This window comes from Petaurus breviceps, unplaced genomic scaffold (genome assembly GCF_028583685.1).
Source record: "Petaurus breviceps papuanus isolate PSGF00001 unplaced genomic scaffold, PetGlider_PUasm1.0 126, whole genome shotgun sequence".
NCBI lineage: Eukaryota > Metazoa > Chordata > Mammalia > Diprotodontia > Petauridae > Petaurus > Petaurus breviceps.
This window is the reverse complement of record NW_027185655.1, coordinates 8930972-9002701: the sequence shown is the minus strand read 5'-3', so window position 1 is coordinate 9002701 and position 71730 is coordinate 8930972. Positions and strand designations below refer to the sequence as shown.

The following is a 71730-nucleotide window of genomic DNA, read 5'->3' as shown; positions in this document are numbered from 1 at the left end:
TACTTAACCCCAATTGCCTTAAAAAAATGAGAAAAAAAGAAACTATCATAATAAATGAAGAAATAAGATAATTATTAGAAAGTATTTTAACAAATTTTAGGTCAACAAAATTGAATATTTAAGTGAAATGGATGAATATCTAAAATATACATGGAAAACCCATATATATAGAACAAGAAATAGAGAAGATAAAAGATAAATATTTCTTAGAAAAGGAATGTAAAGAAACCATACATGAGCTCCCAAAGGGGAAAAAATAGTACCAGATGAATTTACAAGTGAATCCTATTACATATTAAAAGAAAATTTATTTGTAATTAATTCTTACAAACCAATAACCTTGATGAATTAGATACAAAACTTTAAGAAAATATTAGTAAGGTGGCTAGGTGGTGCAGTGAATAGAGCACTGGCCCTGGAGTCAGGAGGACCTGAGTTCAAATCCAGCCTCAGACACTTGGGCAAGTCACTTAACCTCAACTGCCCTCCAAAAAGCAATAAATAAATAAATGGATGAATGAATAAATAAATAAATAAATAAAATGTTAGCAACTAAGGCTACAAAACAACCTCAAAGGGATTATATACTATAACCAGGTAGGAGTTATACTAGGAAAGCAAGATCGATTCAATATTTTGTTATTGTCTTTTAGTCATGTCTGATTCTTTGTGACTCCATTTGGGGTTTTCTTGGCGAAGATACTGGAGTGGTCAGCTGTTTCCTTCTCCAGCTCATTTTACAGTTAAGGAAACTGAGGCAAACAGGGTTAAGTCATTTGCCCAGGGTCACACAGATGGTAAGTGTCTAAGGCCAGATAACTCAAGTGAGGACCTATTCATCTAAGACATGGGCACCTTGAACTGAGTTGGGTAAGGGGAAAACCTGCCTTTGCCTCTCCCCTTGTAGGACCTGGAACCTAGCAAATCATGTTCCAAGTTTTGTTTTTTGTGTTTGTTCTTTTCAGTTCTAGGCACCCATTGGACCTGGACAGAAGCCATGGTGACCACGTAGGCAGGATTGCAGGTTGGATGTTACTGCCACCCCAGCATGGAAGCCCTGAGAAGCCAGGGTGCCTGAAATTCAAGCCAAAAGGAGGCTTTGGACTGGGCACTTTGTGAGGTTGTGCTATATAGGAACTGAGCTAAACTGTAAATTTAATCTCCTTCTCCTTTCCAGATTGAGGTGGCATTAAAGGGGATTATGCCCCCCAAAGTGGATAGGTGGTATTAATTTATTTCCTCTTGCTATGCCTTTAAAGTAAATAAGTCTGTTAAGTGGTTAAATGGAACTGGGGCACAGGAGACCCCTAAATGGAAGGAATACCATCAGTGCAGGCTTGAGCCAGTGGTAGAGAGACTAGATATGGTCTAACTCCCATAAGAGTGCCAGAGAGCCCTAGGGGAAGAGGTGAAATGTAACCTCCTGGTTTTCAGGCAGTGTGGGTCAGGGTGACTAGTGTTACATGTGGGACTTCATCTGTGACCTTGGAGTCAGGTTTGGGATTTTGTACTGTTTATTTGTCCCTTTCAGTTGTGGGCAGAGGCAGTGGCATCCTTAGGCCTGGAACTGAGTCATGGCAACGCAGAAGAAAGAATTCTAGGCCAGGTGTTGTTACCAACCCATCAAGGAAGCCCTGAGAAGTCAGTGTGCCCGTAACTTGAGTCCCAGGAGGTTTTAAGACTTGGAACTTTGTGGGGCTGTGCTATATAGGAACTATGCTAAATTATGAGCTTGATCCCCTTCCCCTCCTCAGAGACTGAGGTGGTACAGAGGGGGGTTATGTACCCCACGTGTTGAGGGGCTGTTTGCATATTCTTGCTATTTCTTTATAAAAGCTGTTAAGGGGTTAAATGGAACTGGGGAATAGAGGACCCCTAGAAATTGGGGGATACCATTGGAAAGAGGTGGAGCCAGTGATAGAGAAACTACCCAAGGAAATGGGGCCAGGGCAGTTATTGTTACATAAATGAACAATGTCTCCCTTTCTTCTTTGTTAGAATTTTAGGATTCATTGATATGATATGCCCTCTCTATTAACTAAACTAATTACTGAAAATAAACATTTTGGAAGTTATAGTCTGAATTCCATAGTTCGCATGGAATAGTAAATAGTGACCTAGTCAGGGTACCAAAAAGATCATGTCAGTACTTTCCTCTTCCTCTCACTGGCGTTGTGACCCTACATCAGTCACTTAACTTTTTAGTAATCGAGGAAGTTCTCTAAGATTGTAAATTGTGGGGAAGTCACTGAGTTGCATTGGCCGAGGGAACCCATGGTTTCTCCACTGTACCAAATATGTCCAATTTTACTCTATTGTCCTGTCCTGTCTCAGAAGAAAATCTTTTTCTTGTTGCTTTTACTGCTTAAAGTAAATGACTTATTATTTGAAGTCAAGATAGTTGTCTTAAAGTGGATCAAAAAGACTAAGAAAAAATTAATTTAAAGAAAAATTCATTCCTTTAAAACATGAAGAATTTTGTTTTAATCCATACATAACTGAATGGTAATATTTATGCCAAGAATTAAGGCAAGAGTTGCCCAATAGGGGTCCCTATTGCTGCCTCAGGGCATGACCTTCTCTTGAGGCTTCCACTGCCCTAGCCTTCTCTCTCTAGTTCATAGAGAAAAAAGTCCGAAAACCCTTGGCACAAACCAGCCAGTCTCCGGTATTAACTCCGCCAGTAGACTAGGGCGAAGGTGCCCATTTCACTTGGCTTCCTTTCTCTACAAAGCTAAAAAACTTTAAAAGGCAAATAGGAAGAAGTTTGAGCCCCCAGGCTTGACTCTCAATTGCCAAGGAGGATGGTGATCTTTTAGTAACTAGAATTTAGCTCAGTCAAATATCCTAACTTCTCTCAAACTTTTTATGACAAAAACCCAAACTCTGGACACCCTTAAAATTATCTTATTGTTGTGAGCCATTGTTTAAAAGGTAAATAGTAGGGATTGTGTTGAAATATCAGAGAAATCCTTGGTAATTAACATAGCCACTGGCTGTTCTAGGCTAAAGGTTCATAAATTCATGTGGCCTACTACCCCCTTAAAAAAAAAATAACTCAGTGGAAATTTACTTTCTTTAATACGTTCAACTTTTTTTTTTTAGCTTTGCATCATTTAAAAAAAAATATAAATATATTTTTAAATGGCGTATCTTAAATTTAATAATTTATTGTAAATTTGTTTTTTTTTCCTCTGCACTGAAATTTTGATGATGAAATATTGCATCATGTAATTGTATAGCATCGTATTATAAACAAGTCATTACATGGACATATTCCTGCTGATGCATGCTGGACTTCCTGACAATGTTCTATATGTTTGCCTGCCAACACTTGCTTGTTAAGACCTGTCGACAGACTTGACCACTGATCAGTTATAACTTCCATTTTGTGTGTTTATTTGGAAAATAACATAATCACTACAACTTCAACTCTGTTATACAACAGATGAAACATATATGAACAGTTTTTCAGAATTTTCTTCTCTTCTTTCCTAATGCTTCTACCATCCCCTTACTTTTATTCAAAACCCTCCCAATTGTACCTGAGGCTATTACCACCCTCCTGGATATTACAGTGTCCCCAGGGGGTAGTATCAACCACTTTGGGAACCTCTGTTAAGCAATAGAGCAAAAGAGGAAATAGCTGAATGATTGAAATGGATTCAGCACAATTCCAGCAGATTTTTCTTGGAAAAGTCAAAATGCATTCACTTTCTGGAAGAATTCAGTCCCTCTGTTCTAGAAATTCAGACTTCCAGTCAATACTGTCATGATGAGTCTTTTCTTCTTATGCTCTTATGGATCCTCAGCCACTCTGCCCACAGGCAATCAGTTCAGCCTTGCCAAAAAAAGATGGTACATACACCAAAAATATCTACAAGCTGAACCACTTTCAAAGAGCAAATCAATTAACTAAATATGGAATGCTGGGCTTGGAATCAGGAAGGCTCATCTTCATGAGTTGAAATCTGGTCTTAGACACTGTTTGACCCTGGGTAAGTCACTTAACCTTGTTTGCCTCAGTTTCCTTATGTATAGAATGAGCTGGAGAAGGAAATGGCAAACACTCCAGTATTTATGCCAAGAAAACCCCAAAATGGGGGTCACAAGAAATCAGAAAGACTGAAACTGAAAGACTCAACAGTAACAAACACTATGCTAGGTACTATGGACATAAATACAATAACCAAACAATTTCTCCCTGTGAGCAGACAAGTGGGACATAAATAAGTGTAATATGTCTCTGTGACCATGTGGATTGTCTAAATGTGGATCACGGAGGCCATGAATTGATACCTTTGGTATCTGGCCCATCTCTTTCCAAGGAAGACCACAATTTCTACCTTGGAGAGGAACTTGCTCCCTCATCTATTTCCAAGAGGGGTACTGGCTTGGAAGCATATGCATTTGTCCTTCTCAGTTTAGGGGTTCAATAGATTCAGAATAAAAGCCACTTCCCTAGTCACTCTTAAGGGAAGCCCTTTATCTTACACCCACCAGCTCAATTTTTTAACAAGCCCTGGTTATACCAAAGGCCATCACAATAGTAAGTAACAAGTAAATATCTTTATTCAAGCAAACAGCAAACATAAATCAGAGAAATTATACAGATTTATGAAATTAATTAATATGCAAGAGTAAATAAGCTTTTTTTGCCGGAAGTGAAATGAAATTTCCACTCAAAGAAAGAGAGGGGTTGCCCAAGGGAAAATCTTTGGAAGTCTCTAGAGACACAGACTGGAAATCAAGGACCCATACATGTTTGCAATGTCCTCTGCATGTCTCTCCCCAAAGTTCTGAGCCCACCTCTGCCCCTTAGGCAAGTAAGCATCATTCCCTCAGCATTCTCTCAACCAAATTAGAGTCACATTTCCTGAGTACCATAAGCACCCCACATGTCCCAGGCTTGGTTAGAAGCCCAGTTATATAAAGTATATGTACAGAACAAACATTAGGAAAATAAATAGAAATGACTACAAAGTAGGAAAGTCCCAAGTTGTTTGAGGTAGAGGGTGCTAGTTTGTGGTTGAGGGAATCAGGAAAGGCTTCATGTAAAAGCTAGTGCTTGGGGCTTCATCTTCAATTCAATTCAAGTAAGATTTATTAAGTACCTACTAGGTTCCAGGAACTAAGCTAAGAACTAGGGATTTAAAAAAGGCGAAAGATAGTCAGGGAGAAAGGTAGGAGGGAGCTTGGTTAAGAAGGGCTTTGAGGGGCAGCTAGGTGTCAAGGTGGATAGACAACTGGGCTCTGGAGTCAGGAGGACCTGAGTTGAAATTTGACCTCAGGTACTTACTAGCTGACCCAAGGTAAATCACTTAACCCTTTGCCTCCAACAACAGCAACTGAAGGGCTTTGAACGCTAAACAGAGCATGTCTTATCTCCTCCTAGAGGCAACAGAGAACCACTGTAGTTTATTGAGTAGGTGACTTAACTTGATCAGAACTGCATTTTAGGAAAATCATTTTAGTGGCAGAATGGAGGGTGGATTGGAGTGGGGAAAGGTACGAGGCAGGCAGACCCACCAGCAGGCTATTGATGTCCAGCTATGAGATGATAGGGGCTCCAACTAGGGTGGTAGCAATGTCAGAAGAAAAAATAGGTGTCTTCAAGATATTGCAAAGGTAAAATTGACAGGCCTTGGCAACAGCTTGGGTGGGGAGAGAGAAAGAGAGAGGTCCAAGGATGTTTCCTAGATTGAAAACCTGAGGAATTGGCAGGATGGTGATGGCCTCTATGGTAATAGCAAAGGTAGGAGGTGGGGGAGGGTTTAGAGGGAAAGAGAATGGGTTCTGTTTTGGACATATTGAGTCTTTTGGACATCTAGATTGGATGGAAGGCAACTGGAGATGCCAGATTGGAGGTCAGCAGAGAGACTGGGACAGGATAGGTAGATAGTAATTAAATAGGGATAGAGATGTTAATTAAATCCATGGGAGCTGAAGAGACCACCAAGTGAGGAGGGAGGAGAGGAGAGAAGAGGGCCCAGGACAGAGACCTGAAGGGTACTTATGATTAGAGGGTGTGACCTGGAGGAGAATTCAGCAACAAAGGCAGAGAAGAATCAGTGAGATAGGAAAGAGGAAACCAGGCATCCTGAAAACCTAGAGAAGAGAGTGTACAGGAGGAAAGGGTTATTGGCAATGACAAAAAGGTCAGGGAGAATGAACATTGAGAAAAAGGTATTGGATGTGGTGACTAAGAAAAGGGAGAGAGGGATTCTGTGGGGTGAAGGAGTAAATTCTAGGCATGGAGGAAAGGCAGTGCAAAAAAATCAGACAGGAGATGGTTTGAGGACAGGATAGAAGCTAGAACTCTCTCCTCTCTGGATTTTCTGTGACAGTGGTTTTTTTTTTTTTTTTTGGTCTCTTCTATCTGTCTGTTCATTCCTTCTCAGTGTCCTATACTAATACTTTATCCAGCTCACTAACCTCAGGTATTCCCTAAGGCTCTGTCCTTCTCCTATTCCTCTATACTCCCTAGCTTACTGATCTTATTAACTCCTATGGACTCAGTGGTCATCTCTGAAGAGAATTCCCAGATTTATATATCCAGCCGTAACCTCTCTCCTGAGCTGTGGTCTAGTATTACTAGCTACTTTTTGGATGTCTAGAATTAAATGTCCTATAGGCTTCTCAAATTCAGCATTTTCAAAACAGAAAGCATTACCTTTCCCCCCAAAACCTTCCCCTTTCCCCAACTCTCCTAACACTGCTAAGGATACCATCATCCTTTCAGTCACCCAGGCTCTAGACCTTGGTGTCAGGCTGGACTCATCACTCACATTCATTCTGCATAGACAGAGTTTGGTCAAATCATGCTATTTCTACCTTCACATCATTTCTGTCATGCATCCCCTTCTCTCCACTCATATCACTACCATCCTGGTACAGGTCCCACAATGACTGTTACAGAAACCAGCTTCTAATTGATCTTTCTGCTTGGAGTCTTGTACTCCAATCCATTCTCTATTCATTTGCCAAAGTAACATGGTTTGACTATGTCACCCCCTTACTCAATAAACTCCACTGGCTCCCTATTACTCCAGGATCCTATATAAAGTTACCTATTTGATATTTCAATCTGTTCATAATAATCATGATAATAATACCTAGCATTTATATGGTACTTACAATGTGCCAGGCACTATTCTTTACAAATATGATCTCCCTTTATCTTCACAACAATCCAAGCTAGATTCGATTATTATCCTTATTTCACAGATGAGGAAACTGAGGCCAATAGTGGTTAAGTGACTTGTTAAAGGTCATACAGTTAGTATGTTTCTTAATCTAGATTTGAACTCAGGTCTTCCTGACTCCAGGTACCACCTCGCTGCCTCACAACCTGACTCTTTCCTACCTTTTCATTCTTCCTACACTTACTCCCCTCCTTTTTGTGTTGTTGTTCAGTCCTGTCTGATTCTTTGTGACCCCATTTGGGGTTTATTTGGCAAAGATACTGAAGGGGTTTGCCATTTCCTCCTCCAGTGCATTTTATAGATGAGGAAACTGAGGCAAACAAGGGTAAGTAACTTGCCCAGGGTCACACAGCTAGTAAGTATCTGAGGCCAGATCTGAACTCATGAAGATGAGTCTTCCTGATTCCAAGCCTGGGGGGTCTCTACCCACTGTGCCACCTAGCTGTCCTGCTCCCCTCTATATACCCTAAAATCCAGCTACTCTGGCCAGCTTAGTTTTTCACAAACCTCCCTCTCTGGGCTGTTTATTTATACTTCCTCCTCAATTCTGCCTTGAAGTTTCCCTAGCTTCTTCAAAACTCTTCTTTTTTTTTAGTGGTGGAGGTGGAGGTGGGGGTGAGGGAGGTTGGACAAACAGAAAATAGATTTTTGTTAATTAAAAAAAATGTTAAGAAAAAACATAGCATTTTGCAAGAGACCTTTCCTGTTTTCCTCACTGTTAAATCCTTTTCTTATAAGTTTAATCTTCCATTTACCCCCTATATATCTTGTATGCAGTTACATGCATGTTGTGTTTCCCATTAGAATGTGAGCCACTTAGAGGCAGCAAACATCAATCAATAAACACTTAATAAGTGCCTATTGTGTGCCAGATGTTGTGTGCTGAACCAAGTTTTTGTATTTCTTTGTTTCTCCAGTGCCTGCCATATAGTCAATGAGTATAGCATATGGTCAACTGACTTACTAGAAAGATAGTTTGGTCCTAGACTCTGAAGGGCTTTAAAAGCTAAATAGAATAGTTTATATTTGATTTTAGAGTTGATAGTGAGTGCCATGATCAGATTTGTGCATGAGGAAAAGTCATTTTGGACTGAAGTGAGGGACTTGAAGCAGGTAGACCAATAGGGAGGTTGTGGCAATAATCTAGTTTAGAGATTATGAGGCTTGGACTAAGGTGGTTACTGTGTAAGTAGAGAAAATGGGCCAGATGTGAGAGATGTTCTTAAGATAGAAATGGCAGGATTTGACAACTGATTGAATATCTGGGGTGAACGAGAGTGAGGGATCCAGGATAATGCTATGGTTATGAACCTGGGAGATTAGAGGGGCAGGGGAAGGGGGGTAACCTTCATCAGAAATAGGGAAGGTTGGAACAAGGGAGGATTTGGGAGAAAAGAGAAATACTTATTTTAAGAAGTGGAATTTGAGCTGTCTCAATGACATTTAATTTTAAATACTCAATGGGCAGTCTGTGATGTGGAATTGAAGCTCAGGGTGAGACTTGAGTTGTGTATATCGATTTGGGAATTAACAACATAGAGGTGATTGTTAGTATAATGGGAATTAGTGAGGGGGCACCAAAGTGGTGTAGTGAATAGAGCACAGGCCCTGGAGTGAGGAGGACCTGAGTTCAAATATGGCCTCAGACACTAGCCGTGTGACCTTGGGCAAGTCACTTAACCCCAATTGCCCTACCTTCCCCCACCTCCTCAAAAAAAAAAAAGAAAGAAATTAGTGAGGTCACCAAGAGGGAGGCTGAAGAAGAGTAAGGGGATCAGGACAGAATATATTCACAATTACCAGGAAAGACTCCAGTGGTCAGACATGCAGGAGGAGAACCATTTCTTACTTATTGTCTGGTGGTGGAGTGTGTTATAAGAATGTAGATTTTTAAGATCTTCCCTGCCCCTAGGCTTAAGTGCCCCTGGAGGCTTGTTTTTCAGGAGATACTTTGTGATTCAGCAATGGTTGTTACATTCTCGGAGCTGGTAGAAGGCTATATAAGCCCTGATGGGAGGCTTTGCTTTGGGGCTCACTTTGAGAAGTGCTGTGTGATTTGACCAGATGAGACTCTGGGCAGCCGTTGAGAGCCCCCCCTTTGAAAACCCAGATGTTGATGCTTCCCTCTCTGGTAACTGGGATTAGGTATGGATGTAATGGTTGGACAGTTTGGAAACCTGTCTGCTGAAATGTTCTTGTAACTTATGCTTGTATCCTCTGTATACTTTGAAGTTCAGGGTGCTGACCTTTTCTCCCTGAACTAGGTAAATGATATATGTTTGATTGATTAAAGCAAGATTGTTAACCCATTTTGAGTTACTTTCCTTTAGCAAAGCAGATCTAAGAACCTGTGTTGGCAGCCACCCTGGGGATGCTGGGGTGCTTGCCGCTACAGAGGGATGGACATGTGGGTGGTGGAGAGAATTGTGAGCATGATTACATAAAGGTCCAAGCTGGTTCCAGAGATCTGGGGGAGGAATACTTGAACAGAGGACAGCCTAGGGAGATGGTGAAGAGAGAAACCTTCAAATGGTGGACATGCAAAGAAAGCCACTCCAATCACATTCATGGATTTGCTTGAAATTCTAGGGACCAATGAGAATGGATCTCTAGCTGAGGTTATCTTTTCTAGTTTGAGCTGAAATCTTTTTTTGCTCCCAGCTAAAGAGTGCATTCACTCCTGTGTATTCTTTGGAATATTATAATCTGTATAACTTCCCATTTCTGTTTGCAGTCTTGCTTGGATAAATGGGTTTTCTTGATATTCACTATTTGTGATGGTCTTTTGTGTAACAAGTGTTTGATGGAAAGTTAGGCCAGTGAGCATAAGCTAAAGGCTACCATCCCTTTTAAGGGTAATCAGGGAGGTGACTTGTGTTCTGAATCCTTTAGACTGCCAATATTTGAAGGAGGCAAAGTGAGAGTACCCCCAATTTATCATATATACGCAGATATGTTTATTTATAAGTACAAAAGCAGCTGTTTTCTATTTTCTCCCTCATTAGACTGATCGATCCTTGAGGGCAGGGCAGTCCTTTGCTTGACTTTGTATCCCAAGTGCTTAGCACAATTCCCAGCACTTAGTAGGGGCTTAATAAATGCTTGTTGATTGACTTCCTGGAAATCAGGAGTTGGGGAGCAGGAGGGTAAAGGGCCAGAGTTTGAGAAAAACCCCAAAAGAGGTTTTTTTTTTTCCCCATTCCCCCGGCTGCCCCAGGTCTGGCCCAGGTTGTTGAGCCCCGGATCTAAGCGACCCTTTAGGGGAGCAGTCTGTTCCCTGCCTGGGCCTCCCTTGTTACAGGCATAGACTTTTAGGTGTTTCTTACAATCTGTGGGCTTCTTGTGGCCAGAGCCTTTGCACCACCAGAGCGGGTGATCCGTAGAAGCATATTCCAGCAATCACCCCGGGCAAGCCATTTCACCTCCATCGGCCTCAGCCGCCTCATCCATAAAGGGGGTACAAGGCCTCCCCCAGGGCTGTTGGGGTAAATCGAAATAAGATTTGCAAAGTGCTACGGGCAACTTTCAGGCAACATACAAATGCTAGCCAGCGTTACTACATCCCACCACTCCAGAGAGGCGGAAAACGCGGCGTCCTTTTGCAAAATCACAGGATTCCCTGAGGGCAGCCGGGCTGACCACCAGCTCCCGGCAGAGCTCCAAGCTGGCTTGCATCTGGCTCCGAAGCGGGTGGCCAATGACATCTTTCTCGGCCCACGAGCGCATGCGCCCTTCCCTCTACCCTCCGGGAAGGAGGGATGGGGGGGAGGAAGGGTTTGCGTCATGATGTCATCACTCCTCACGCTAAAAATCCTTCCGCCTCCAGGACAAAAGAAAAAGAATCCCGAGGCTTCCCCTCCCTGCTCTCGCCAGTTCCCGCGTCCGTGCCCCTGCTCCTAGGCGCACCGAGCAGTCTGGGTGGTGGGGAGTGGGGCCGCAGCGGGAGGGCGGGGCGGCGGCGGCGGTGTGCTGAGGCCGCGGCGCGGATCCCTGCGCGGGGGCGGGGGCAGGGCGGCGCTCAGGGAGCCGCGTTCTTCCTCCCCCTCCCTCTGTCCCCGGCGGGCGGACGGACGCCGGCGCTCGGCTCTCGCCTCGGCTCGTCGTCCCTGTCCCCTCCCCCTCTCCTCCCCCGGCGCCCTATGGCGAGAGGGAGCCCCCTGCCCAGCCCGGCAGGAGGAGCGGCTCGGGCGGCCTCGGGCCGGGGGGCGCCATGGGCCTGAGGCGGTGACGGGCACGGACCGTTGGCCCCCGCGCGCCGGGCAGGATGAGGCGGTAGCGGAGCCCCGGATGCCCCCCGTCGCCAGCGTGAAGCCTATTGCTCTGCCGGGGAGGAGGAGGAGGAGGTGGAGGAGGAGGAGAAGGAGGAGAGGAAGGTGAGCCCCCCTCATCCCTCCCCCCCGTGGTTTAACGGGCCCCCCCGGCCACGCCCCCTAGACGGAGCGGCGCGGACCTGGGGAGGGGGAGGGGCCTGCCCCCCCCCCCCCCCGCTCGGGCCCTCGGTGGTGGCCCCCTGCCCCAAGTCCGGGACCCCCAAAGTCTTAGAGCTGCTGGGGACCCCAAGGTCCGCTAGCCTCGGGGCACCCCCGGCAGCGGGCGGGGCGAGGTGCTGGCCTCCGCGGGGCAGGGGCTGCGCCCGCCTTTGTCCGCCCAGATAGAAGCACCGGGTCCGGGCCGCCTCCTGGGGCCGTGTCCGTCTGTGCCGCGGCCTTTGTCTGCAGCCCGGGCTGGGCCGCGAGCAGCGCCCGATCCCGGCCCGCGGACCCAAGAGGGCCCCTCCCCCGCCGGGCCTGCGGTGGGCCCCCCAGGTGCCCAGCCTGTCCCTGGCTTTGCGCCCCGGGCGGCCTCCAGCCTGTTCGCCCCTGCCCCGTGCGTGCGTGCCGGCCGGCCCCGGGGCCCCTCTCTTGTGTGCCCGGCCTTGGCGCGGCGCCCCGCACCCTGCTGCTGTCTTAGCTCGGCCAGACCCGCGGCAACCCCGCTACGGCTTCTCTGCCCGCCGCGTGCAGGACGCCGGGGAGCCCCTTCTTTGGGCGGGGGGCAGAGGGGGCCAGGCCTTGCGGGGACAACTTTGTTTTGGCAAGTAAGGCCGTGAGCGGGCGCCCCCCGCCCGGGCAGGCTGGCACCTTCTCTGCCGCTTGTAGTCTCAGGGGGTCCCGGCCCGCCGTCTGCACTTTAAAACGGATGTTGACGGGGATATGATGGCTTTGGGGAGATCCTAGGCGCATTCATCGGACTGCCAGAGGAGGCCATGGCAGAAAGGAGAACACCGAAAGTGGAGTGACTTGCCTAGGGGTCACTTTTCTGACTTGTGGGACAGTTCTCTGTTCACCGCCTTTCTTGTGGCTGCTGAAGATTTCATAAGCACTAAAGCTGCGGAAAACTGAGAAGGAAAGACGCAAAATGGGTCAACAAGTATTAAGTGTCTTCTGTGTTACATGCCAGGTCACAAGGAAGGGGCAAGAGACAGTGGGCACACAAAAACCCAAACTAGTTTCTGTTATGAAAGCAGATCTGGGTTCCCATAGGAGAAATCTTAAAATGATATCTAGGACTAATAGTCAATGGATGAACATTTACTTGAGGGACAGCATGGTGTAGTGAAAGGATAATGAGCTGACTTTGAAGCCAGGAGGGCCTGGATTTAAGTCTGGCCTTTTAAACTTACTGACTGTGATCCTTTAGTGGTCACTTAACCTTCTAGTGCCCTAGACAGCTCTTTGAGGCTATAAGCCAAGGAAAGTACAGATCTGCTTTAGTAGAGGGAATTTTTTCACCTGGGAGTTCCCCTTTGTGAAACCAGAGTTGCAATCCTTACCTGTCTTCCTGTTAACTGCTAAGACTGCCTGAGGAGACAAATACAAAACTGATGACCCCTGGCTCTCCTGAAGCTTTTGTTGTGCTGGGGGAAATGTTTACAGATACATAAATAAAGAAGGATATTATACATGCACAAAATGGTCAGTGATGTTTCAGAGGGTTATTGATTACTTAAGAAAGGCTTCTTTAGAGATACAAAGACAAAGGACTCTGGGGAAGGGATAACCTTGGAAAAGGCATGTGGACTGGGGAGATGAAGTGTGACCTGGAAAACCCCAGGTGTAGCATCTCTGCTTAGAGCAGAGGATTTCTAGGGTAAAAACAAATTCAAGTGGCCAAAAGTCAATGGAGGGGTTGTGTAGGAAGGGGAGGGGCAGCTGTGTCTTCCTGTCCTCTGTGTATATGGGTATCTAGATGACTTTTTTTTTTTTAAATCTCGTGGAAAATTCATGCTCCTTCCCATCCCTTTTTAAAGCCCTGCTATTAAAAAAAAGGGATAGTTAAGGAAACATCACTGTGGATTAAAGGGTACAAGGTGGTAATAAAATTTTAAAAGTAGATGTACCTAGTGTGAATTCATGCTTTTCTAAAAAAAAAAAATGTAGGGACAGGAAGACAAGGAAAAGGGTGGACTGCCCCTCACTTAATGGAAATACGATTAACAGTCATCCTAGGGGGTTTTAGGTGTTTAAGGTTTGGCTATGTTGATACTTTGGAAACAAGTTCTTGAGAGTAGACTATTTGTTGACTAGGAAAGGGAATCATTTACTGTTTATCTCCTTTGTTGTTCAGGCCTCTTCACATTCTCCAATGTTGAATTTTAGATGTGTGGGTTTATTTTGTTTTTCTTTTACACATAGACAAAAATTAAAAATAGTCACCATTATCTTCTTCAATACAACATGTAAACTGATCAGTAAATTATGTGCTAAGTTGAGGAGGGAAAGGGTCCTGTCACCTGGGGGGAGGGGGTCAGAAAAGGCTTACAGGAGGAGGTAAACTGAACTTGGAAGGAAACAGGTTTCTAAGAGTAGAAGACAAGTACATTCCAGATGGAAGGGGGGGTTTGGGGGAGGGGGCAAATGGTATAGCACAGCCAGTTCAGGGGCAGGGGGTGTGGCAGAGACTGGTAGTAGTAGTGCCATGGCTGGGTCACACCAGGAGTGCAAGGAGAATATGCAAAGGTAGCTTGGAGTTCTCTCTTGCTCCCTTTATGGTCTCTATTTGATTACTTGTTATGAGGTTTTATAATAGCAAAGATCTTTGAACTCAGTTTGCAAGGTCTTTCACAATTGACTTTGGGTTTTGGAATTCTGTAGCCAGCAGGTACAGAGCTAGAAGTGAATCCTTTAAGCAGGTTAACTTTCAAGGGAGGTAGGGTAGTGGGGAAGGATGCCTGTTAAGATAAAAAGAACATGAGAGGCTCTCTAATTGTCCTAATTGGTGACATAATGGACGCTTTATTAACATTAGAAACTGTTTTCTGTTTCCCCCAAGATTTGTAACTTTCTCCTTGGCTATTTAATAGCCCAAGAGTTGAGGTTTTTCAAATCTGTTGAATTTTGTTAACTAGCATCTTTATATTTAAAGGGCAGTTTGTAGAAGATGTTTTTGTTTTAACTAAGTTTTGCAAGTCATTTAATAAGTAGTCTAAAAGTCTGTAACCTTTTGCTTAGACTGGTTCTTCATGTCATAAAACACCCATGGCATTGTTTCAAATAGGTACAGATTCTTTTTTAAAAAGTACTTTTTTATTTCTTTTCCCCCCTTTTAACACTATATACATTGTCCTTGCAGTTGTTTGTCTGTTTTTTTCTTTTTTGGAGGGGGGAGAGCAGGGCCATTAGGGTTAAGTGAACTTGCCCACAGTCACATGGCTAGTGAGTGTTAAGTGTCTGAGGTCTCATTTGAACTCAGGTCCTCCTGACTCGAAGGCCAGTACTCTATTCACTGGGCCACCTAGCCATCCCCTTGCAGTTATTTTTGCTTCATATACCTTAAGGAAACCCTATTTCCACAGACTCTCTTTCCTTCACTCCTCTTCCCCCTTATTTGTTGTTCTTTTTCCAAGTTTTGGAGTTTTGCTTATGGATTTTAATTATCTTGTGTCCCTCCCCCTCTTTTTTTCTTAAGTAGTTGATTAAAACATTTCTTTATCCCCTCTTCTTCAACTTCTTTTCTTTTTTTTTTTCATTTTCTGAGTCTTTCTAAAGAAGAGATTTCTGCACCTTATTCTCTCAATCAGTTATTTTCCCATTCTGTCTATTCTAAAATTTTATTCTTTGACTCATGACTTTTATTATTTATTCTTTCTTTTAGTCTCTTTGTCTTCCTTATGGAATTAAAGCTTCGAAAGTGCCTATTTTTGAGTTTCTCTTTCTAAACGGTTTCCATGTAAATGCCTTGTAGCTCTTATCCCTTCCCCCCTTTTTTTTTCTGTTGTGCCTCATCCTTGAAGTATCAATTCCTGCAGGAGGTAGAGAGGATGGAAATATTGCTCCATGGTAGACATTTTCCCTTTGTCCCTGTTCATCTAGTACACTTATCCCACTTACCCTTCAATGATCAATTTCTTTCCCATCTGCCATGGAATCTATTCTTTGCTAGGTCCATGTCCTCCCACCTTCCAGGTGTCACTTGGAGCTATGATTTTCGTTTTCCTGAGGCTGCTTGTTGTCCATAGAGGTATGATGTCTATAGAAGCACAACATATGATTAGAGGAAGTGGTCTTTCACTGCACCAAACCTTTGCAGATTATAGACACAATGGAGTAAGATCTTCTCCCATCACAGAACATATATTTCTCCCTCCCATGAGAATGGTATTCCCTGGAACCCCTGAATCAGGGTCTTTCCCTTTTCTTTTCCTCCAGTTTTTATCCTTCTCTTTGCCACTACGCTCGTTTTCCTGTATCCCTTCCTTGCTGACAGACTACAGGAGCTATTTTCCCTGCATTGTTTATCATTGACTTGAATGGGGAACATCACACATAAGATTAAGATTGGGGGTGGGGGGTGTCTTTCGAACCACTTCCTCATATTGCTTCTATTTAAGTTCCTTTTTTTCATTTTTGTCCCCTTATATGCTTTTAGAAAGAAAACTCTTAATGATCCTTCTTTTAGAAAATGCCATAGGGGTCTTGTCTTTCTAGGTTTGTTTTCTCTTTTTAATATTCTTTAGAGATGGGATAATTTGTTTTGTTATTTGTGCTTTCCTTAGTGTTTGTATTTATTTACCGTCTTGTATTTTTGTTATCTGGGATACTTGCAGTGCAAATAATCTTTAAATTTTAAATAAATTTTTTAAAAAGTAGGAATGTTTCAAATGCCTCTTTTTTGTGGGACATCCATATTTTTTCATTGCCAGGTAGGCCAAGATTTGTAGGAAATATCATTTTGGGTTGCTTCTTGAGCTCTTTTGCATTTTAATATGTTATTCCATTCCCTTCTGTGTTTTCTGGTAGGTGCAGAATAGCCTTGAATTTCCTTTATATTTAAAGGTCTTTCTCTGGTTCTCTTGAAGAATTTATTGCTTGTCATTGAAATTATTAAATTTACCCACTGTGTGTCTTGGAGTTTATAGAATAGGTTTTTCATTTGCTTTTGGAGATGATTTATGTATTCTGTTAGTTGGTGCTTTGTTTTCTTTATTCAGAAATTCTAGGCAGTTTTCTTGTATTATTTGTTGCATTATGATGTTTAAGTTTTTTGACTTAATTAGTGTTCTTGAGGGAGTTTTGATTCTTAAATTGTCTCAAAGTGTTCTGTCTTTGACATTGTTTTCTCTGTAGAGATCTTATGTGTTTAACTTCATTGCATTTTGCTTTTCTTTCGGATTGTCCTTCACTTTCTTATGATAGTATTCCTATTAAATTTTTCTTTCTTTGTATCTGTTTGCCATCAAGGACTGTTTTTCTACTACTCACTTATGTTCTGCAGGCCATAAATTCTGCGATTTGTTCACTTTTAACTTCTTTCAGTAATTTCTCCCTTGGAACTATCTGGTGCCGTCCTTTGTGGTTATATACTCTCTTTCATTAGGTGTCGTTTCATTTTTCTTTCTTTTTTTTTTTTTTTTTTTTTTGCCTTTTGGAGGGCAATTGGGGTTAAGTAACTTGCCCAAGCTTATACGCTAATTTTTTTGTGCGGGTGTTAAGTGTAGGGCTGGGGCTTTACTGTTTCATTTTTCTTTATCTCACAGTGTTTATTTAGAGACATTTACAATTGTTAGATGTCTTGGTAGCCATCTTCTGTTTTAATGTCTTCCCTGTTGATTTATCTGCTTGTGCCCTAGGTTTTTAGCTTGAGTTTTCTTTCTCTTGAGATCTTCAGTGTTTTTAGCCTTTTTTCCTTATATTCTAATATTGCTCACCTTCTGACTCCTCCTCCTTTAATAGCAGGCCTCCCAGTTGCTGAATCTTGGAATTGATTCAGCTTGCTTCGAATTGGAGAATTCACTTTTCACTCTTCTTAATCCTTGCCCCAGGTATCCCCTAGGGAGACAGAACTGGCCCAAACTGGATAATAATGGCCTTTCATTTAGGCCTAATACAACCCTATATGCTGACTGCCTAGCATCCTGCCCCTTGTTCCCTCTTTAGTTCTTTGATTGCTGCTGCTGCCTCTGGTGGGGGATGTCCAATTTCCCTGTACCTCCTTCTCTGCAAGGAGAATCATAGCTGAAGTCTGCTGCTTGTTGCCATAAAATTGTTGGGGTGAGGGTAGAGCTGGCTGTTCAGCAGAGACTGTAGCAGCCACAGAAGGACTTTGCCAGATAGACCCTAGGGCCTAAGTTTGTAGGTCAGGTTGTGTGCCCTGCCAGCCTTGGGAGCTAGTGAGGGGGGTGCTGATACTAATTCTTCAAGCTGTTTCCTTGTTAGGCTTCTTGGTTTTTTGGTCTTGGAGCTACTCCTTTTAGGGAGTTTTTTTAGAGTTAGTGGAGAGTGGAAAAATTCTCTAGCCCTCTATCTTGTTGCTCATGTGACCTATCTCTGTGAGTGCATTCTTACACGGAACCAGAATATCATCCATCTCTCTTTCTCTCTCTCTCCATTTTGGCCTTATTTTGTTAGATTCCTTGCCTTGAATTTGCAGACCAGTTGGCCCAGGAACCAGTATGAAATGAACTGGAGCCTCCTAGTGGCTGGAAGATTGGAGGTAATCTTTCAAAGGGATCTCAAATTAAATGAATAAGTGATCTTTATAAGCTCTGGACTAGGAGGCAGGAGACCTGTGTCTTGTCTATGCCACTAGCTAGTTGTATCTTTTTGGACAAGCCGTGCTAGGCTGCACTTCTTTCTCTATAAAAGGAAGTGTCCCTGAGGTCTAAAAGGGTTTTAAATTTATCCTTGTAGGCATGGTTCTGTGAAGAACTATAGAAGGTAATTTCATGAGACCATCATAACATGTGTAAGGTAAATAAATGCCTGTGGGCCGATCCTATACATATATCCAAAAAATAGGAGGGAGGTTCTGAAGCTCTTTGTGAGTAGAAATTGTTCCTTTCTTTGTGTTTTTATTCCTATTACCTAGCTTTCTTGGCCCAATAGGCAATTAATAAATGCTTGCTGATAGATTGAGGCTCAAAATAGATACTATAACATTTTAAAATAGGAAGAACAGTGAGATTCTGCAGGACTAAAACTCCTTTCTTTCCTGCTTCTGCTTCAGCTTCACTCATCAGTTCTTTCCACCACATTATCTGTAAATAGAACCATTTGAAGCCGCTTTTATGCTACAAAATACAAATTGTCTAGTTTCTCAATTAATACAGTTTTCCTTCCCACCTTTGCTACAGATGAACTATTTGAAGCTGTTTTCCATATGATTTGCCAAGCATACTTTTGGTCATATCAGTTGGTCACATCAACATGTCTCTTATTGAATGAGGCTTTTTACACTTAGCAATCCTGTAAGCAAACTTATGTGATAAAAGCAATCCTTTTGTTGTCACAACCGCCTTGGAAGGTGGGTGCTATGATCTTAAAGGAAATTGAGGCAAGCAAAGGTGATGGAATTTGCCCAGAGTCACATAGCTAGTAATAGTCTGAGGCAGTTTTTAAACTAACCTCTTTTTTGATTCCAGTCCTTTAAGCTACCTCTCAGCCTGGGGAAGCAAGTTTCCTCATCTGGGAATTTTCAGTGCCAGTGAAACTAGCAGATTTACTCCTTTTCCTCCTCCCTATTCCTAGTTGTTGAAAAGTTAAAATAATGATGTATATGTCTTCAGCTATTTCAGTTTTTAAAAAGTTTCAGGTTTTGGAGGAAACCAGCTCATTATACTTAACAGCAGTGACTACATTAATAAACATAACAGGTCTCACTTCCCCTCAAACTTAGTTTAAGAGAACTCTTAATTTAATGGGAGTTTCCAGGAGTAAACTTCTTAGTTAGTCATCTAAAGAATTTTTCCACAAATAGTGAAGTTCTTAACAGTAACTTACAGTTGCCTTAAATTTGCTTAACTTTTGGATCTTTCTTAGCTGTAAAATGAGGAGGTTATACTTGATAGGTTTATCTGCCTTTTAGCTTTAATGTCCTATGAATTTTGGTTTTTATGGTCACTGATAAAGGCCCTGAGTTAATATAGTCACTCTCATACCACTTTAGGACAGTTGAAATTTCTTGATACTTGATTTTTGAATGAGAGAAAAGTAAGAACTTGTTCTTAAGAGATCCAGAACGTGTTTCAGCTATAGAAGTGGATGGAAAGACCTGGTGGTCCTGAGGGCAGAGTGGAAAGGTAGACTGGAATTTATCTTATTCAGAATCATTTCCCTTAATAAGGCCACATCTGTTTCTGATGGAAGAATTGGGTGAGAACCTTGTTTTCTGGATCTTCAGTGACTGTGACAGTTGAAGAGGTGATTTCTGAGACTTTTCTTGCAAGGCTTGTTTCCCTGGATGGTGGCTGTAGAAGCATGTTGGAAACAGCAGCCATGAGTAGTTTGGGATGCTGTGTTAAGGGAAACCATGCAGTTCAGCAGCTACAACTGGCAGAGTATGGATTTCTGTAGCCAGAGTCTAACCTTTCTATTGAGAGGAGCAAAGCTTGTCTCCACATTAGTCATCTGGAACCAACATTGATCACTGTATTTGATCTGACTTTAACAAAGTTTTGTGTTGTCTTTATCCACAATAATATACTGTTCTGATCTGACTTCTTTGCTCAGCATCAGTTCATGAAAGTCTTCCCATGTTTCTGTGAATTCTTTCTATTTGGCTAGAAGGGTATTCATTAGCATTTGTGTACTGCAAGTTTGTTCAGCCATTACCTAACTGATGGAAAACTGTTGGAACCTATGGAAACAACTGTTGGGTCAAAGAGTAGAGTCAGTTTAATGACTTTTATCATATCATTTACAAATCATTTTCCAGAACGATTTGGATCAGTTCACAGTTGTCCCAGAAATGCATTAGTGTACCTGTTTTCTCATAAATTCTTCAACATAGACTATTCCTGTCTTTCATTTTTGAAAATTAGATGGGTGTGAAGTGATAGCCCAGTTTTTTTCTTGAGCATTGCATTTCTCAAATATTTTAAAACATATTCTTATTGATACTTTTGATGTCTCCAACATTTCTCCCAATATTTGTCTCCTGGCATTTCTCTTGTCTAATACATTTTTCTATATTTTTTGATTGTTTGCATTTTTTCTTTTGAAAACTTCATATCTTGAATGAATGAGGAAGTTGTGGTATCTAGACTACTACTGTGTGGAACTTTTACTGTTGTAATGATATTGTAATGAACATCTAGGATTCCAGAAGACTAATGATGAAACATGCTACTCATCTCATCATAGAGAGGGAAGGACTTGGAATGCAAAGTGAGACATATTTTTTGGGCATGTCCAATGTGGAAATTTGTTTTGGTTGACTATATACATGTTTGTAGTGGGTTTTGTTTTTCTCATGTACTCAGTTAGGAGAGGGTGGGGGGGGGAGAAGGCAGATCTTGGCTGATTAAAACAATTTTTTTGTTAAAGAACACTTCATATGGTTTGACCACTTGGCTATTAGGGAATGGCTTTCAGGCATATGTATTTGTGTTGTGTCCCTATAGATATGTATGTCTGACTTTTATCAGAGTTCCTTGATGCAAAGATTTTTCCCCCAATTGCTAGCTTCTTTTGTAATTCTTGCTGCATTAATTTTGTCTGTTCCCCCCCCCTATTAATTTTACATTATTGAAATTGTCTATCGTCATTTCTGTAATTTTATTGTTTCTTACCTGGTTAAATATTTTGTTCCTTTTGCATTTATTTTAATGGAATTTCCCTATTTCCTTCTGATTTTACTTAGTATTGTAAAGAAATACTGTGACTTCCTTCCCTACCCATCCCCTTTATCTTCTGAATAGTCTTTCTTCCCAAACAGTTGCTGTGATGCAGATTTTGTATTTTGGCAGTTTACCAATTTCAGCTCTGGCTGTAATGCCAATGAATGAAGTCACTGTGGAAAATATAATAATGTTATAGCACCCATAAAGTAAAATCTTTAGCTAATTAGATAGTTTCATTACTGTAGATTTTTAGAAAATGTTAGTTTTACCTGTTGCTTGTAGAGTACAAATTAATATGTAACCAGATTTTAAAAATGTATTTTATTGAAATATCTTAAAAAGAGTTTTATTGAGATTTTTTAACATATAGATTGTCTCTGTATCTTTTCCCTTTCTGCTTCCCAGAGAGCCATCCTTTATAACAAAGAATTTTTAAAAGAAATTTAGCAAAATTCATCAGGATGTTGAGGGAGAAAAAAATCTGATTTTATATGCAGTGTTTGACACCTGTGGGCCCTGATCTCTGTGAAGGAGTGGGGAGAGGTGTCTTTTCTGGACATATTTATAATTCACAACATTTGATTTTGATTGTTATTGTTTTGTGGTTATTTCCATTTACATAGTTGTGGTCATTTTATCTATTGTTTTCTTGACTCCGCTTGCTTCATTTGCATCAGTTCCTATAAATTTTTCCATGGTTCTCTATATCGATTTTGTTAGTTGTTTCTTATAGTACAGTATTATTTCATTACATTTATGAACCACAAATTTTTTTTAGCCATTCCCCAGTTGATGTGTTCTATTTTGTTTCTAATTCTTTGCTTCTTCAAAAGTTTTGCAGTGAATATTTTGGTGGACATGGAACTTTTTCTTTCTGTCTCTGACTTCTTTGGGTGTCTGGGTCAAAGAGCATGAACAAGTTCTGAATAGCTTTTCAGGATTGTCAGACTGAATTGTAACTCCATAAGTAGTGTATTAGTGTGTCTGTCTCTCTTTAGCTTCTAACATTTACTATTCTCTTCTCTTGTCATCTTTGCCAGTTTGCTAGGTGTGAGGTAAAACCCGAGTGTTTATTTCTGCATTTATCATTATTTAATTAGTGGTTTGGAGCAATTTTTGAAATACAATTATTAATAGTTTACACTTAATCTTTTGAGGCCTGTTCATATTCTGTGGCCATTTATCAATTTGGGAATGACTCTTTTCTATATGTGTAAATTCCTTGTATGTAAAGATTGTGGTTGTTTCTGCTTTGCAGTAGTCCACACAAAAGATAATCATGCCTTGGAGATACCAGTCTTAAGAGAGAAAGGGATGGATCTTGTAAAGAAGTTAAAAAATTTGAAGGGGGCTTGTTAATTTTTCACAACCTCTTGAACCTGTGCATCCACAAAATACTAGCTCATATATATTCTTTAGTACAACTCTAAATCTTTTTATTGAAAATTGATGACAAACTAATCATAGTGATGATTTGTTACCATGTGCTCCCAAAACCTTGACCACAAGTCTGTATTACACAGGATGTTGCAGAAGTCTTTGTGCAGTTTTCAGCTTTAGCAATTGCATAAGACTTTTATAGACTTAGAGACCAGTCCTTGGAATACTACCAGAAATGGAAAGCCTTGGTTTAATTATTAATATTTGGATTTAATCAAGTTAAACACATTTCTTTTTTATATAACTCAGTTTAAGGCATGAAATTGGTTTCTTTTTTTTTTGGCGGGGGGGGGAGGTCTAGATCTATTAATTTATTTGGTATGGGGAATTCCTGGTTAGGAAACTCTTCATACCAACGCAGAGTAGCAACATTTCTATCATTTATGATTTTAGAGAGTTTGCTGGAATGTTGAAAGATTAAGTAAAATTGTCGGGCTCACACAGCCAGAATATGTCCCGAAGTCAGATTTATACTCAGGTTTTTCTGATTCTCAGTCCAACTCTACCCACTATGGCACACTGTCTCGCTTAGTTTCCATGTGAAATGAAAATCTTTAACTTCTTGAGCTATAATAGCCAGATTTTACATTTAAATCCCCATTTAGCTGATGAATCTATAAAGATTTCTATAGGGCACCAAGAAACAAAATTTCAATTTGGTACAATTGAAAGTATTCTTTTGTGTTACATGTATCCTTTTTGTTATTTTTTTGACCTTAGTCATCTGACTATGGTTTGCCATTTCCATCTCCAGCTTCTTTGACAAATGAGGAAACTGAGGCAAAGTTAAGTAAGACTTGCCCAGAGTCACAAAACTAGTAAACATTCTGAGGCTGATTTTGAATGCAGGTCCTCCTGACTCCGTGGCTGGTGTGCTGTGTGTGTCACTTTTAGTTGCCCATGTATCCTTTTACAGATTTGTAGATCGGGATATGTTTTATCTAAGTGAGTCAAGAGGAGGCAATGAAGTTACACAGTAGTTGTGATGAACCTAACTCCCCCCTCCCACTACTCAAAAGTTAGTTAAACCAACTGCAAACAGTTGTAACAGTTATACATAGTTACGTTGGCCATGTCTGAAAATGGGTTTCTAGTTCTTGTGTACATCCTCTCTCTGTAAGGAAGTGTGGGTGCGATGCTTCGTTATTGGTACTCAGTTATGGCTGTTTATTGCATTGATCAGAGTTCTTAAGTCTTTCAAGTTTATTTAGGTCTTCTCAGGTTTATCTGCAACTGTCCTTTCTGTCATTTCTTATGGCTCAGTGGTATTATATATCATATTAATATAGTGTAATTTATTTAGCTATTCCCTTCATTGATGGACAGTACTTTAGTTTCTAATTCTTGGTTACTACCAAAAGATCACCTCTAAATATTTTTATACGTAGGGATCTTTCTCCCCCTCTTTGATCTTTAGTCGTCAGAGGGTATGCATGGTTTTAAATTGCTTTCTAGAATAACTGGAGCAATTCACAATCCCAGCAATTGTCAGTTTCCTTTTTTGGTCATGTGGTCCAATCAGATGGGCGTGAGGCATACATACCCCTAGAGTTACTTTTATTTGCTTTTCTCTAAATATTAGAGATTTAGCTAATTTTTTTCTTTTGATTGTCACTATTTTCATCACTCATTTAAAAAAATGGGGGGGGGGGCAACAAACCTCATCCCAAATAGGTAGAATAAAGCAAATCCATACAGTGGCTTTGTCCAAAAATAGACATCTTCTTCTGTACCTTGAGCCCATCACCTCCCTATCAGGAGGTGTGGGTATCATTCTTTGTCATCCATCTTCTGGAATTGAGTCTGCTCATGGTGGTGTTCAATGCTTCCCATACCTCTTTATGAAGAAGGGCCAAGAGGGTGGTGTGAAAGGAGTGTGCTCAGCACCAGGTCTCTTGGCTCCCTGTAGTTTGTTTTCTGCCCCTCTTTTTCCTTTGCCCAACTCCCTATTGTTCTATTGATCTATTCTTTTGCTTTTAAACCCCTCTTTGAGACCTATGGTCAGGAGTTAGAGTTTCTTTTGCTTAGGGCTCCTCCTTCTCTTACTCTACCTGTCTTCTTACTCCCTCTTTTCCTCTTTCCCTTTTGTTACCCTATTGGGTAGAGTGTAGGTAGTTCCCAATTAATGTGAATAAGGAATTTGGTGAAGTGTTCACATTATTCAGAATCACTATTCAAAATTATAATATTATATGCTAAAACAAGATAATTGGTTTCAGCCCAGTGGAAATAGGAAAAAAAAAGGTGTTTAATTTGTTTATTAACATAATAGCAAAAGATAAGAAAAATATTCGTTTCACTTTTTTTTACAAGTAAGAGTAGTTATAGTAAGCAACATTTTAAAGCTTACTAAATGTCATTCCCAATGAAGTTTTTGTTGCTATCATATTTTAGCAGCACAGACCAAATTGTCCTCTTTTTCTTTAACTTTTCATATATACACACTGGTGGGTGCAGAGAGCTTTATCTGCATAGTCCTATTCTCACAGAACCAGTTGTGGTTGGATGACCTGGGGCGTTATCTGAAATCAGTAATGCTTAACTGTGTTATTGTTGGTCCTTGAAATATTTTGAAACAGCTGGCTAAAATAACTTGAAAACTAGTCTTTGAAAACAGCATTAGTCACCCATGCCTCCTTATTTGACTGCCAAAAAACTGGAAATGATCTATGGTTGTAACCTCTCAGAGACAGAAGACTGATAAACAAGCATTAGTTTTAATTTAAAATCCTCTTTATTAAAAGTGTTAGGTGATCCTTAGACACTTTAACTTAGGTTGAGTTTTATTTTCTTTTTTAGAAGCAAGTTCTGTTTTTTTTTTTTTTTTTGGAGGGGGGGGGAAGGAAGGGCAATTGGGGTTAAATGACTTGCTCAAGGTCACATGGCTAGTTAAGTGTTTGAGGCTAGATTTGAGCCCAGGTCCTCCTGACTCCAGGGCCAGTGCTCTATTCACTGCGCCACCTAATTGCCCCTAGAAATATAAGTTCTGGAATGTATCCTTTTTCAAAATTAGCCTGTTTCATCCAAATAAAAAATTTTTTGGTCAGTGTATACACCCTCAATTATTTGCCACAAAATATCACTATATTTAGCTACTGCATCCCCAATTGCACTGGCCACCTCTTTAGTAATTTTAACCATTATCCAGTAGAACTCAGTTTTAAAAGTGACCAGACCAGCAACCAGTGCTGGAAGTAAAAGGTTTTTTTGCTATCCACATCATTTCCCTTTTTCTCTCACTGCCTGAAATAAACTTGAAGCTTTGGTTTGGCTGCTCTACTAAAAGGAATGCATTTAAAAAAAAAAAAAGATTTACATAATCGTTTTTTCTGGGTTTTTAAAAAATAGTATTTTATTTTTTCCAACTACATGTAAAGACAATTTTTAACATTCATTTTGCATTCATTAACTTGCATTTTTGCTAGGTCTTCCATCCATGCAGCTAAAAGTTATTCCATTTCTCTCACTGTTATATGTTTATTCCTTCTTGTTGTTTGCAAACCACAAAATAACTGATGCAGCTTTGCCTTTTTTCTTATATTTCACCTGTGTTTTTCATAATATTCTGTAATGTAGATGTGGGCATTCTGACATCTTGTCCCATTTCCATGTTGCTATGACTGTTCATACCATTCAGATACATCATATTTTTGTTCTAATGCAATACCAAGCCTTTTCTTTTTTTGTATGCTAGCAGGTGAATCTGAAGTAGTTTTTTTGTCCATTTTGTTAGAGACACTTTAAAAAAATTATACCACTCTTGGTAAAATGCCGTGTAGTGGCACATCATACCCCAGATGCAACATGGGCAGATGCAGATTGACTATGAGCTTACACATCCTATAATTGAATTTTGACTCCCATCACATGCCACCTCATACAGAGAGAGGGGCGGGTAGGTGGTGCAGTGAATAGAGCACCGGCCCTGGAGTCAGGAGGACCTGAGTTCAAATACAGCCTCAGACACTTAACACAAAAAACTAGCCATGTGACCTTGGGCAAGTCACTTAACCCCAATTGCCCCCCAAAAAACCAAACAAATTTTATGAAAGAATTTCTGCCATACCTTTGTTTCTGTTTTTCTCTCTCTCCCTCCCCCCTTCACTTATATAACTCCAAGTTGCTCCCCACAATTGAAGTACTAACTCAAAGTTCCGCCAACAGTTTACTGGTGCCTCTCTTCCTATTGCTCGTTACCATCTTTTGTCATCTTTGCAAATTTGCTGTGTGCCAAGCACATAGTAGTATCTTTACAGATTCTTTAGAATTTTCAAAATAAACTATCATGTCACATCAACAATAAGGATTTTTTAAAATCTCCTTTTTCTTTTTTTTTCAAATGCTTTATTAACTTCTGATTTAAATCATTCATTTCTGCTAGATTTTGAGTTACAAATTTTCTCCCCGTTTTTCCCCTGCCCACCGCCCCAAAATAGCAGTTCCACAGGATATCCCCTCCTCCAATCTGCTCTCTCCCATATCTTCTCCCATACTGCTTTTGACTTTTTCCAGTGGATCTCTATGCCCCGGTGCCTGTATATCTTATTTCCCAATTACATGTAAAATAGTATTAATAATAGTATATATATATATATATATATATATATTTAAACATTTGATTTTAAAACTTTGAATTCCAGATTCATTCCCTTCCTCACTTGTCACCCACCCTTACTGGGAAGATAAGCAGTTCAGTATAGGTTGTACATGTGTGGCTAATGCAAAACAATAACATAGTAGATATATTGTAAAAGACTGACTATATTTCCCTCCCTCCCATCCCACCTCCCACTTGTTCTATTCTCTACTTTGATCCTGTCCCTTTTCAAAAGTGGGTGCTTCCAACTTTCTGCCCTCTCATCCCCTTCCCCCCCTACTCTCCTGGAGGGTGAGATACCCTATTTAGTGTGTATTTCATTCCCTCCCCCAGCCAAATTCAATGGGAATAAGGTTGACCCATTCCCTTTTGCCTTCCTATTCTTCCCCTCCATTGTAACCATTTTCCTTGCCTCTTCTATATGAGATAGTTTATCCCATTCTGTCTCTCCCCATCTCCTCTCATTATATTCCTCTCTCACCTCTTAATTTCACCTTTTAAGTATCATCCCTTCCTGTTAAATTGGTCCTATGGCCTCTATGTGTAAACATATATACACACATTCACATATGTATTCATATGCCCATATACCCTCGTATATAGACATATATATATATATTTCTATTCCCTTCAACTACTGAGAAAAGTTTCATAAGTTATAATTATTGTTTTTCCATGTAGGAATGTTAATAGTTCAAATTTGATAAGTTCCTTATGATTTCTTTTCCCTGTTTACCTTCTCATGCTTCTCTTGCTTCTTGTATTTGAATGTCAAATTTTCTATTCAACTCTTTTTTTTTTCAGCAAGAATGCTTGAAAGTCTTCTATTCCATGGAATGACCATATTTTTCCCCTGAAACATGATGCTCAGTTTTGCTGGGTAGGTGACTCTTGGTTTTAATCCCAGCTCCTTTGCCCTCTAGAATATCATATTCCAAGCCCTTTGATCCCTCAGTGTAGAAGCTGCCACATCCTGGGGTCATCCTGATTGTGTTTCCACAATATTCAAATTGTTTCTTCCTGGCTGCTTGTAATATTCATTCCTTAATCTGGGAATTCCAGAACCTGGCTATAATATTCCTAGGAGTTTTCTTTTTGGGATCTTTTTCAGGAGGTGATCAGTGGATTCTTTCAACCTCTATTTTGTCCTCTGGTTCTAAAACATCCAGGCAGTTTTCTTTGAGAACTTCCTGGAGGATGAATTCAAGGTTCTTACTTTGATCATGGCTTTCAGGTAGTCCAATAATTTTTAAATTATCTCTCCTGGATCTATTTTCCAGGTCAGTGGTTTTTCCCATGAGATATTTCACATTGCCTTCTATTCTTTCATTTGTTTGGATCTGTTTAACACCATCTTGATTTCTCATAAAGTCATTAGCTTTCATTTGCTCCAGTCTAATTCTGAAGCAATGATTCTCCTCATTAAGCTTTTGAAATTCTTTTTCCATCTGGCAGATTTGGCTTTTTAAGGCATTCTTCTCCTCATTGCCTTTTTGAGTCTCTTTTGCCAATCAGGTAAACATTTTGATTTTCTTTACTGGAGATACTTGGAACAAAGATAAGATTTGAGTTAGTCTATTTTTTAAGGTGTGATTTTCCTCAGTCAGGCTGTTGACTCTCATTTGGTAAATTTCTTGCATTGTTCTCATTTCTCTTCCCAATTTTTCCTCCCCTTCTCTTATCTGCTTCTTAAGGTCCTCTATGGCCTGTAACCAGCTTGTATTTTCCTTTGAAGCTTTTGGTGCAGGAGTTCTGACTTCACTGTCTTCCTCCTGTTCCATGCTTTGCTCCTTGTTGTCCCCAAAATAGGAGTCTAATGTTGGAATCTTCTGTTTGCTTTGTTTTCTTTGTCTGGTCATGTCGCCCCTCAGTCACTTGACCCCTGGGCTTTTTGCCACAGTAGGACTCTGCCATCAGACAGGGGAGCTTTTGTCCCAAAAGCTGGGGTTTTCTCAGCTGCTGGAGGTATTAGATGGGTGCCCTCTCTGAGGTCTCCACACGCTCTGGCAAGCTGGACACACACCCCAGGACCTCCACCCTGGACTGCAGTCCAGATCCAAGCAGGTTAAAGCAAGAGCGATTACCCCTCAGACTGGTGCTTGGTCCCCCTACACTCTGCAGGCCAGGAGCTGAAGTTACCACATGGCGCTGCCCGGGGCAAAAGCCAGCCACTCCCACTTACTGGGTCCCAAAGTCCAGACTGCACTAACCTCTCACTTTGTCCTTTGCATCTGTGTGTTGATAAATCTGGAAAGGGCCACAGCTGTTGCTGATCTGGAGTCTCTCTGGCAGGTGGCTGGGCTGTCCTCAGTGGGAGGTTAGCTTCTCTGTGTCATTTTGTGGGTTCTGCCAATCTCCTTTTTCTTTATCTGTATACTTTTAATTTCTTTCTCTTTGTCTTATTGCCATTGTTAGAATCTTTCAAACTATATAAAGTAATAGCAGGGAGAGTTTGGCATCCTTGCTTCTAGTATATCCCCTTTGTATATGGTGTTTGCTTTTGATTTTTGCTCCTTCCTTTCAGAGTTGATTACAAATTGGTTATTTCATATTAGGTAGATGGAGACATTTTAATGATCATCCAAAATAACCCCAAGTGCCCAGGGGTCTGTAAGGGCAAATTGATGGCATTTCATAATAGTTTGGAGTGAACATTTGAGTTCTGAGGGAGAAGGATTGTGAGTGCTATGTGGAATCATCATTTGAATTAAATTATACAACAATTCCACAGTAAAATGTGGTGAGTGAGGAAGCTTCTGTGCAGTACTTTTTTTTAAAAAGAGCATTTTTATTTTTTCCAATTACATGTAAAGACAAATTTTAACATTCATTAAAAAAAAATTGCATCTTGAATTTTCTCCCTCTCTCCCTCACTTTTTCCCTCCCTAAGACAGTAAGCAGTTTATATAGGTTATATGTGCAATCACGTAAAACATATTTCCATATTAGTCATGTTGTGAAAGCAAAAACAGACCAAAAGGAAAAAAAAAAACATTAAAAAGTATGATTTGCTCTGCATACAGACTCCATCAGTTCTTTTTCTGGATGTGAATAGCATTTTTCATCTTGAATCTTTTAGAATTGTCTTGAATCATTGTATTGCTGAAAATAGCTAAGTTCTTCATTGTTGATAATTATACAATATACTGTTTATAATGTTCTGGTTCTGCTCACTTCATTTTGTATCAGTTCATGTAAGTCTTTCCAGGTTTTTCTGAAACCTACCTTATTTAGTACTTTTGAAAAGAATACAAATTGTTGTTTCTTCCCCTATCTCCCTCGTCCCATAATATTTTATATTTATATATATATATATATTCTTAAATAAAAATCTTAAAGAAGCATATGATAATAATTCTTACAATACTTTAAAGTTTAAAAAATGCTTTGTTTATATTCTTACTTGTTCCTCATAGCAACTCTATGAGGTAGGTGCCATTCTTAACATGTTATTGCCTTAGTCAAAACCAGTCAATGGCTCACTCTTCTGGGTTAACATACAAAATACTCAGCATGGTATTGTAAGCAGGCTCTCTGAAATCTGGTTTACCTGACTTAATGTCTTTTTTTCCCCTTCCAGGAAACTTAGTATTAACTATGTATTCCCACTACAAGAAATTCCATTTCTCACCTCCCCAAGTACTAAAAGTACCTGTGACAAGAATGGAATCCTTACTCATTTTCAATTCTTGAAATCCCTACTTTCTTTGCATATGGTGCTCAGGTGTCCCCTTCTACAAGAGGGAGGCCTTTTCTGATCTCACAAGAGATGGCCAGGGATGCAGTGGGAGACCTTGGCCTTTTTAAGCTTGGGTCTTTCTCAGTTTGTCTGAGGCTCTGCCTCCCTTAGGTGATTCATTTGTAAGTCAAGGTGTCATCTTCTTGCCGTTGTTGGTTCTCCTTAAGAACCGAGGACAAACAGCAGCAAATAGCAGTTATTTCTGTTCTGACCAGACTCCCGAAGGTCTTCCTCTCCTAGATTGCTTTTGTGTTGTTGTTAAAAGAGGCCAATTTTTGTGGCACTGTCTTAGCCAGCCTTAATCACTGAATGGGCGCTGCCTGCTGTGTATTGTGTACTTAATCAGTTCCACTGATCCATTATGCTAATCCTTAGGCAGTTCCAGATTGTTTCGATGATTATTGCTGTGTAATATAGTTTGAGATCTGGTACTGGTCGGATGATTTTCTTGATTTTTTAAATTGATTTTCTTTATAATCTCTTCTAGATGAAGTTTGTTATTATTTTTTTCTTCTAATTATTTCTACTATGTATGCTATAAGTGTTGTTTTCAAGATTCTAATTTTTCTCTTAAACTATTTAAGACTTGCCTGCTGTGATTATTCTTCTGGGAATTCTGAGGTCTCCCTCTCATGGGGTCTTGATTCATTTTCCTTTATCTTGAAATATTTATTTAGATGTATTTTCAGTTGCTTAGATGTCCTGGAGACCAGCTTCTGTTCTGTTTTAAAATCTTCTTTTTTGATTTATCACCTTGAGCTATAGGTTTTTAACTGAATTTTCTTCCTCTCTAGTTCTTTGGTTGGTTATAGTCTTTTTTTTCCTTTCTATTCCTTTATTGCTCACTTTCTCACTCCTTTCTTTTTAATTTTGGATTCCTTATGTCTGGGCCTCAAAGTTGTCTTGAACTTCTTTCACATTGGGTAAATCACTTTTCACCAGCCTTACTCTGCCCAACATGACTTGATGTGGGAAGGATTAGGGGGTGCCAGAACTGGTCCCATCTTGTTGCCAGTCCATTTTCTTTTAGGTCTAGTGCTTATGTCTCAGGCTAAGCAGGCTTCTGCATTCCTATCTATACCTTTATTTCTTCCGTACTGGGGAAACAGTATACCTAGATGTTGTTGATGGTGCTAATGTTAGGCTTTTCTGCAAAATCCTTGGGTACTTTGCTTCCTAGATCCTTGGCGCTTTCCCCTGAGGTGGTATGGGTGGTGACTGTCTGGATACTGGGTCTGGTGTGGTTTGTCTGGACCCTGATGTGGCCTTGTCTCCTGACGTGAGATTAGACTGCTTTTAAGTTTTGCCTTTGACCCACCTTGGCTTTTGTGTGCTCATATCTTTTGAAGAATTTGTCAGTCTTTTTGTTGGTAGAATGTAGAGTATGTGAAATAAGGTTGGAAAGATAGTTTAGAGTCTTGTTATATGTGGGGAGGGGGCAAGGAGCATGTGGTTAAATGCTAAGCTAATGCACTTAAAATGATAAGAGTTTTTGAAAGATATTTCAGATATTATACTAAATTTGTACTTTCTCCATTATTATCCTTCTCTTCTTCTTGACCTATCTGTTATTTTATGTGTTGCTTTTCAGGTACCAGAAATTGCATACAAATGGTTGCATATGCTCTGCAATTAGAAGTATAGCATTGTTTTATTTTTTATTTTACAGGTAGCTGTGTAAAGTTGGGTGGCAGGCAGATCCAGAGGGTATCATGAAGTTTCCAGGCCCCTTGGAAAATCAGAGATTATCTTTCCTTCTGGAGATGGCAATCTCTAGGGAAGCCCAGATGTGGAAGGTTAATGTGCTCAAAATACCTACCAATCAGGTAAACATTTTGATTTTCTTTACTGGAGATACTTGGAACAAAGATAAGATAGACCCTGCTGCCCCATACTTTGGTAACTTCATATAAGGATTTCATGGGGGTGGGGACAGTGTAATCGAGAATCATTTTCCTCATAGCTTATTTAGCTATGTAGCTGAATAGTTTATTTCAAAAATATTTTCATGTTCATGAGAGACATGCTTCAAGATAAGACTAAGAATTTGTTCCTATAATTAAAACAAAATTGGTTTTCTGCCAGTGAAGCTTGAACTTCCTTCCTGTGGCTTTGGAACATAGGCCTTATCTCCTGTGTTGTTCCTCTGATGGTAATAATAAGTCTTACAGAAAGACGTACTCTAAGACCAGTTATTAAGCACACCAAAAATTAATTTACTGCAGATGTTCATTATTCAACAGATTTCTACATGCATGTTATCCAGGTCAGCAGTTATAGATGGTTAGAATCTTCACTTTGTTCAGCAAAGGGAAGAAATCTCATTGAAAGAGTCATTGTTTCTGATTTTATTTCTATTCCTCACCTGGAAAAACAGCATCTTTCCCTTTCTGTGGTCAGGGCAGTATCCCTATTTTAAGACTTGAGTAAACAGACTAAAAGGTTAAGTGACTTACTTAAGGTTGCTCATAGCAAGTGACTAACGGGCCTGGAACCAGAGCCCAGGTTTCTGGGCTACTAGTTTGGGATCTTTTGACTATAAAGAGTACCTGCTTTTGACACCAATTTCTAGAAACCATTTGGTGAATCTTGTTTTCCATAGGAACAGTGCTGTAACTGGGGACTGTATTCTGACCAAGGCCTTGATTTCAAATGATTCATTTATGACTAACATGTCATCAAAGATAAAAATAGAATTTCAAGCTTGTAATCATTTTAAAGTCAGAGTTTTGTATTATGTTCAAAAAATGGATATAGATTGTAGGGCATATTTGAGAATGCAAGTGCCCTTATGTATGTTATGCATATAAGCACATAAGATACCCTCTCAGAAATAATGATTAGCTCTTCTATAATGCTTTAAATATTAGCAAAGTGTTTTACTCAGATTATTTCATTTGATCTTCACAAAGAGCCCTGTGAGGGAGGTGCATTTATTAGTCCCATCTTGCAGATGAGGAAACTGAGGCTGAAATAGGTTAAGTGATTTGCCCAGGGTCACATAACTGAGGAAAGGCCTTGTAGGAGTAGTATTTGAACTAGACTTTTTAAAGGAGGCTGGGGATTCTGAAATGTAGATAACTTAGTTGTAAATGCTAGATCTTGTATAAAAGCTTTATATAGAGACAGGAGGTAGAACATCATGGTGAGATATAGCAAGGTTATTTTGGCTGGAGCATAGTATGTGAAAAGGATGATGGGGAAGACATTTATCAATAACTGTACGTCTAAGATATATACAGTACAAAGGGAAGACTCTAGAAGTGTGTATTAGGAGGGACAGTGGGAATCAGGAAAATCTTCCATTCAGAAGATAGAATTTGAACTGAGTCTTGAAGGTGGCCAAAAACCCTCAGAAGATGGAGGTGAGGAGCGAGATAATTCCAGGCATATAATAAAGGTCTGCTGAAGGTAGGTTGTGAAGAACTGAAAAGAATTTGTGTGTGGTCCTTCTCCTTAAAGCCCTTCAGTACTTACCCTGGGTTTCATCCTCTGCTGCCTTCTCCAGCAGATAGTTTCCTCTATTCTCTTCATTCACTAATCAGTCAGCTATTAAACATTCAGTGCCCACTGTGTTAAGCTGTGCCTTATAAGCACTGGGGGTACCAAAAGGGCAGAAGACTATACAGCTCTCTAGGGCTTCAGAGGAGACAGCAAGCAAACAAATTTGCACACACAAGATGTATAACGGTGTATAATGATGATGTTTATGTAGCGCTTACTGAACCCTTAGCAAAGGGAGACTTCCCTAGAGTTAAGAGGAGTTTGAAAAGGCTTCTGACAAGAGATGGGATGTTAATTGGGACTTAAAGGTATCCAGGGAAGCCAGTCGGTGGAGATGAGGAGGGCTGGCATTCCAGGCATGGGAGGCAGCCAAAGAAAATGCCAGAACCAAGAAACAGGGAGTTTCTTGTTCGGAGCAGCCAAGAGGCCAGCGTCACTGGATCATAGCTGTGGTAGAGAGAGGGCAGTGTACAAATACTGGAAAAGTAGAGGAGGTAGGCTGGGCTGTGCAGGGCTTTAAACGCCAAACCAGGATTTTGTATTTGATTCTGAAGTTGATAGGAAACCACTGGTGCTTAGTGAGTAGGGAGGTGTCATGATCCTCAGGTTCCACCTAGCTGGCTCCTTCCCCGTTGCTTACAGATGCATTTGTGTCTCTCCCATCTGTAAGAAACGCAGTTGATCAGACCATTCCTGCTCACTATTCATCGTTATCTCTACTCACCTTCTCAACTAAAGGCACCTTTACTTTTTCTCCTCTCCTAACTTCTTTCTTTTTTTTTTTTTGGAGAGGCAGTTGGGGTTAAGTGACTTGCCCAAGGTCACATGGCTAGTTTTGTGTTAAGTGTCTGAGGCTGTATTTGAACTCAGGTCCTCCTGACTCCAGAGCCAGTGCTGTATTCACTGAGTCACCTAGCCTCCCCCTCTTGATGACTTCTAAACCCTCTACATTTTGACTTCTGCCTCATGATTCAGCTAAAATTGCCCTCTGAAGTTCCCAGTGAGCTCTTCATTGCTGTATCTGATGATTTAACTCTCTGCCTTTTCATTAGCTGTGCCCTGTGCCCCGAATGCTTTTCCTCCTTCCCTCTGCCTTCTGGCCTTTCTGTAGTCCTGGAAAGTCCAGCTCAGGTCCCACCTTCTGCAGGAGGCCTCTCCTGGTCCCTATCCATGTCCCCATTCTCCCCACTCAACCTGACTACTAGTGTCTTTTTTCCGAGGTTACCTGCAATTTATATTGTATTTATCCTGTAGGTATGTAGTCATTTATATGTTTACTCCCTCACTGAAGTGTGAGCTCTGGAGGGCAGGGACTGTGTTTTTGCCTTTATATTTGTATAGTGTTTAGCACAGTGCTTGGCACATAGTGTGCTTAATGAATGTTTGTTGGCAGACTGTCTTCCTGATTGTATTTAATGTAAAGGGAATAGAGGGCTCCTGGAGGGTATTGAATTGGAGAGTGGGTGGTCAGAGGGCTCATGGTGATATTTTGGGAGTTGTATGGAGATTGAATTGGAGATTTGAGGAGCTAGGAGGCTGTTTTGGTAATCCAGGCAAGAAGACAAGGCTTGAATTGGGTGTGGTTGTGATGACCTGACCAAGTAGAAAGATGGGCAGAGATGCTGTGGAGGGAGGAGCAGGCAAGACTTGGAAACTTGTGGCTCTTTGGGGCCTGGGAAATGGAGGATTCCAAGGCTGGCGGCTTCTTCTGTGTCCACGGGAAAGCCTCCCCTTTTGTAAAGAAAAGCAGAATCTGGGCATTGGTTCATTAGCATTCTAATTGAAAGCCATGTCTGGGATTAAAATCCAACTGTAACAAGGAGCCGGACGGATCTTTGCTCCAGTGATTACTTTCCCAAGGGCATCAAAAAATAGTTAATTTATCTGTTTCTTTAAAAAGCTGCTCCACATTATACTTTTAGATTTTGTTACTATGAGTGCTTAATTACAGTTGTGATTCATTTACAACTGCACAGTTGTCCCTGAAGATCTGTGTATAGAGATTTCATCCATTTACTAAATACTAGGTCTTTGGAGTTAATTCTATACTGATGGTTTTAAATTTTTTTCAGTCTACTTCATCCAGTCAGAAATTCCCATAGACTTTCCACTTTCAAACAGAAAACAAAAAGTCCACATCACCAGAATTAATAGGATAGAATTCCCTTTGGTGAGATACCATGGAAATATGTCAAAAGTGAATTGTTATTATTTAATTTCACAAATAAAAATATAGGCACAGTGTAAACTTTAAGGCCAAACCACTGATCACTTGGAAGATTCCTTATATCATCATGAAAATGCCAATCTATTGGTACAAACACCTTTTTCTCCCACTTAATCTGTATTTAGTATCTTTTTGGTTTAATTTATCAGAATTGTAAATGAGATATCTTCCCCCCACCACCACTTGAGCATCTGACTCCAGATCTGAGCTGAGGTCCTCCTGTCTCCAGGGCTGGGCTGCTGCCCTGTCCGCTGGCCCACCTCTCTGAGATCCGAATGGTGCATAATGTTCTTGGCTGGTCCAGAGGCCTAGGAGCCGTGGGGTCTTGGCTTCCTATGTAGTATACTCACCCTGAGTGGGCAGAGGAAGTTTCAGGATAAGGAGTTCGGCAGCAGTGTTGTTCCTTTTCGGGTGGTCTGCACTCTGGCCCATCCTTGCTTTCTTATCAAGACATTCCAGGCCTTCTAGTCTTCGTGCCTTCACACAGACCTGCACTCAGACCAGTCACTAGAGATACTTCTTCTGCCCCAGGCCTTGGTCTCCTCCGTAGGGACTCCCTCTCCCTGGATACAGTTTTAGGAAATGCCTGGCTAGGCTTCCCTCACTTCGCTTCCTCCTTTCTGGCCACCTTCCTGCCACCTTTCCTCTCCTTCCAGTTCTGGGACCCTGGCTCCTCAGTGGGACCTGCTGCTCACCTACCACCTTCTTTTGCCCAGTCAAACATCAGCTCCTGGAGGATCCTGGCTGTCTTTCTTCGATATTTTACTTGTGTCTTCAGCAGCAAGCCCAGGACTTGGCACTTGGTGCTTAATGGATGCTTTTGGACTCGTGCGTTGCTATCAGTTGGGTTCAGCATGTTTTCAGTGCAGCTTTCTCGCACTCTTCAAGCTGTAGGGACGCGTGGTGTTAGATACGATTACTCAGTGATTCTGCATATACCATCTTATGCCCACTTCACAGATGAAGAAAGAGAAGCTTTAATTCTGTCCTGAAGCACATAAGGGTGTCATTCAGTCAGAAGAATCTTAGACATCCTGCCCATAAAACAGGGTGCTATGGAAGAGTACAAGGAACACCACCTAGTTAGCCCCTCATTGTACAGAGGGGGAAACTGAGGCACAGGGACATTGAGTGACTTGCCCGAGGGCATAAGCCCCAGAGGCAGGATTTGAACCCAAGACCTCTGATCCTGGAGCCAGGGCTAGTTACACTATCCCCTTTAAGGAAACTGTTTAGTCACTGGCTTTGAGAAAGGGCACCTGCTGTGACATTCTTGGAGGGCAGTCTATTTAAAGTCAGGCTTCAGATTTCCTTGGGGAGCTTCCAGTCTAGTTAGGAGGCTGCTGTTTAGTGACCTCAAGTGGGCATGCTTTTCAGCTTTTAAATATGTGTAAAAAGTAATTTGAGTAAGTAGACAAAAATGCATTATATTACTTAAGTAAACAGGTAAAGGTTTGTTCCTGGCTAGTCTGCTTTCTGTGACCAGTTGTTGAAAGATTTCTTTTAGGACTCCTGACTACTGTATTAGGAAAGACCCTATGTGTTTCCTCAGATGGCAGGTATTGAACCAGACTCTGCCCTGAGGGGCCATGGAGAATAAAGAAAGCAGCTATTTATTTTAAAGGTTATTGAGTGGACACTTGAGGTAATTTTGGCTTCCTTAATCAGCTAGAGCCTGGATGGGAGGGCATGCTGGTCTCCTTAAGAAGTGGAGGTCCCTGGATTCTTTCAGGTGGAGCATGTTCTAAGTCTGGCCAGTCCTTCGCTGTGGCACTCTGCAGCACAAGGCCCTCACTACAGTTACATTTCTCAATGAGAAGAACTATTTGTTTTTCCAGTTAATACATTTTTGGCTATTCTTATTGGGGATTATGAATAAAGTGTGCTAAATCTATGAAAATAGATTTTGAAAAATTATAAAGTCCCAGAGTTTTTTAATGTTGCTTGTTGCCTCGGGCTGTTAAAAAGCGAAATATTAAAGGGCTTGGAGAAAAAACCTACAAAGTCCTCCTGTTTGAAACAGATTGTTTTGAGTGAAATCAGAGGACAAAGCAGTGGTTATCATGCCCTTCAACACACAAACACTGTCTGTTTCAGACTGGAATGTGGCGGTTCCACTCCAGCGGTTTTGCCAGCTTGAAACCAAATGAAAGTAATAGCACAGGCATCATCCTGTGTCTTGGTCTGATTAGAAGCAAATTGTTTTTATTTGTTAAGTTAGAATAGTCTGGTTTTTTTTTTTGAAAGACAAAAAGCAAGCAGAAAATTCGTTTAGTTTTTCATTTGTTACAGACTTTTGATTCTAGTTTGTCTTTACAAATTGTGCAGGTTTTGCTTCAGTGTTTCAGAAGGCGATACTTACAGAAGTTGAAATATATTACAAGTAGACTTTTGATATTTAGGCATAGATGCAGTGACCATGCCCCAAAATTAATGTTTGTCATACATGGAATCTCCTAGTAGGAACATGCTGGAAGCTAATTTAGTCATGAAGCATTTATTAAGTATTTATTCCGTTCTAGGCCCTTTGCTAAGCTCTTGGGGATGACCAAAACAAACAAAATCAGTTCCTGTCTTCTGGGAACTTACTTTCTACTACAAGATAATCATAACTACCTAGCCTTTCTATAGTGTTTGGAGGTTTACAAAGGACTTTTGCATATGTTACCTCATTTGATTCTCATAACACCCCTTGGGGGTAAACGCTATTATCATCCTCATTTTATAAGTGAGGAAACTGAGGCTTGGAGATTAGGTGACTTGCCCAGGGTCACACAGGCTACTAAGTATCTGTGGCCAGATATGATCTTAGGGTCTTCTAGACTGTCCCTTTTCTACTATGCCAACTAGCAGCCCGTATAACAAAGAGAGTGGAAGATAATCTGAAAGGACAGCTGTTATTTGCATCTGGGGATGCGACGGGAAGACCTTCTGAAGGAAGCCAGTCTGTGTAAGTCTTACCCAAGTGTAAGACTTAGTCCTATTGAAGGTCATCTTATTAGATTGTGTCCAGTGCTCTAGCTAACCTGTCACAACTCTTACAGAGCCTTACTCTGTTGTCAGTGTGTTAGCAGTCAGTTTCCAAGCCTTGTGTCATTGGCAGATTTGATGAGCACACCCTCTATGGTTTTATCCAGGGCATTGATACAGATGTTAAGTATCACAGATCCCATCAACTTTTCACAAGAATGTCCTTCACATTGATGTTGAACTATGAAGAACCCACTTTTGAGTGTGGTCATCCAACCTGTTGTGAATCAGTCTGATTATCTTATTGTCTAATCGACACCCTTCTCCATTCTCCTTATGAGAAGAGTATGAAATACCTTGTCTAAAGCTTTTTTAAAACTCCGGTCAGCTTCGCACCCAGTGCTCCCTCGTCATTTAGTAAGCCTGTCACAAAGGGGACAGAGTGAAGCTGACAGGACCTGTTCTTAATGTGACACCAGGCTGGCTCTGTGTAGTAATCACTGCTTCCCTTTCTAGATAGTCACTAACCAACTCTGAAAGACTTCATTCTAAAATGTTCCCGAGAAGTGAAGTCAGGCTCGCTGGCCGAGAGTGGGCAGGTTCTGCTTGCTTCCCTTTTTTGGGAATCGTGACAACATTTGCCCTTCTCCATTCTTGCATTACCTTTTCCTTTTTTCATGGTCTTTCTGTTATCATTGACAGTAGTTTAGGGGAAAAAAAAACCATCTGCCAGTTTTCAGAACCAGAACTTCTCATTTGTCTGGCCCAGTTATTTGAATTTAGCAAAGGAAAAACACTCATTATCTCTTTATTTATCTTGAGCATAAACTTGTTCCATCATTTTACAAAACCAATAAATATTGAGTAGCTCAGTCTTTGTGAGTTATCCATCCCATGGAGAGGAATCCTGTCTTTTCTTTGATTGTTTTTCTTTCAATATACCTTTAAAAAAAACCTGTTTGTTGGCTTTAAGTTTCCCAAGCTGACCTTAGCTCATTCTGAGCTTTTGTTTTCCTAACACTGTTTTTACAGGACCATGCTATAAGCTTATGTGAATCTTTTATTACCTGGCCTTATTTCTATCTTCTGGACATTAAGTTTTAAAATTTGAGTTGATTGGTGAGTTCAGGTACATCCACATAGGTCTCTTCAAACAAATCCAGTTTTTCTTAATTTTTCCCTTTGACTCCAAAATCTCACTGTTGTACTCTCCCATTCTTGCTGGTTTGAGTGGGGGGAGGGTGCTGGTGGTAAGATGTTTCATTCACAGTCTTCTGGGGTCATGATTGGTCATCTTACATCAGAAGTCTTCAGTTTTCAGTGTTTCCCATTATGTTATCGTAGTTGCTGTTTAGTCTTTTAAATCATGTCCCCATTTGGGGTTTCATTCCATCATGTCTCAGGCTCATTTGACCATTAAGGTCACATCTGCCTTGCTTTAGGAATGTTAGTTCTTGTTTGTTGCTTAAACTTCGCCTATATCTGTATCAGTGTTTGAGGCTGTGAATTTTCTTACTAGCTCCTTTGTTGTATTTTGTCTCCTGTGAACATCTGGTTATGTGGTCATTGCTGTGTTTCCTTCTTTATAGCTACTCCCTCTGGTATCTGTCTAGCTTGGGGATTTCCCTAGGTAGTCTTTCTTTTTCTTTTTTAAAATTAATTTGTTTGTTTCCTTTTAGTTTACAGGATCCAATTCCACAATTCCTTGAGTTTCACATTTTGTCCCCCTCCTTCCTCTCCCCCCCATGGCGGCATATAGTCAAATATAGGATCTGTAAATACTTTCACATTATGCATTAGTCAGGTTATAAAGATGGATTGTATCAGATGGAATGAAAAATGGTAAAGAGGACATAAAACCAAATAAGAGAAGGAGAAAGATCAGATATTTTACTTCCACCTGGATATAAACTCAGTTCTTCTAGATCTTTCTCTGGATGCACATATTTCTCTCCATCATGAGTCTTTTGGGATTGACTTATAACACTACATTGCTGAGAGGAGTCCAGCTATCAAAGTTGGTCATCACACATATGTTGTGTCTGTAATTGTGTACAAATTTCTCCTGGTTCTGCTCTTCTCACTCAGCATCAGTTTGTATAAGCCTCTCCAGGTAAATATGAAGACCGTCTGCTCCTCGTTTCTTACAGCACAGTAGTATTCCATAACATGCATATACCACAACTTGTTCAGCCATTCCCCAATTGATGGGCACCCCCTTAATTTCCAATTCTTTGCCACCACAAAAAGAGCTGCTATAAACATTTTTGTACATATGTGTCTCCTAGGTAGTCTTTCAGTAGCCATAATGATATAAACTGCTCTTGTGGTATTCACTTTCTTTCCCATTTATTTAGACCATTGGTAATGGTTGTACCTAAAGTAGATGATTATTTGTCTTAATAAGTCTTGGAAGGTTCTCTCATGCCTTGAATGCATGCTGAAAGAAAAAAACAGACCTTGATATTGTGAGCACGTTGACAAATAACTACTCCAGAGTAAAGAACCAGCAGTAGCTCCCTCCTCTCCATGGATGGCAGTTCTGCTGTACTCTGCTCCCTAATTTCCAGATTTATCAGCCTCCACTGACTCCCTTGTTCCACCTCAGCCACACTACATTGTCCCATTAACCCAAATGCACTTATTACGAAATCTGGCATTCTCCTATCTGACCACAGCCTCCTATCATTCCTCTCTTCCCTGTTGCTCATCCGTATTTGCCACCTCTATCCAGACCCCCAGTCCCTCCCCTCAGCCCTTGCTCAGACTCTTACTTCACTTTTGTCCCTCTCTGATCCCAGCCTAGCATTTCACCTCTTTACTGTTCTGTACTCAGATTCCTCTCTGCTTTGTCCTATTGCAATTCTTCTTTTGTCAAGCCTTGGCCTTCGATTTCTCCCCACCATCTACCTCCTCTGCTCCTGATTAGGAGTCATTGAGTGCAGTTAGGGGAAGTGTCACAGCCATGGTAATGGGGTAAGTCACACATTTATGTTCCCCGATAGCCTGGCACACTTTTTGTTTTCCTTCCTAATTGGCTTCCTATCTTTCTCCCAACTGAAGCTATTAGAGACTTTTTTTTCAAGTCTTACACACCTCCTCCTCCTCTTTCACCAGCTGAGGGCCTGGCCTCTTCTGAGGAGATTGAGGCCCTAAGATATGTGCAAGCAGCTCTTTCAGAGTACCTGGTTCCTGCTTCTTCAGGAAGGGTCTGATCAGTCTCTCATTGAAAAGTTGTCCCTTTTCCACCTTACTGCTCTTCTGGTCCCAACATCATAATAGTGGTCAAGTCCCATCCCTTCTATCCCAGATTTATCTTTGTCCCCTTGAAGCCTCACTCCTAGAGTGTGGAAGAGAGGTTTTTGTTGTTGGTCGGTTGTTTTTTAAGAGCATTTCCTTTCTTTTTCAGTAGAATGTGAACCTGTATTTTGGAATATAGATAACCCATCACCTTGCTATAGAAGAAATATATAGAACACACACTCCGTCCAGATCACCTCAAAATTTCTACTATTTTCCATGATGACTGAGATTTTTCAGCCTTGTTTTTTTAAGATTATGTGTATTTACATCTCTACCCTAACTAAGCATCTGGTAAAAGCTATTACAGTTTATGTCGACTCTTAATAATTTGACATTTCCGGTCAACTTCCTTTTCTTAGTCTCATCAACTCCCCAGTCACACTCCCCTCCCCTTCAGTCTGGCACAGACTATTTGTTTCACCAAGTTTCCCACCCACCAGTCTCAATTTATTTTACCCTCTAATTATTCCCGTTACCTTTTCTTCCTTACCTCAGTCTTGCCAGTTGTCAACTCTTGCCCATTTTGAGTCTTCCTCTTCTTATTCTACTCCCTAATCTTCCTGAATCTTCCTTAATCAGCTTTTATATCCTTCTTAATTGTCCTTGATCCTTCTTTTTCAATTTGGAATTAAAGTCTAGACCAGTATCTTGACCTAGAGATGTTTTTCTATTTCAAATTTACTCAGTTTCTTCTAAATTCAACCTTTGACCTACTTTCATTAATCTAAATCTCTTTAAGTTTCTTAGATCATATTAAACATCTTTCTTCTTCAGCTCAGTTCCTTTTCCCCTTCCCCACTGTCTACTGCCATAGAAAATAGATATAGATAGAACATAGTAGGACTAACATGATCTTGTGCCTCTGTCTCCTTCTGAGCTTCCTTCTTCGCTCCTCTGTATTTTTAAAAATGTTTCGTTGACACTTTCCATTCTATCACCACCCTGTTCACACAGAGTTCTCCTTTCCCCCTCCAAAAATTAAAGCCTTCCCTTGCAACAAACAAGTACAGTCAAACAGGACAAATCAGTGCATTGTCCTTATCTGAAAACGTGTGGCTCCGTCTGCACCGGTTGTGCTTCTTCTGGGGTAGGCAGGAGAGTTTGTTTCATCTCCAATGTTCTGGATTCTTGACTGGTTATTGCTTTGATCAGAATTCTTCAGTTCTTTCAAGTTTTCCATTATACATTATTTCAGTTCATTTTAGCTGCATCTATAAAGTTCTTGAAATAAACGATCATTATCTGCAAAAAACATTACTTTTTGTTTTTCTTGTCCTTGTATTGCCTCAACTTATTTTTCTTCTTTAGCTTTAGCTAATATTTCTAGAACTATATCACATAACAATGGGGACAATGGACATCATAGTTTTTTCCTCCTGATATTTATCAAAACAGCCTCTGGCATTTATTCATTATGGGTAATATAAGCCTTTGGTTTTAGATAGATATTTATCTGTTAATGATATTAAATAAAGGTCCAATTATTCTTTTGCTTTTTCGTTTTCTTAACACAAATGAATGTTGTATTTTGTCAAGCTTTTTCTGTATGTGTTGATATTTTGTGATTGTGTGATTTTATTTTTTCTTCTATTACTGTGGTCTGTTATGTTTGTAGTTTTCCTAATGTTGCACCAACTTTGCTTTCCTAGTACAAATCCACCTTGGTCATATTGTAGAATTTTTTAAACATGTTGCTGTATCCCCTTTGCTAATATTTTATGAATATTTTCATATTGATATTCATTAGAGATATTTGTTGCATTCTCTAGTTTATTGTTTCCTTGGTTTGGGTTTCAGGACTATTTTTATTTCAAGGAAGGGATAGGATGCGTTTCTAGACTTATAGACAATTTATGTAATATTGGAGTCACTTTTTTCTATGAATATTTGGCAGAACTTGTAAATTCATCAAGATTTTTTTCTTTGGAAATTTATTTGTGCCTTCTTTAATATCTTTTCCTTATATTGAGTTATTTAATTTCTCCTTCCTGTTCTGTTGATAGGATATTTTACATTTTTCACTGCTTGCTTTTCTAAGTAAGCTCTTAACTTATTAATGAATTCTGGTGAATAATGATGTTGAGTTGACTATTAATAAATTTTGGAAGCCAGCTTTCCCAAATCCTTTTGAAAAATTGGACATTTACACACCTCTGTGGTCTTTCAGTGAGTTTCTGTTCAGCCATGTCACTCTCCTACTCAGTGAACTCCAGTGGGTCCCTGTTGTCTCCAGAATCAAATACAAAATGCTTTGTTTGGCATTCAAAGCCATTCATAGCCTAACTCCTTTCTACCTTTTCAGTCTTGTTGTACCTACTCTCTGACATGTATGCCTCACTTCAACAACACTGTCCTCATGGCTGTTCTGTGAATAAGATATTCCATCTCTTGGCTCTGGGCATTTTCTCTGGCTGTCCTGCATACGTGGAATGTTCTCTTAACCCCTCTTAATTTTAGTCCCTTTCCTCTCTTAATTATTTACTATTTTTCCTTTATTTAGCTTCCTTTGTATTTTTTTAAATTTTGTCTCCCCCATTAGATCATAACCTCCTGGAGGGAAGGATCTGTTTTTTACTTCTTTTTTTTTTTTTAATTTACCATGCTTAGCACAGTGCCTAGCACTTAAGTGGGTGCTTTAAAAATGGAAATCTTCTAGAGGTTCTCTTTATTCTTCCAAAATTCCTCAGAGATTTCTAACCATTGTTCTTAGATAATTATCTTGAACCAGTAACTTAGACTCATTTACAGAAGCTGTATGCTCTATGATTAACCTTTTTTGGTTTTCAGTTTTATTTTAATCATGATAAAAAGACAAATTAATTTTTTTTTAAAGCAATTGGGGTTTAGTAACTTGCTCAAGGTTACATGGCCAGTTATTATTTCTGGGTGTGGTGCTGAGTATCTGAGCCCGGATTTGATCCAGGTCATCCCAACACTGGAGCCAGTGCTCTTACTCGCTGAGCCACCTGGCCACCCCTAAGCAATCGGGGTTAAGTAACTTGCTCAAGGTTACACGGCCAGGTGTTTCTGGGTGGGTGCTAAGTGTTTGAGCCCGGGATTCGATCTCCAGGTCTTCTCAACACTGGAGCTGGTGCTCTTACTCGCTGTGCTACCTGGCCGCCCCGACAAATTAATTTTTTCCTGAAAAATATGATTGTTACAGAATAGGAGTGGAATAGTAATCTTTTCTCTTTTTTTTAAACTTAAATCATTTACCTCTATATCTGAGAATGACCTTTATTTGGCTGTGTAAATGTAAACTGGTTGTGATAGTGGAATATTACCATTTATTGTTCATTTAGAACTTTTGCTTACTCAATAAAATACAGTCTAACTTTTCACAGCTCGACTCCAGTCTCGACAGTGTACCTTTCCATTTTTATTTTGTGGCTTTTATTCACCTTCCTGGATGGTGCAGTCCAGCAAATGGCAATATTTGTTATCTCCGTGCCTTTCTGTACAGCTGTTCCTCTCTCGATCCCCACTGTCGCTGTTCGTCTGCTCCTTTCCCTTTACTGCCCAGTTTGGTTTCTGTTTGTTTCCCTGATTCCCTTCTCTCCCCGAAGCAGAAGGCAGTTTCTCGCACCTCTTCAGACTCCTTCGATATCTGACCTCCATCACATACACTTATTTTCTTACTCTTTGGTATTTATATACCAGTATATCTATACGCCATATGTACAGGTCTTATCCCATGTTCAATTCGGTTTTTTAAGAAATGAGTGCTTACTAAGTACCATGGTGTGGGGATGTAAAGATGGAACCTTAAGAACCCTGGTTCTTAAGTCGCTTAAAGGAACTGTGACAAAGGAGAGGGAAGAAGTTACGAGAGAGTTCTTTTTTTAAAAAAATTATTAATTTTTAGTTTTCAGCATTCGTTTCCATAAGATTTTGAGTTACAATTTTCTCTCCTCATCATTCCCCTACCCCCACCCCAAAATAGCAAGCCTACTGAATACTCCTTCTCCCAGTCTGTTCTCTCTTATATCCTCCCTCATTACCCCCCTAAGTTTCTAGTAGGGCAAGATGGATTTCTGTACCCAATACCTGTATATCTTATTTCTCAGTTGCTTGTAAAAAACAATTTTTTTTAAACATTTGTTTTTAAAACTTTGAGTTCCAGATTTTTTCCTTCTAACCTCCTCACCCACCCCCACTGGGAATATAAGCAATTCAATATAGGTTGTACATGTGTAGTTACCCAAATCATTTCCATAGTTGTTATATTGTGAAAGACTAACTATATTTCCCTCCATCCTATCCCGCCCCCCACTTATTCTATTTTCTCCTTTGACCCTATCCCATTCCAAAAATGTTTGCTTCTAATTACCCTCTTCCCCAATCTGACCTCCCTTCTATCATCCCCCCTCTTATCCCCTACCCCCCCTGTTTTCCTGTAGGGTAAGATAACCAATGGAGTGTATATGTTATTCCCTCCTTAAGCCAAATTCAGTGAAAATCAGGTTGTCCCATTCCCTTTCACCTTCCTGCTCTTCCCCTCCATTGTAATAGTTTTCTCTTGCCTCTTTTATATGAGATAATTTACCCTAATCTATCTCTCCCTTTCTCCTTCTCCCAATTAATTCCTCTCTCACCTCTTAACTGTAATTTTTAGATATCCCTTCATATTCAACTCATCCTATGCCCTCTATGTATACATGAACATACATATGCCCACACTCAGATATACATATACACATACACCCTCCTATACATACTGTATATGTATGTTCACACACACACACACACACACACACACATATTCCCTTCAGCTATCCTCATACTGAGAAAAGTCTTATGAGTTACAATGATCATTTTTCCATGTAGGAATGTAAATAGTTCAGCTTTAATAAGTTCCTTATGGTTTCTTTTTCCTGTTTACCTTCTCATGCTTCTCTTGCTTCTTGTATTTGAAAGTCAGATTTTCTGTTCAGCTCTGGTTTTTTCATCAGGAATGCTTGAAAGTCCTCTATTTCAATAAATGACCATATTTTCCCCTGTAGCATTATACTCAGTTTTGCTGGGTAGGTGATTCTTGGTTTTATTCCTAGCTCCTTTGACCTCTGGAATATCATATTCCAAGCCCTTTTGATCCCTTAATGTAGAAGCTGCTAGGTCTTGTGTTATCCTGATTGAGTTTCTACAATACTCAAATTGTTTCTTCCTGGCTGCTTGTAATATTTTCTCCTTGACGTGGGAGATCCAGAATTTGGTTATAATATTCCTAGGAGTTTTCTGTTTTGGGAACTTTTTCAAGAGGTGATTGTTGAATTCTTTCAATTTCTATTTTGCCTTCTGGTTCTAGAATATCAGGGCAATTTTACTTGATAATTTCTTGCAAGATGGTGTCTAGGCTCTTTTTTTGATCATGGCTTTCAGGTAGTCCAATAATTTTTAAATTATCTCTCTTGGATCTGTTTTCCAGATCAGTGGTTTTTCCTGTGAGATAGTTCACATTGCCTTCTGTTTTTTCATCTCTTTGGATCTGTTTTATAGTATCTTGATTTTTCATATAGTCATTAGTTTCCAGTTGCTCCAGTCTAATTTTGAAGGAGTTATTCTCTTCAGTGAGTTTTTGAAATTCCTTTTCCAACTGGCAAATTCGCCTTTTTAAGGCATTCTTCTCCTCACTGGCTTTTTGGGCCTCTAGCCATTTGAATTAGTCTATTTTTTAAGGTGTTATTTTCTTCAGTGTATTTTTGGGTCTCCTTTAGCAGGCTGTTGATTTGCTTTTCTTGATTTTCTTGCATCATTCTCATTTCTTTTCCCAATCTTTCCTCCACTTCTCTCACTTGATTTTCAAAATTCTTCTTGAGCTCCTCCGTGGCCTGTAACCAGTTCATATTTTTCTTGGAGGCTTTTGATCTAGGGATTCTGACTTCGTTGTCTTCCTCCTACTCCATGCCTTGATTCTTTTTGTTCCCAAAAGAGGATTCTATGGTCTGTTTGTGCTTCCTCGGATTGCCAGCCAATTACTTGGCTTTTGAGCTCTTTGCCATGGTGGAACTATGTTCAAGAATGGAGAGAGCTGTGTCCCAAATTGCTGGGGTTTTTGCAGCTGCCAGAGCTATTAGCCCCCACAAGCTCCGGCTCACTGGCCACACACCCCAGGACCACCACCCAAGACCGCAATCCAGATCCAAGCAGGTCAGAGCAAGAGTGATTACCCTCTGAATGGTCACTTGGTCCCTCTACAATCTGCTGGCTAGGAACTCCTGAGGCAGCCTCCACCACAAGTGATTGGAGTGGGAGCCCATGCCAAGTTTGTGCTTCTACTCTTGGTATCTTGGCTCTGCCCCTTCGAGAGAGCTCTTAAGAAACTTCTCTCAGCTGGTAGGTTAGAAGCTACTAGACTATAGACACTTTGAAAGCAGAAATGAGGTAGTTTTTTTAGCTTTTGTGATCTCAACACCAAACTTAAGCATCTAATAAATTTGGTATGTTAGTTTCAGAATTGTCTTTCTTATTTGTGTCTGCTTACAAACTCCCTTCTCTCTTCTGTGTTTTTAACATGCTTCATCACTATCACTCATCCCCACACATTCCTTCCCCCATATCAAAACAAAACAAAGCAAAAACCACTCCTTTGTGTTCAAATGAGCCCCACATTACGTAACACATCCAGATGGTGGCCACATCTGACCATGTGTCTCTCAGGTGGGAGCTTGTCTCTCATTGTTCATCCCCCAGGCTTCCTAGTTTTTCCCCGAAATTGATTACCATCTCCCAGCTCTGTGCGGTTGCAGACAGTCCTCTTTGTCATCTCCCCATGAGGCCTTCCCTGATTTCTGCACCCCTCCATCTTCTCTCCTTCCTCACATTAACTTAGTATTGTACTTGGATTACAAACATGTTGTATCCCTTCAACAGTGAGTAAGCTCCTTTAAAGACAGGACTTTTAAATTTTTTTTCTTTCATGTCTCTGGTGCTTTACTTATAGTAGGTATTTAATAAATGTTTATTGAATTGAAATCAGGAAACCTGTTAAGTGGATGACACTCTCAGAACCTCAGTTTTCCTTTCTATAAAATGCAGATAATGTTTATATGATCATCAAAGTTAGAACAATGCTGTTACTATTATTTTAAAAGGTTTCATCCCTTGATGTTGAACCTTCAATTATCTGGAAACTGAAAAAGTAAAAACTCCGTTATTTGTGTGTACCTTCTGCCCAGTGTGGTTATGAGCTTCTTGAGTTCTGTTTGTGTCTACCAATGCAGATTGGCACCTTACTTCTGTAACTTAAGAGAGCTGCCTCAGGCATTGAGTAGTTTAATGACTGAAATTGTTGCTAGTTTTTTGTTTGTTTTTGGTTTGGATCTGTGATTTTCCACATGTATATGCCCTCTACTGATATATGTTGAGCACTGAGAGGTTTGATGACTTTCCCATGTCCAGATTAGCTATTACAAAGCTGGGTCTCACTGACTCCACCATTGATTAGCCTTTTATCCACTAGTGCATGCTGCCTCTGTCGTTGGAGTGCTTAGCAAAAGATTCATGTCTTTTAATCCTTGGATACCAGCTGGTCCCCCAATTAAAGTTCTTTATGTAAAGAAAAAAAGCGAAGCGCTTCTTGGTGAATCGGCCCTGAAAGATGTGCTCTCTTGTCCTTTGTTTGCATTTGGCAGTTGCTGGCTTGGGAGGTGAAGGGGAGACAGACAGGTGCTACAGGAACTGCAGAATCTTTGCAAACCCTTATGACAGAAAACTTGGCATGTGCTCACGGTGCTCTCTCTCTGGTCTCCTTCCACAGAGTGTTTCTCCAGCCCAGAGGGATGAGGTTGTCCGATGGCTGGCCAAGCTCAAGCATCAGTTCAACCTGTACCCAGAAACACTGGCCTTGGCGAGTAGTCTTTTGGACAGATTCTTAGCCACTGTCAAGGTAAGCGTGTTAAGATGAGCATTGTGTTTCCTGGAAGCAGAGAGTGGGTCTTTGACTTTGCTTCAGGTTGATCAAACATCATACTTTAAGAGGCAGACCAGTGTAGGACATCTGTACAGGAACCTTCTGAGCTGTTGGTCTGAGTTCTTGGAGATTCCTTATTGACCTGATGAAGTGTTCTCTTAAAGCAGTAGCCCAGCCTCCCTAAATGGAATGGTGTTCTACTTCTTCTGATTTCATATCAAATTGTGCTTGAGAGAAGTACTTGACAGACACTTTCATGTTTGCCGAGTAAGAAGTAATTCTCTGAAAGACCTACCTATTATATATTGGCTTATTTTGTCATTAGTTCAGCAGCTCAGTGGTGAAGGTGATAGAGGTCCAGGCCTGGAGTCAGGAAGACTCGTCCAGAGTTCAAATCTGGTCTCAGACACTAACTAACTGTGTGACCCTGGGCAAGTCAGTTAATTTTGTTAGCTTCAGTTTCCTCATGCACAAAAGCAGGTGGAGAAGGAAATGGCAAACTACTCCAGTATCTTTGCAAGAAAACTCCAAATGGGGCCACAGAGAGTCAGACACAGCTGAAGGGACTGAACACCAACAGATCATTTGTTGCTAATGAATATTTACTGAATGTGCACATTGTGTAAATCTTAGGAAAAATCTGAGGCTACCTCTAGCACTGTTGTGGGAGGGGGGCTGGGCTCCTCACTTCATACATGATCTTTACATATCGACATTTGTCCTCATAGACTGTAAGCTCTTTGTGAGTAAAGATTGTTTCCTTCTGTGTGCTTGTATTCCCCTCACACAAGGCTTGGCACATGTTTGCTGATGGACGAGGCAGCCCTTGAGGGGAGGGAAGATTCAGGTTCATATTCATGAAGCTTTGGACAAGTCACATAACTTTTCTGAGCCTAGTTTGGTGGCCTGTAAGATGAGCTAACAATGGAAGGTCATGATTCAGAATTGAAAGACTTTAGAATTCACATAGCCCAACCCTTGGATTTACAGAGGCCCAGAGAGGTGGGTGGTTGGTCTGAATATGTTTGTACAGTCATGTTATCAAGAGTACAAACAAGGGGTGGCTAGGTGGCACAGTGAATAGAGCACTGGCCCTGGAGTCAGGAGGACCTGAGTTCAAATCTGGCCTCAGACACTTAACACAAAAAATAGCCATGTGACCTTGGGCAAGTCACTTAAGCCCTATTGCCCTTCAAAAAGCAAAAAAAAAAAAAAAAGAGTACAAACAAAATGAAGGCATTTGGGATTTGTCATTTGTGTTCTGAGAAGGTATAAATCAGGAATCTGATTTCACAGATTTTATCTAGAGAACTCTTTGATTAGGGAATCATAAAGAAAGGGAGGAATGTGAGCAGCTTCTTGGGCATCATTTCTTTTCTTTTCTTTTTTTTTTTTGGTGTCATTTCTGTTCCAAATTCTTGAGGCATCTGTGGGCAGTGACAAGGTTCAGGCTGTGTGAAGAGTCCGAGTGCCTGGCTGGGGGATGGCTATGCCACCTTTCAGAAGGCGCCCCTCTCCCCCACCCCTTTCCCAGGCTGGGAGCTTTTCCTTCTAGAAACTCAGAATGCACCTAAAGAAAACACATTCGATTTGACTTGTTTTTTCTTCAGGCAACTGAAATTTTATCTTCATTTTATAATGACAGAAAACATCAATATGTCAACTTTAAGTGACATTCCAGCTTACTGTCCTTTATACACACACACACACACACACACACACACACACACACACACACACACACACACACACACACATATATATTTTTTTAAACATTTGATTTTAAAACTTTGAATTCCAGATTCATTCCCTTCTTCCCTTGTTACCCACCCTTACTGGGAAGATAAGCAATTTAGTATAGGTTGTACATGTGTAGCTAATGCAAAACATTACCGTGGTAGATATATTGTAAAAGACTGAATATATTTCCCTCCCTCCCATCCCACCTCCCACTTGTTCTATTCTGTACTTTGATCCCGTCCCTTTTCAAAAGTGGGTGTTTCCAACTTTCCTCCCTCCGGCCTGCCCTCCCTTCCATCATCCCCCCTCTCATCCCCTTCTCCCCTACTCTCCTGTAGGGTGAGATACCCTATTGAGTGTGTATGTCATTCCCTCCCCGAGCCAAATTCAGTGAGAATAAGGTTGACCCATTGCCTTTTGCCTTCCTATTCTTCCCCTCCATTATAACCATTTTCCCTTGCCTCTTCTATATGAGATAGTTTACCCCATTCTGTCTCTCCCCATCTCCTCATTATCTTCCTCTCTCACCTCTTAATTTCACCTTTTAAGTATCATCCCTTCCTATTAAATTGGTCCTGTGCCCTCTATCTATGTATACATGTAAATATATACACATATTCACGTATGTATTCATATGCCCATATACCCTCTGATATAGACATATATATATATATATATATTTCTATTCCCTTCAACTATTCTCATACTGAGAAAAGTTTCATAAGTTACAATTATTGTTTTTCCATGTAGGAATATAAATAGTTCAACTTTGATAAGTTCCTTATGATTTCTTTTCCCTCTTTACCTTCTCATGCTTCTCTTGCTTCTTGTATCTGAATGTCACATTTTGTATTCAACTCTGGTTTTTTCATCAAGAATGCTTGAAAGTCCTCTATTTCACTGAATGACCATATTTTCCCCTGAAACGTGATACTCAGTTTTGCTGGGTAAGATGATTCTTGGTTTTAATCCCAGCTCCTTTGCCCTCCAGAATGTCATTTTCCAAGCCCTGCGGTCCCTCAGTGTAGAAGCTGCCAGATCCTGTGTTATCCTGATTGTGTTTCCACAATATTCAAATTGTTTCTTCCTGCTGCTTGTAATATTTTCTTCTTGATCTGGGAATTTTGGAACCTGGCTATAACATTCCTAGGAGTTTTCTTTTTGGGATCTTTTTCAGGAGGTGATTGGTGGATTCTTTCAACCTCCATTTTGCCCTCTGCTTCTAAAACATCAAAAAAATCTAAAAACTAATTTTCCTTGAGAATTTCTTGGAGGATGATTTCTAGGTTCTTTCTTTGATAATGGCTTTCAGGTAGATCAATCATTTTAAAATTATCTCTCCTGGATCTATTTTCCAGGTCAGTGGTTTTTCCAGTGAGATATTTCACATTGCTTTCTATTCTTTCATTTGTTTGGATCTGTTTAACAGCATCTTGATTTCTCATAAAGTCACTAGCTTCCATTTGCTCCAATCTAATTGTGAAGGAATGATTCTCCTCAGTGAGCTTTTAAGATTCTTTTTCTATCTGGCAGATTCGGCTTTTTAAGGCATTCTTCTCCTCATTGCCTTTTTGAGCCTCTTTTGCCATTTGAGTTAGTCTATTTTTTAACGTGTTGTTTTCTTCAGTCAAGCTGTTGACTCTCATTTCGTAATTTTCTTGCATTGTTCTCATTTCTCTTCCCAATTTTTCCTCCACTTCTCTTATCTGCTTCTTAAGGTCCTCTATGGCCTGTAACCAGCTTGTATTTTCCTTTGAAGCTTTTGGTGCAGGAGTTCTGACTTCACTGTCTTCCTCCTGTTCCGTGCTTTGATCCTTTTTGTACCCAAAATAGGAGTCTAATGTTGGATTGTTTTGCTTGGTTTGCTCATTTTGCCACTCAATTACTTGACTTTTGGGCTTTTTGCCACAGTAGGACTCTGCCACCAGACAGGGGAGCTTTGTTCCAAATGCTGGGGTTTTCTTAGCTGCTGGAGGTATTAGATGGGTGCCCTCTCTGAGGTCTCCACATGCTCTGGCAAGCTGGTCATGCACCCCAGGATCTCCACCCTAGACTGCAATCCAGATCCAAGCAGGTTAAAACAAGAGCGATTACCCCTCAGCCTGGTTGCTTGGTCCCTCTATACTCTGCAGGCCAGGAGCTGAAGCTGCCACATGGCGACAGCAGCCTCAGTGATGTCTTGCCCTGGGGGCAAAAGGTGACGTACTGCCACCTACTGGGTCCCAAAGTCCAGACTGCACTGACCTCTCACTTTGTCCTTAGCATCTGTGTGTTGGTAATTCTGGAAACGGCCACAGCAGTTGGTGATCTGGAGTCCCTCCTACTGGTGGCTGGTCAGGCCTGCCCTGGGGCTAAAACCTCTGTGTGGGACTGGGCTCGGCTCCCAGAGCGCTGTACTGGCCACTTCCTGCCCACCTGCCGGGCTGTCCTCAGTGGGAGATTAGCTTCTTTGTTTCATTTTGTGGGTTCTGTAGCTCCAAAGTTTGTTCAGAGTCCCCTTTTACATGAATTGGAGGTGGTGGTAGCCGGAGACGCGCGGAGGACCTGTTTCTACTCCACCATCTTCCCGGCTCACTGTCTTTTGTGAAGACTCTGTTGCATTCTTTCTCTATGATGAAAGCTAACACCAGTTTGTCATTAAATATTTTCAAAATAAAATTAGGTAATTTCTAGGAGTTGTTAGTGAATTGTGTAACATATTGCTTTTTGATATGCTGAGCTCTTCAAATGGATCTGTGATCTCCTCAGTTCAGTCTTCATCCTTCCACAGCTGGTCATCCTCCGTCCTCTCATTGACTTGCTAAAGCAGGCCAAGACAGCACTGGAGGCCCTAGGCTGGCTGTCTCCTGCACTCACAAGGACACCACTGCCCTTTCTTTTGCTCAGGTCATCTGCTTCTCTTCCCACACGTTTCCCTGGTGAGATCCTCCATTCATTCAGCAAGCATGTGTTAAGCATCTCTCATGCACCAGGCTGGCCCACTCACTGGGGATCTAACTAAAAGGTGGAGCAGTCCCTGTTCTCACGTCGCTCACGTTCATAGAGGAGAGACCCCAGGGCCCGTGTGAGCAAGAGGAAATAAGTAGAGAGAGAAAATACAAAGGAACAGCAAGTTCTGGACCAGATAATTGGGGGGGGGGGGTGGAGACCAGAAGACAGGACCTGAAGTTTGGAATTGCATGAGGAGGAGGTAAAGAAGCCTGGGCACAGCTTGTGCAGTGTCCCACTGTTTGAGGAGCAGAGAGAAGGCTGAGGGAGGGCATGTGTGTGGGGTGGAGCACATCGTTGGGGGTGCTGGTGGTGGGGATGGACAAGGAAGCTGCAAAGAAGGCTTGGGACCAGACCAGAGCAAACGGAAGAGACATGGGGAGCGTGGCATGATCAGGTTTGCTTTTAAGAAAAATGATTTTTCAGTAGTGTGGACAGACTGACAGCTGAGCAATGAGAGGGAGGCCAGGTAATCCAGGAGAAAGGTGATGAGATCCTAAACTAAGGTGGGTGCCTGTGTGAGTAGAGAGAAGGGCCTGGCTCCAGAGATGGGGAAGCAGCAATGGGAAGATTTGGTGCAGGACCGGCTGTGTGGGGAGTAAGGGGAAGGGGCAGAGAGTCTGCTTGGAACCAGACAATTTCATTTTTGTCCCTTCTCTCAGCCTAAAATCCCGTTTTCTGAGTTTTGCTTTTGTTTCTCTTTTCTAGTGAACACTTATTCTATTTTGTTTAGCTCCAAGCAGTTTGCTCCCTACTCACATTTCTGCCTTCCTCCTCCCTGTTCCATTTCATTCTCTTGTTTATTTTGTCATGGTGGTTTTTTTTTTAACTATTGCCTTCTCTTTTGCTTTCATGGTGAAAATTGATAAAGATCCTCACTAGTCTATTCCCCTTTTTTGAATGATCATCATCTATGGCATGTAAAAAAACTTAAAAAAAAATAGCAAGTTCCCCTTTCTTCTTCCTTTCCCCACTCATTAAATATTGTCAATGAAAGAATATTTTTACACTCCTAGAACTTTTTTTTTAAATTTAAATTTTATTTTCCCTGGTAGTTATTTTCTTCTTCCATCTCATTTGATCAGCCTGTTCTAAAACCATGATCTCTTTGCCCATATTGGATACTCATTAAGCTTTTTGGCTAACCAGCTTCAGTTATTTTCTTTGTTTTTTTCTTTTTTCTTTTTCGTTTTTAGTTATTTTCCATGTAATGGAATATTGACTTGTTCTTTCCATGGATCATAATGGAGTGGTTAGATGTTAATTCATCAGTCTAGAATGCATCTGGTTAGGCGTCCGTGGATGACGTAAAGATTTGGGTTGAGTTACGTAGAGTGTGGATTAATTGTCTTCATACCCAGCATCTGATTTTGTAGCCATAAATTCTAACTCCCTTCTTTTCTGCCCATGCCCTAGGCCCGTCCAAAATACTTAAATTGTATTGCAATCAGCTGTTTCTTCCTGGCTGCCAAGACCATTGAGGAGGATGAGGTAAATTTTTCATTTGAAGCTTCCCTTTCCTTTATAAAACGAAATTCTTTAATTTGCCTTCCATGTACTTGCTTGACAAGACAGGCCTGAACGTGAACTTTGTCTTTGCCTCCTTCTCTTGTTTTGTTGACTAGAGAATTCCTGTGCTGAAGGTGTTGGCCAGAGATAGTTTCTGTGGCTGTTCTTCATCGGAGATCCTAAGGATGGAGAGAATCATTCTGGATAAGCTGAATTGGGACCTCCATACAGCCACCCCTTTGGATTTCCTTCATATTGTAAATATGCTTTGTTATTTGAATCTGGAGTGTTTTATCTCTTGTGAATATTTTGCCCCTTTTCCTTTTAAAAAAATTAAAAGAAAAGTAAAGTAATGGCTGTCCAAAGTATGATTCAAATCAGGGCTTCTTAAACTTTTTCCACTCTTGACCCCTTTTTGAGTTTGGGCTCTGTTCATTGGCGCTTTGTATTCAGAACCAAGGCTGCAGTGAAGTTGCTTGATGCAACACAGGCGCGCACTGCCAGAAACACCTTGAATTCATTGTGAGTTTGATTTTGAATTAATTTTTGGTTGTTGCACATTCAGAAACCTTCGACTGTTGCCAAATGTTTCGAGCCCCAACGTGGGGGCCATAGGGCGGAGACCCGCATTTTAAGGAGCACTGAATTGTAGATGACCAGGTAATGGTAGCTAGAGAGATTGTAGACTTGGTACTGCTTCCCCTCAGCGAGCCACATTTGCTTTTGCAGAAAGTGGACTTGGAGCTTATCGTTTTTTTTTGTTTTTCAGTTCCATGCAATTGCAGTGTCAACCAGGCCCCAGCTGCTGTTTGGCTTGCCCAAACTGAGCCCGTCTCAGCACCTGGCGCTCCTCACGAAGCAGCTCCTCCAGTGTCTGGCGTGCAGCCAGCTTCTGCCATTCAAGGGGTCCATGTTAGCTCTCGCCATGGTCAGTTTAGAGATGGAGAAGCTCATTCCTGATTGGCTTGCTCTTACAATTGAGCTGCTCCAGAAGGCACAGGTAGGTACAAGCTTAGTAACTGTTTTCTGAAATTATTTTAAAGTCAAAGGAAATAATTGGTTTTCATTTCAGTTCCATTTGGTACTAGAATGTCTATAGATAGTAAATAATCAGATAATTTATTTCTGATGCATTCTCATACGCTATTAATTTGCCAGGAGAAATTGAGTGCAGATCAGTCCAGTAAACTGGGCAGGTCTTTCCCTTCCCCATTGCACATACCTCCCAAAATAATTTTTCTAAGAATTTTGAGCAGTTCATATAATTCTTGTTGATACATGTTCTTTTGGCTTGTTAGAGAGAAAAATGCCTGCTACTGTAGTTAGTTTCAAGGGGGTGGTTATGTACTCCATGGATTGAGTAAGTGTTGTTTAATAGCATACAAGTGGCAAGAAAATACTTGTCAGGGAAGTAAAGAATTTATCTTTGTTTTAAATGAAAAAGTTAACTGTTTGACGTTTTCAGCATGTTGAAACTGACCACCTTTATTATAACAGCTCCCATAGTTACATATAGTAAGGCACCCTTTACATACCTGGGATCGGAATTTCAGGCCAATACTTAATGTTTTTGAAAAATCTTCATTTTTAAACTAGTTTTTCTTTCAGCTAAAAAATTGTTAAATGGTTGTTGTCACGTATAAGCTAAGAATTCTGACTGCAGTGCAAGGGACAGGTGAGCTAGTGATCCTTGGACCAAGTGACAGCACAGAGATCTTCCAGCCCTTGGGTGGCTTCTCTGCTTCCCCTCTCAGCCCCCCAGCTCAGGGTTCTTAGGTTCTTAACTCCTTTATTTCACATTGAAATAGAAATGATTACAACTTAGAAGTTTTTCCCCAGTAGATTTTAGTTGTCTTTTATTGGTAATCTAAATTTCTGTGAGTGGAATAGGATTCAGAAGGGTCATGGTAGCCTGGAATCAGCTATCCTCAGCAGTACTGGGATATCAGTGTCAGAGAAAAAAGAGAATGGAAGAATAAAATATTAAAAATGTTATGGGCATTTGAGTAGGTGTGATGCAATAGAAGGATTAATGTGCTTGTGGTATCTGGGCCCATTCATAAAGTTCACCAGCACTTCACCAGTTTTTTTTTGAGCTGTTGTGCTAATTGCACTAAGATACTGTTTTCCAGGGGCCATGCGGTAGAGTGGATAGAGTGTTGACTTCAGAGCCAGTTGACCTTGGGTTCAGGTCTTGCCTCTGACTCCTCATGGCTGAGTGACCTTAGGAAAGTCATGTAACTTCTCAGTGCTCTGTGTGACTTTTTAAAACTATAAATTGCAGAGAAGGTGCCAATTTAATTTTGAAGGGAATTTTCTCATCTGGGAATATTCCATATCAGTGACAGCTACAGGTCTGGTTTCTAGTACTTTCTTGCATTTTCCTGTGCTGAAAGAAGTGAAATAGCATTTCTTAATATGTGATAGGCAGGTGTGTTGGGCACTAGACTACAGACTAAAGGGATACAGTGCTGGCCTTAGGGAATGTAGAGAAAAGCAGTGACAGGGCCTGGGAGCTTTGGTCTGGGGCCGATGGTGATGGCAGCTGACTGCACTGCTCCCAGAGTAGAAGGCAGAGAGCAGGGAGTGCGGGCCATGCACGTATGAGATCAGGAGGCCCACATAGACCCTGGTGTCCTGTGGCTTATGGAAGGTGAAGCATGGCTTCTTATGGTAGGATAGTGGGATGCTATACAAGGCAAAGAACATTCATTAGCCAGAGATGCTTTTGCTTGAAGGGTTCTTTCCTGTGACATGCTGTAGTGCCATCCCACCAAGAATTTGCATGCTTGGTGTAAAGCGCTCTGCTGGGTATTGGAGGATCACAGAGGTCATACTTCAAAGAGTACAGTCCTGTCTGGGAGATCTGAGGTGTCTTAGACAAAGCACTACAGAGGCAGGCTGTAAGAGTGATAAGTACAAAAACTGAGAGGAGCAGAGCTCATTGATGGGGGGACAGCAGAGAAGGTTCGTTTGAATTGGGCCTTGAAAAATGTTTATTCTGGATCCAGCAAACACCAAATGAAATGAGCATTTTTATATCTAAAACAGAACCAAAAAAGGGCATTGTACATGTAATGGCTAAGTGTATAATTAATTTAATATGTAACTTTCAGAGATGTTCTGCATATTTGTGTTTCCTGTTGACCTTTCTCTTAAATGTATTTAAAACAATGCTTCATACCCTCTTTTGTTTGGGGGGGGGAAGGGCAGCCCTATCACTGGCCTTCTGCTCACCTCACCCTCCCTTTGGGAAGAAAAACAATTGTAAGAGTGAAGCATATCCAGGCAAAACAAATGCCCACATGAGCTGTGTCCATGATCCGGGATCCCGTTTGATGCCCTGATTCTAGAGGTGGGCAGCGTGCTGCTTCTGACCTTGGGTCTCTGGTTGGGCACTGCACTGAACATAATCTTTAAGTCTTCCAGAGTTCTTTACGGTGTTGCTGTCGGTTCAGTTATTCTTAGGATTCTGTTGACTTCATTAGGTGTCAGTTTGTACAAGTCTTGGAAGGATTCTCTGACAGTCTCTCTTATCATTGCTTATGAAGGATGGGTTTAACAAATGGAAATGGAGAAGGGCAGTCTTACCAAAAAGTTGGAAAGACAGGAGCAGAGACTTTGACCTGGGAAAGTTTAGAGCCTCTCTACATGTAGGCTTCTTTTAATCAAAGACTTGTATATTAGTATATTAATACTTAATGCTAGGCTGAGGAATTTGAGCTTTATTTTGGGAGACAGTGAAGGCTTTTAAGCAGCAAAACAGTGTAATCAAAGTGGTATGAAGGGATATTAATCTCATACCACATAGGATCAATTTGGAATGATGGGGTGGGAGACTGGCTGTAGGGAGGCCAGTAAAGATGCTTGTGCAGTAGCTTGGGGAGGAAGAGCCAAAGCCAAGGTGATGGCAGTGGGAATGAGTGGTCTCTTACGTCTCTGAGTCTGTGATCCTCTCAAGGTCTAGGTGGTCTGCTTTAAGGAATCATGAGGACTTAACTAGTGTCCTGAGGAATGCAGCGAGAGTGACCCAAAGGAGAGGTAGAAAGTCTGAGGGACTGTAAGCTGCTGTGTTTTGTTCCTTATGTTTATATTCCCAGGGTGGAACACAGGAATATGTGCTCACTTAAATCCTAAGTAGGAAGGAACTTGGAGGAAGACTCATGTGGAGCAGGGATTTGAAGAGTTCGTTTTCGGCATGTTGAGTTTGAACTTCTGGTGGACATTGAAGTGGACAGAAGTGAGGCTCAGAGCCTGATTTGGCAGCCATCCAGAGAGCAGGGATGGATATGTGAAGATGTCAGGTTGGGGTGGGTGGGTGAGGAAGAGGAGCCGGCCAAGGCTGTGACCAGAAGTGCAGCCCCCTCCTTTGCTGCTCCTCTTCCTCCTCACAGAATTTTAGATGTGAGACAGACCTTAGTAGGAGTCTAGTACATCCTGTTTCTGAAAGGGAACCCGCCACAGCACATCAGACGAGTGCTCCTCTAGTCTCTGCTGAAAGGCTGCCAGTGCAGGCGGAGCCCACTACTTCCCTGCTTCCCTTTCGCTTTGGGGGAGGAAGTTTTCCCTGGTCTCCACTTCTGCCCATTGCTGCTGATTGTCCTCATGGGCCAGAGTAGTCTAATGCGACATCCACGTGACAGCCTTTCATTTATTCAAAAGCATCTGTCCTGTTCCTCCTGAGTCTTCTCCAGTTGACAGATTACTTGATCACAGTAGCTTATAAATAATGTTGGGTTCTGGGTGCCACAGTTTACAAAGGCTATTGAGAAGCCATCTCATGTGTAGAGGGGGTTGGCCAGCATGGCAAAAGGCCTTGGTTATAAGTCATATATATGCCCAGGGAACTGGAGAATTTAGCCTTGGAGAAGAGAAGAAATGGGGGGAGGTGAGGGGGGAGGGGGGCCTGTAATAATTATCTTCAGGTGATCTCTCTTAGAAGACTTTAGGTTTGTTCTCTTTTTGTGAAGATGGAAGAACCAGGATCAATGGATAGAAGTTTAAAGGGATGAATTCATACTTAATGTTTGGGAAAATGTCCTTACATTTCAAGCTGTCTAGAAGTGGAATGGCCTCTCTGAGAGCCCCAATGAGTTTCCCAATCACAGGAGGTCTTCATACAGAGCCTGTGTGTTATTGTCAGAATTTCTTTGGGGGTAATAGGTTAGGTCACTTTAAACTCTAAATTCTATGTTGGCCATAAGGTTGCCTGGCCCCAAAGTCTGGTACTCTTTGTTCTGTACCTTGCTACCTTTTCTTATGTTTAAAAAATCCAAACAAACAGAAACCCTCTGATGCTCTAAAATGATTAACCATCCAAAGCTGTGGTTGCTAACATTACTCTTATGCTCCCATTTTCTGGTTTAGATGGACAGTGCCCAGCTGATCCACTGTCGGGAGCTTGTGGCACATCAGCTTTCTCTTCTCCAGTCTTCCCTGCCTCTCAACTCTGTATATGTCTACCATCCTCTCAAGCACAACCTGGCCCCCTGTGACAGAGGAGTGTTTAGATTGCACCCCTCCTCTGCCCCAGGCCCAGACTTCTCCAAGGACAACAGCAAACCCGAAGTGCCAGTCAGAGGTACAGCTGTCTTCTACCAACATCTGCTAGCCAGCACTGGATGCAAGCATGCCTCTGCTAAGCGCAAGGTGGAAGAAATGGAAGTGGACGATTTCTACGATGGCATCAAGCGCCTCTACAATGAAGACAGCGCTTCAGACAACGTGGCTTCTGTGTGCAGCACTGATTTATCAAGGCAGGAGGGCAGTGCTTCCCCTTGTCCACCTTTGCAACCTGTTTCTGTCATATAGTAACAGTAAGTATTACCTCTGAGTAAACTGAGGAAAGCCACTCTGGGAATGGAAACATGCAAAACCAAGCAAAGATGTATGAGGGGCATACCTTGTCAGGCTGAACTGAAGCGAGCCAGAAAAAACCTTGTTTTCCTATGCGGCTAATTTAAGCACTTAAAACACTTAAAAAGTATAAAAAAGTATAAAAGATCCCAAAAAATCAAACAAAAAAAAGTAGCAAAAAGTTTCTTTCTAGTTCCAGTTTTCTGCTAAAATTTAATGTAACCTGTCATCCATGTCAAAGTTCATATTTAGTATTAAGAAATTTCGAAATTGATTAGCCAGATGGAGCCTAACAACATGATTTCCATTTCTTGCTTCAGCCTGCTCTTTCCTTTAACTTAGCATTGTGCATGTTGTTTTGTCCTTTGACCTCCAGTAAAGAGATCATACCAGGAAATTTGTTTCCTTTAGCACTTTGGTGTTCAAAGTTTGTTGCAAGTGATGGATGACTGGATTCAGTTTTTAACTAATCTGAAAGAAGTGCTTCCAGACTTGCACATGCTTGAGCGAAAAGTGCTAGACAAGGTCCACAGAAGGGACCAGCCACGCTGATTAGGATTTCAATATGGACGTAAAAAATGTTGGATCCTTTGGATCTCTTGACATTGGAAACGAAATTATTGTGTAAAATTTTTTTTTAAAATCTTAAAGTGAAACCTAAGTAAAATGTGATTAGGACAGTTTTAATTTATTCTAAAATCACTTTTAGAATTTGTAAAAAAAAGTCTGTGATGAAGTTATTCATATTTTGGGGGTGCATCAGATAAACTGCTGTTTTGTAACCAATCATACTTTTCACTTGATTATAATCAGTAAAAGATACTGCTTGTCTAGATGTTGGAGCAGTTGTTCGATTTTGAATCTTGAATGTGTTTATTATAAACTTCAGTACCTAAAAGTTTTATGTTGTTTGAACTAAGAAAATCCTGATAGCATTTTCCCTTCCTATGTATTCTCCCTTAATGACCCCTCCTGGATCTTGAGCTCTCTCCACAGTCTGAAGAAGGTATTGCACTCAGAACCATTGTACTGATGAAAGCCTTCTGGTAGCAATAAAAAGTTGTCCTTGCCTCCGTGTCTTTACCTTCTTTCTCATTTATGAAAAGGTGAAAGTTCTAGATGGTTGAATTATCTCCACTTAATCAATTCTGTGTCAATTGAGATTCATTAAAACATGAAAATTAAGGGACTATTTTTGAGGACTGACTTGGCAGGGAGTAAAAGGCAGTGTGATACGTCATAGTCCACTTGTCTGTGGTGGAACAATAAATTTATGAAATGAGGAATGGAAGTACACATTAGAAAGAATTCTGCTTGATAGGACATCATCAAAGGTTATCCCTTTGGTCTTTAAATAGAGTCTGTTTTCACCGTTCTTTGAATATTGGTGGTGGTCTTTCTGATGTCAGAGAAAGACAGAATCAACTTTCATGTCATTTCTTCTTCAAACAGTCCATTATATTTAACCCTGAAATAATAGGAAAACTTTATTTTTTAGCCTGAGAAGGAGTCCTGTGCAAAAGAAGGACTGGAAGCTGCCTTCTGCTTTTAAAACTGATGTTTAGAAGGAACTGTTTTTGCTGGAGAATGTCACAAGACGCATGGCATTCTAACTTGTGTCGACTTGGGAGTCAGCTGTTGCTGAGCCTTACCAGTTTGTACTTGTAGCACTTTGCAGCTGTAGAGATGGTGTTTGTAAAGGACGGGGCCTAGTGCTCTCTCCTCTGTGACACAGTCTTGTCCAAAATCTTACAAGAAGGGGCTGATGATGGGCTCAGGATACACTTGGTTTCCTAGCTTACCTGCAGAGGCATCAGGGTCCTGGTCTGAGAAGAGGGAGCTAGATTTCTAATGTCGCTTCTAATTCAGTTAAACCTCACTAAGCACCTACTATGCTCCCCAGGCTGTCACAGCTCTCGTGGAACTTATGTTCTCCTGGGGGAAATAGAATGTGTACATTAATAGCCAACATGAGCATGCTACCTCAAGGCTTACAGACTTTACGCTTAACCTTTGATTATCTCCATTTTACACTGAGGACACTGAGGTTAAAGAGGCTAGTGTCAGACCCGGCCTCTCCTGCCAAGTCCCAGTTGAGTACTTTTGCCACCACATCACGTTGCCCCTCCAAGGAGTGAATGAGGCAAAGGGGAGATGTGTCCTAGGAATATTGGAAGAAACGAGGACACTGCCAGGAGACGCCCCACACCTGAACTGAGCCTTGAAGGCAGTCACAGAATCTGAGGGACATGCATGAGGATGGACCTTGCAAGCCCAAGACACCTGCATAGATAGGGACTTAGGTTCAGGATCAGTCAGTTACTGAGTTTGACTAGAACACAGTGTCCTGTGAAAGAAGGCCCCAAAAGCAGCGTTGGAGGGTCTTGTATTTCATCCCATCCCTCGGGAGAATGCCAGCTCTTTGATGGGTCTGGTCTCATCCATGTGGGCCTGTCTCCATCCTCAGTCTGTGGGAGATCTTGTGGTTGGTGAGAATCCACCCCATGGCACATGAAGCACCACTCAACTCTCTTGGCCCTCCTTGGCTTACATGCCTAAGGAATAAGCCTCATGTCTGTAACCCAGAATGCATTTTCATGTAGAAACAAGATTGTAAATGGTGGTTAGTTTTCTAGGATTTCATAAAATCCCAGTAAGCCTGTAATGTAGTTTAACTGTAGTATTAATTGTGTAAGAATGGCCACAACACTTGGATATTTGCAGATCTTGTCAGTCCTGTGAGATAAGTACTACAGGTGCCAGTTTCCATTTTGCAAATGGGGAAACTGAGGCTCAGAAGTGAATTGACCTAGTGGACACACAGCTAGCAAGAGTTTGAGGTGAGATCTCCTGATACTAAGGCCATTGTTCCTTGCTCTCTCCCTCTGCCTACCCTATTGTCATCTGTGGGAAAATGTGTGAATTCCAGCTCGGGCTTAGTTCTTTCTTTCCTGTCATAGATCTCATTGCGGAATCTCCTGGGAAAATGAGAAGAGGTGGGGAGGGTGAACATAGAGGCCAGGGGCATGGAAGCTCTTCGGCAGACTTTTCTTTCCTAGTCTTAAGGAATGTGGGATACCTTCAACTGCCTTGGTATGAGGGTGGCTCATAATTCTGGTCAGTTGGTGTGCAGGCATGCATGTTATTCATATTAAAAATTAAATGTATCTGATAGAGGTTTCTTAGTTAGTCTTGTGTAACTGCTATTTCTAATGCTGTCTGTGAATTATGCTTGTTCTTGCCCTCAGATTTTCCTTAACAATATATTTTGTTTTACTTCTTTCTTACAAATAATACTATTTTCAAAAAGTACCAGAAATAAGGAGATAGCTAATTTAAAGCTATTCTGATTTTAAAAGGATATTCTTTATTAGATCTATTGAATATACTTAATTTTTAATTATCCGTTGCCATTTTTTTACCACTAGGTAATATTAGATTTTTAAAATTCTCATTGAAGCTGTTTATACCAACATAACAATTGATTTTTGTTAACCTCTTCAGTTCTTCTGTTCCTCTTCTCCCTCTCACCCTATTATATAGTAGAAAAGTAAAGCATGCATAATATATATATATATATATTTTTTTTTTTTTTGCTTTTTGGAGGACAATTGGGGTTAAGTGACTTGCCCAAGGTCACACGACTAGTTTTGTGTTAAGTGGCTGAGACCGGATTTGAACTCAGGTCCTCCTGACGCCAGGGCTGGTACTCTATTCACTGTGCCACCTAGCTGCCCCAAGTATGCATAATTTTTAACAGTATCAGGAGAATAAGATTAAAAAAGAACTAAAAAGATTTGTAGTTAATTTTATATTATATATATATGCATATATTTAAGATTTCTGCCTTCTGCTTCATGCATTTCCCTAGTCCTCATATCCTTGGACTATCAGGGGATGAATCTTAGTGTTAGAAATTTGTATGACTTCCTTAAAAATTTTGTATATTTGATTTCTATCAAAAAAGTCATTTTTTTTCAGTCTTTGTCTTTTAATTCATAATGCATTGCTTTCACTTGTCCAAAACAATATAATTGTTTCCCATTGTTTCTGTTTGAATAGCTAAAATACTCCTTTCTATGGAGCATTCTATTCTTTCTTTTAATAACTCATTTGGAATTTGTTTGGACGTGGTGTGAAATGTGACTAAATCACTTTTTTGTTTTTCTTTTGATCAGCCTGCTGTTCAATTTTAACAAGGTTTTATTGAATAATGAATTCCTTCCCTTGTGTTTGTGGTCTTGGGTTTTCCACATGCTAGTTTTATCATGTGTTTGTGTGGCATCCTTGAGGATTCCACTTCATATCTTTGGTCTTTGTACCTTGGGTCAGATATTACACATATTTTAAAGAAAAGATATACTGTCAGCTTAACCCTGGTAACTGGAAATATTACCCACCCAAGTTTCATTCACAAATACAGACATCTGGTCACACCTAAACAGGTTATAATTAGCAAACTAAATATCCAGGCAAGGCGGTCACCTCCCTTTATTATTCCTAGGCTTATCCAAATTTTCAAAAATATAGATTAAAAAAATTTTTCTAAATATCTACATTCTTTCATTAGCAATTTTTGTCACATGAACCATTAAGTTTAAACTGAAATTAGTCATAATTTCATGTCTTCTGTGTGATATCTTGGCAATACAATGCAAACCATTATTTTTCATTTTTTAAAGTTTCATATAAACCAGAGATAAATTTGAGTAACTGAATTAGAATTAAAATTCTAGCTCCTCCTTGTGGAAGAAATAATTAACACCGTGTACTGAGATCTAGTCTCTTCTCACCAGAAAAAAACAATCTATTGAGATGGTGTGAAAGGATTTTAGACTTCTATTTTTTTTTTTGCCTTTTTGGGGGGCAATTGGGGTTAAGTATTGAGAATTGCCCAAGGTTACAGGGCTAGTTTTTTTGTATGGGTGTTAAGTGTCTGAGGCCTGAACCAAACTGAGGTCCTCCCGACTCCAGGGCCAGCACTTTACTCATTGCTCCACCTAGCCGCCCCAATTTTAGGCTTCTCATCTAAAGAAAAGTTCTATCTTGAAATATGCCAATGACAGTGGAAAGTCCTTTGGTATGGTCCAGGTTTTTTGTTTTTCAGTAATCCTTCAAGTAAGAGGGAGAAGAATAAATGCAAGTTGCAAGTTTCTTTGAAAAGGAGATGGTCAAGAAATGGATAGATCTAATAATAACTCACATTTTATCTAGTGATTTCCAGACTACATTTAGAATTTAAGCAACACCTCTTGAATAGTCAGTGCAAAATAGAAAATTTTACTTAATGCTGACTAACACAGCCCTTAGCTCTTATGTCTCACCCTCCAGACTTTAGTGGTTAAGGAAACTACAAGTCAGAAAGCTATGTACTTTCTCCTTGTCCACTTAGTGAATGGACAATAGCCATCTGCTTTAGACCTAGAACTGGAATTTTTTCTGTTGAGGGCATAGGAAATAAATTTATTGGTTCCCTAAAACCTACCATTCTAGTTCAGTTTGATGACCGACAAGAAAACTTCTATTTAAATAGCTATGCTGAGCAGAAAAGCCAGTGAGGTCTTAGCCAACATTGTCCAAAGGGGCTTCCTGCCTGAAGGCAGCCTGACCTGCTCAGGAGGCAAGCTGTCCTAAACCACCCTGGGTGCTGTGACTTGCTTATTTTTTCTTGTCAGTGGAGCATATAAGATGGTTTAGCTGTCCCAGGGAAAGGGCTGGAACATAAACAGGACATTATGGAATCAGGAGGGAGGAACATAGCATAGGAGAGCTGTTCTTGTGTTCAGTTCAGGCAGAGAGCTGAGGAGTCCTCCAAGAACCAGCCTCTTCTTTCACACGGTGCCTAGCTCACAAGTAACCCTTTAACTTAGAATCATTTTTTCCCCACTGACATAAAAGGAACCTTTTTAAATCCAGCTGCTTTGACTGAGTCTCACTAAATTGGAGGTTGTCATCTGCCCCTTTTGCTTAGATGCCTTTTTGGTGGAATTGCTAGATCATTCCATCTTATGGGAAAAGAGAACCCTTTATATCATCACCACCTGCTCCCGGTCACTCATGCTAGGCAATAGACTTGAAGTTGCTTTTCCGACTCCTCTGTATGTCTTATTTTGTCTCACCTTTCAGCCCACCTTCATTGTCCAATCATTCCTTCAGTACTTCATGGCTTCAGAACCCTTAAGTCACAAACCTGGCTTTAACCCAGTCTCTTTGGAACTTTTCAGTTTTTCAGACTTTGGTGTTTCCCCTGTGACTGTTGTATAATATGTATGTGTCTGGCCTGTGAATTGTCCAATGTGTTCTTGATTAAAAATGGTAAAGGAGAAACTTGTCAAATACAATTTTAGCTCAGTTAAGTTTTCAAAGAAAATAACCTGAGGGAAGTAAGACGAAGCAATTCTGAACCTCTGTTTGGTTGTCAATACATTGGTGAAGCACCAAGGTCAGCTTTCTTGGATTTTTTTTTTAAACATTGCAAGTTTACAGAATCACTCTTAAAAGTATATGCCCATTTGCTTGTTTTCTTAGCTCTGTGTCGAGTGCTTCCATCAGTCCCTGGCAGTTATCGCTCATTTCTTTTCAATGCAAAGGCAACCAGAACCCAGTGTCATTTGCACTCCAAGGTTCAGGAAGCCTATGGTACACGTACCGATCATAGGCAGAAACCTTAGTGCAGAGTTCCAAACTAAAGAAAAACAGAGCTTTACAAATAAGAATTTGTATACTTTTATGTAGAAATGTACCATTGTGTAGTCCAACAAAGTAAAACCTTATTTTATTTTGAAGTGACCTCAAAAAATGGGTAAAGCAATGCCCATGGATATGGGGAGATGTGTGTAACATTAACTTCAGTACTTCCCCTCCACTGAAGCCTTTATCTGGCCTTCTACACTGGTTTAGCCCCTTTTATTGTGATGTATACCTTTGGGCAGAATGTTTATGATTTGGTCACTTGTGTGTACGCTAGAAAAATCCCTGTGTAAGGGTTATTTCTTAAACACCCTCTTTCTCCCTCCCCTTCCATCCTTTTCTAAACAAAACAAGCCAGTAAAGATTCTTGGGACTTGAGTTTGTTTTCCATAATCTTACAAGAAAGGTAGGATAAGAATACCATTTGATCAAAAATGTTCATCTTTAATGTTGTTATTCTTAGTTATGACGACAGTGGAAAACAAAATACTGGCTTCCTTCCTCCCCACACCCCCTCCCCAGATGGAAATAAAAAATGTGCCTGGGCTCTCCCTAACTCTTGACCCTTAAAATTGAACTCCCCTAGCAGTATAGGATAAAGGCCAGACTGCTCAGGGCTCAGAAGGGATGCTTGACTAGGTAGTGTTAAGTTAATGGGGAAGCACTTAGATGGCTGAAAGTGGGGGAGGGTGTAAAGGGGAATGCTTCAAGGGAAGAGCAAAGCATTCTGGGTAAGCCTCAAGTGTCCTGTGCTGGTTTTCCATCATTCCTTTTGGAACCTAATTTTACAGAAGTAGATCTTGTTTGCTTACATAATAGTTTCTCATCTCCCAGGAGGCTTGTCTTGCTTATCAAAGCCTATCATTAACCAGCTCATTCTGTTTGAGGTTTGGGTTTTTTTTTTTTTAATGTTTATTTCAAAATATGATCCACATAGTCCTTAGAAGTAAAAGAATTCACATGGAGGCTCATTATTCCTAATTCTCTAATCCCCTTTTTAAAAAATGCATTTTATGGCACATAAAAGGATAAGGAACATTTCCTGTGTTCAAGAGATTGGGAAGAATGAGGACTTTTTATGTAAGATTCTCTTAGGTTCTTCAGTTGGCAGATTCCAGTGGAAGCCTTGGCTATCTAAAAAGCAACATGGTGGGGAGGGTGGAAGAAGAAGAGAGGGAACTTGGCAAGCCAGTTTTTTGTATAGTTGAATTAACCTAGTCATCACATGCCCTTTTTCTCTTACTGTTACATCTTTACCATTTGCAGTGGCTGTCCACAACAAAGGGCAAAGAAGGGTAGGATAGTTCAGTCTGCAGGAAACTTCCCTTTTGCCTTCATTTGGGAAAGGAAAATAATACAGTGGATCAAAAACCTCAATGTTATTGAATGCTGTCACTAGTTATGGAAACTGAATGTGTTCCAAGTTGAGTTAGTTTTACTTTTATCTCAAGAGTTGATGGCTTCTCATTAGTTTTTTGTTTTTCAGTTGTTTCCGACTATGTGACCCCCTTGGCAAAGACACTGGAGTGATTTAACATTTCCTTCTCCAGGTCATTTTACAGATCAGGAAACTGAGGCAGACAGGGTTAAGTGATTTACCCAGACTCACACAGCTTTTGTCTTGAGTACAGATTTGAACTAGAGTCTTCCTGACTCCGCCAGTCTATCTACTGGGCCACCTAGTTGCCCTCACTTCTAGGCAGTGATGTAAATGAAAGGTGGAAAAAAGAGACCGACCATTGTCTGGGAGAGACCTCTCTCTTGCTACATTTGCCACCTTTTGAATATCATGCTAATAATTGAACATAAGGGATTCTCCAGTAAAGATGGTAATTCCCACCACTGTTGCTTGACTAAGAGTTCACGTAAGTCTAAAAGTCTTAGGAAAGAGGCATGAACACCATGGTGAAGAATTCAGAGGCAGGATTGTTAGAAGTGAAGAGGCATCACTGCCA

At 40.8% G+C, this 71730-nt stretch overlaps 1 protein-coding gene across 2 annotated transcripts; it reads left to right on the top strand.

The window, feature by feature from the left end:
- The first annotated feature begins 11290 nt into the window (after positions 1-11290).
- Positions 11291-64155, top strand: CCNI (cyclin I). 2 transcript variants are annotated; one of them, XM_069092719.1, is made up of 7 exons: positions 11297-11578; positions 32749-32905; positions 50840-50968; positions 57137-57211; positions 57346-57486; positions 57999-58229; positions 62597-64155. In XM_069092719.1, the coding sequence occupies exons 2-7, from the start codon at positions 32792-32794 to the stop codon at positions 63038-63040; spliced, it is 1134 nt and encodes a 377-aa protein (XP_068948820.1). In that variant the 5' UTR covers positions 11297-11578; positions 32749-32791; the 3' UTR covers positions 63041-64155. The 2 variants fall into 2 exon arrangements, with proteins under 2 accessions (XP_068948827.1, XP_068948820.1); XM_069092726.1 differs by lacking the exon at positions 50840-50968 and having other exon boundaries at positions 11291-11578.
- The last annotated feature ends 7575 nt before the right edge of the window (positions 64156-71730 follow it).

Excerpts from the sequence above, each read along its gene's own strand:
- CCNI (XM_069092719.1), top strand. The coding sequence starts at position 32,792 with ATGAAGTTTCCAGGCCCCTTGGAAAATCAGAGATTATCTTTCCTTCTG. Across the intron at positions 50,969-57,136 it reads GATTCTTAGCCACTGTCAAG|GCCCGTCCAAAATACTTAAA; the intron begins GTAAGCGTGTTA and ends CCCATGCCCTAG. Across the intron at positions 58,230-62,596 it reads AGCTGCTCCAGAAGGCACAG|ATGGACAGTGCCCAGCTGAT; the intron begins GTAGGTACAAGC and ends TTTCTGGTTTAG.